Below are 72,089 nucleotides of genomic sequence, written 5' to 3'. Positions count from 1 at the left end.
TTCAGGGTAGGAATTTTGGTTCTTTAGTGATCATTTGGCTGAGATATTAACTGATAGCTCTGGTTCTTTAGTGATCATTTGGCTGAGATATTAACTGATAGCTCTGGTTCTTTAGTGATCATTTGGCTGAGATATTAACTGATAGCTCTGCCGACGTTCTGTCAATTACATGATTTTTTTAGTAAATGCAATAAAAAAGTGCAATCATAGTAAATTAATAGTTTTAAAATTTTTTATGTATTCTAATATAATTTTATTTTAATTTTTGGTTTCCATTTATGAAATTTATAATATAAAACCATTTGCTTAGTTCTCGCGCCCAGACTGACCGGCCGGGGCGCGAAGTTTCTGGAAGGCGACGCCAGAGCCCCCAGGACCACCCTTGGGGACGGACGCAGCCAGAGTGCCTACTTATTTAAACCATTTTTCAAGTTTATCTGTACTAGAATACTTTTTAGTTTAGTTTCATCAGCTTTGTATGATTCGTTTCCATCTTTAAAGGTGAATCCAGAACTTGGCAGGAAGAAAACAACTGAAATAAGAGGTCACTCCTGAGGATAGCGTCTCCAGGTGAGGAACATTTCTATAGGTACTCAAAGATAATCTTGTAGAAGGGTAACTGGTAGTGTATTACCTTGTATTTAATGGGCGTAAAATAACGAGTGATGGGTGAGACTAGTTCACAGGTTAAGCCAACCTTGAAGGTAGTAGGCAGCCACCAAACAGGGAGGTACTACCGCCTGGGGAGATACTGGCAGCGTAATGGGTTGTCTAATGGTAGACCCTGCTGCTATATGTGACCTAGTCCCAGGTTGATGATCTGACTTTCTGCTTCACTTACACACAATTGCAGGGTCTCAATTGTTTCTCTTACCATTGACAACACAACATACATGTATCGTTTCTCACTTTTGATCTTTTTTTTTCATTTTTGTATTTATAGTTCTTTATTATTAATATTATTATTATTACAGTTACTGTATTATTATCATCATTACTTTATTATTTTATTTTGTTGGTTTTATCATAAATTTTATTTATTATGAATTATTGACTTATTTATTAATATTATTATTATTATTATTATTATTATTATTATTATTATTATTATTATTACATTTTCGCACCCCAGGCCCCAATGTGGGTCAGTGACTTGTGCCCGGGTGGGCTAATCCCCGTAAAAAAAAAAAAACTATCTAAATCAGCTCTCGTGACTTGGCCCGTTAAATACAGGATTATCTTGCTCTAGGGCCTAGAGAAGATAACCAACAGACTGTAATACTTAAGAGTAAAACCGGAGTCCACAAATCACAAACAGGAACTCTAAACAATATAACTAAGGAATTGCGATGTTGTCTATAATGTACTCGGTATAAACTTTTATGACTAGAACAAGATACTGTATTTCCCCTTTTTAAATTGAGGAGTGAAACTGACAATTAATGATTCATCAGGTAAACCATACAGTATATTCTCATAGTAAACATATAACACTTTCAATACATACTGTACATCTGCGTCTCTTGGGAAACATGACGGTAACTGGTCTATTTCTATACCTAATCACGATCTCATATCTTTACCATCTCTCGCCAAACTATTATTCGATTTAAGGAGGTTACATGCTAGTTATATCTCGACTGTTATCTCAAAACTCAAGCTCTATCATTCTGTACGGCGCGGTGGGTGCAGCTCCTAGTTGCTACTGGCACGCCGGCACGAGAGGGAGAAGCTGTGGTGCAGCACGAGAGAGAACCTTAACAGTAGAGGCAGTTATGGTAGTGATTAAAACTAGTGATATCGCAGCACACTCGCTAAGGTCGCCAACTAAAGCTTCCTGTCAGCAAATCTAAAGTACTTGTTAGGCAGAGTTAATTAATTCATGTTTTACACTTCCGTTGTTGCAGCTAATGATGAACTACCGTACTTGCGCTGATCGTAGACTGGTAAGTGACTGTAATCTCAGTGGCGTTTCATTAGAGAAAGAGTATTCTCGGCGGTTAATACTGTGGCCAGCATATTAAAATATGACTTCCAACCAATGTGTGACTTATCCTCCCAGCCAACTATTGTGTGGCCAGCATTTCAGTGACGTAACTTAGAATTAATGACGCACTTTCTTGTAAACACAATAAACTTTACCAATCATACAGTAATGGTACGGTGGCGGGATGACTATCCTATATGGTGAATTGGTAGTCCATTGGTCCTGGACTTAAATCCGTATTGAGGAGGTATTATTAATGCCCAGTGTGAACTAGCAACATTAGCATAACCTTATCACTACTGTCTTGTCCTAAAAGTCCAACTGGCTCAAAGAAAATAATGAACTGCGACTTGTTTATCTATATTTATCCATGACTGAAGAGAAACAAAGTTACTCACACGAATTGTAAAGTTGTCGACGATAAGCCACTGAAAATCTTGAGATGAAAAGCGCTCTTAATTGTCAACGTTATAGTTAGCTAATATATATGCCTCAGCACAGAACCACTACTGCACGCACATGTGTAGCACCAGCTTAACACATATAAGACTGAGATATTAAGGCATGATGTAATGATGGCATATCACGAAGCTTTCTTGTTATCTACGCTGATTCTTGTAATAAGCTATAGCTAGATTGTGTTTCGTACGCCACATTCTGTATGGTCTTTTGAACGCTAGTCCCTATAATATGCTCTATTCGGACACTAGCTCCTATATACGCTCTATAATTGACGCTAGATCCTATACACTCTACAGTATAATGGACACTAGATCCTATACGCTTTTTAATGTACGCTAGATCCTATACGCTCTTTAATGGACACTAGATCCTATACGCTCTACAGTATAATGGACACTAGATCCCATACGCCCTTTAATGTACGCTAGATCCTCTACGCTAGATCATATTTATTTTATAACAGACGTTAGATCTTTTCTGTTCTCTTTCTTAGGTTAGATTCTCTACACTATTTCTGAAGTTAGATAATTTATGCTATTTTTTTTGCGTTAGGATTTATGTTCGATCAAGTTTTGTACAGTGTATCTTGCGTGTTAGATTTCCCGGGTCAGATTGCCACGCCCACGATGCTCCCAATGTTATAAGTTTCCTTCATTATTCTGCGCGTTAGAAATAGCATATTGGTGAAAGCAACAGCAAAAGATTCAAACTGTATATTAAGACGCTTGTATACTGAATAATAGGGATGAATAGAACGGTAAGGATTTATAGTTTCCAGAAGGTTAGGCATACATTAATTATTTACATATTAGATAGAGGCTATGGCCATGATAACTTTGAACTAGGATGTGGCTTCGCTAACCCCATACCTATGCTATGGTTGTTATAACTCAAAAGACACGGGAAAACGAACAAAATCCTGTAATATAAAATGTAATTAAAATCTCATTACTGATATAACAGGACAAAATCACTCTAGGTTTTTTGTATTAAAATTACTAGTTTTTCCTTTCTAAAATCCCAATATGTGAAGTATAATATTTTTGAATTTTTTTTATAGTTTGAGGGATTTTAGGTCGATAGTATTTTCACCAAAACATGTACAGTATATGAGAACGGTATTAACGTGACTATTCTCCAAAAGCTGTAAGAGTGTATGGAGAGTAGTTATGATTTCTAAAAAACACAACTGTACTGTAGAACTGCAATAAGAGCGACTGACTGCATTCACTGAAAACTAATGAAGAACTGTATTTTTAGATAGTGACTGAGCAAGCCTCCATAAGAGCTCGTAGCCTACACACTACACCTTAAAACTAGACCAAACTGTGCGTTTTTGTACATATTAATATATTACTGTTTTTTATAAATAATTGAGCTGTTAAATATTTCTGAAATACTGCCATTAATACTTTGATAACCAAGGAGTAAAAGGTTATGTACTAACATGGTATTGCGTTACCATGTTTCTTGTACCATCCATGGCAATAATACTACCATGGAAACCTCGTGTGAGTACCATAGTTATCATACTAGCCATGGCAATAACTCTACCATGGCATCCTCCTGTAGCCTAAACATTGTCTTGTGTCAACAATCATGATAGGTTAGTAACTATGGCCAGTGTTGGAGACATCAAGGACAGGACGAAACGAATCGGCCATACCTAACCTAACGTAACCTGGCATTCTTAAAGTAGTGTTTGTTAGGTTAGGTTTAGCCAGGTTTATGTATATTCGTATAAAATAATTTTAGAGCTGCAGTCTCTCCTGTACGTACGTGGGAATTTTCAAACAGTAGACGTTCTACCCAAGCCATCAAACACAAAATTAATGAATATGAATCTCGTATACTTTTGATTGAAAAAAAAACATTAACTTTTGTTTTCATTATAACAGACACTAGTAACAAGTATGACCAGAACATTATTAAATATTGCTCTGGGTTCTGTTTCCATTAACACTGAAATATTACCCGTTTTTAAAAGTTTCACCATAACTCAGCTCATTAGACACTTCACATTGTTTCCCCATCCATTTATTTTTCATTTATATGACTTAAATAGTGACTCCAAGCCATGTATAAAAAAATATTGCGTTTTATGATATAGGCAAAACAATTGTAGACTTGAGTGAAAAACCCCATGAGTTCTTCGCTCCTCGAGGCATTAAATACGCTACTTTGTTCCTTGAGGCAATAAATACGCTACTTTGTTCCTCGAGGCAATAAATACGTTACTTTGTTCCTTGAGACAAATAATAGTAATGTGTACGTGAAGCGTCTTAGGGACAGCGTATAATTGATCCTTTGATTTATCTTCGAAAACTTGGGTGTGAGGTGTCCTTGTGCGTGATCATGTGGATAAATTTACACACTAGAAGTGAATATAATTGTTGTAACGAAGGCTGGCATAAACAAAGTTAACTTTACCAATACTAAAAAAATTCTGGTGTTTTAAGGCTTACTCCTGATTTTTATAATTAAGTAATAATAATAATAAAATAGTCTAAATGTCACAATTATATTCGCTTTACATCTCTTATAGGCGGATTATCCCTAAAACAAAAGATGATCACTGTCAGGTCATGTGTGAGTTAGTAAGACGCAAGACAGTGTAGTTAGACAATACGATCACATTGATATATCACACAAAATACATGTAGTTTCCTGGGAGGTGGAATGGTTGGAGTTGAAGTTAATACAGTGAGTTTGTCCCTGAGAAGCAAAATACCATCACGGATACACAGAGGACGATCAAGGCAAGTTTACTATACAGGTATATATATATATATATATATATATATATATATATATATATATATATATATATATATATTAGAAAAGATAGGACGGTCAAGTATGACAAAATGCAACAAAAGACGATCAAGTTATGACAAAGACGATCAAGTTATGACAAAGACGATCAAGTAATATTTATGCATAGGGAATTGTAAGAAGATCACGTTAAGGATTAAGGCATGTCGTATCCAAAGAGCAAAAAGTCGAGGAGATATGTCCTGAGGAAGCGTAGCTTGTCGTCGGAAGCGAGGTGTTGCAAGTATTGGTGGCGTCGCTCGGCGGCGTGGAAGGTTCGGTCAGGAGGCGGGAACCTCCTGGCGTAGTGGCCCACATCCAGCCAGTGTAAGGTGGCGTTCATCTCCTGCTCCAGGTTCTCGTACCTCCCCACTGCGTTGTACTGCCGAGACAATACCCAACGTTACAGACGGATCACCATAATGGAATTACTGTACATTAATAGGGTAATTCAATCCAGTATCTAACATAACTGGGTATGGAAACATCAAGGCCGGGAGTCTCTTGAAGTTCGTAACGTGAATATTACTCATGACTGGTGATGTGAGAGCGAATCATGCTTTCTTATATAGGTACAAGATAAAGATGGTAGCCTACCACCTACCTACCGACCTACAGTACAGTACAGTACACCCACCTGGACGGTACAGGGGGCACACAACTCTGATATGGGTCTCCAATGCTCGTTCTTCTGAGCCTCCGTCCATGTGCCGTTGGGGGGCGTCACCCATTTAATGAACTCCGGGAAGGTCACGTTGTGTCCTAGACCTGTCACCTGCCGGGATACATCACAGTTAGTACAGGTCAAAGGTCACAGTGTTAAGAGGTCGGTCACATCTCACTACGGGTCACATGTTATTGCTTACAGGTTGCATATTTTAGGTAACATTATCGGCCACAGGTCACATTATTATTATAGGTCACAGGTCACCAGGTTACGTTATTACAGGTCACAGGTCACATAAGTCAGGGCCTACATTAATTGGCAGGTCACAAAATATTAGTCACAGGTGAAATATTATTGACCGCAAGCAATAAAATGTCACTTGTCCCAGCGCTTTCCCTTCTTCCACACCCCTTTACCTCTCTTCCTCCTCTTGCTACATCTCTTACTTCATCATTTCCCCTCGTCTCCTCCCTCTGCCCTTATCTCATCTCACAGGTTCTCTCACCTTCCCTCTCATCATCATCACCTCTCCCTACCTTTCACTACAACTTCGTCTCGCCTCCTCTCCCTTCCTATCCCTCACTTACCTCACTGCGTCTCTCACCTTGCCTCTCACCATCATCTCCACCTCCTGGCCCACGTATTTATGAAAGTCGAACTTGCTCTCTCTGTCTGAGTTCTCCAGCTTGTCACTGAAGGCTGAGATGAGTCTGTCCAGCGGGTGACGTGTGAACAGGAATTTCTTGTATGTTCTCAGTATCTCCTCTTTCTTAGCTTCTGCGGGAGGAACAGGAGTCGATAAAGATGGACGCAGAAGGAACCAAAAGAGAAAATGGAGATACTACTACTACTACTACTACTAATAATAATAACACTAATAATACACACAGGTAGTATTACGCATTTGCTAATAGTAGAAGCTTTTAATTGGCCTGGGTGAGTATTATAACGAATTATAATACTTGGATCTTGGTGATAAATCTATTACAAAGATTTTTAACCATTTTATCTTGTACCTGAAAGATGATGTTGGTAGACAAAGATACTGAAATGTTACGATATATTTCAGATTGAAGAGAAACATACCGGGGAGCTCAAGAAATGTCCAGTGTTTCAAGACATTACTTCACTACTAAGGACTTGGATGAGATGTTGAAGGTTAGTGACGAGTGATTCATTAATAAATAGACTAATTCAGCGGAAAATAACGAAAAAAAACTAATTGAAATGACTCAGTCTGAGTTCAGTTCATGTTATCAGGAGGATGATAATATAGTGTAGCGTTGGATAAACAACAAAAACTATTTAGGTGAAAAGGCCACAGGAGGGAAATTTTACAAGGAGGGGTTTGTAAGGCCACACATGGTACTTGGAACATGGAACTTGAAACTATTGTATGTTATCAAACCTGGAAACATGGTGTTGGCCAAGTTAGGGAGGAGAGGCCCGTGGACTTGAGCTCTTGTCAGGTCCATGATGTCGTCGTCATCCTGTAGAAGGCCCACCATCCAGAACCACAGCCTCTTCCACGACGTGCACGCCACCTACACCGTCAGGAAGGTCGTGGTGGTGGTGGTGGTGGCGGCGTAGGGATTAACACACACACACACGGGAGGAAAATACAGAAAACAATTACGATAAATACACAAATGATATACACTGTTGGTATATCCAACCTGTTATTTATACGAGACAGTGATTTGTTTGTTAATGGTCATACAGTATTATCAGTGTGACGTCATAATCTGTCTTCACTTATACCTTGCCTCGCCTACCTTACCCACCTACCCTATCCCACCTTACCCACTTACCCTACCCCCAGATACCTAACCTAACCTACCTGACCCCACCTTACTCACCTACCTGACCCCACCATACTCACCTATCTGACCCCACCATAACCTACCTGACCCCACCATACTCACCTATCTGACCCCACCATAACCTACCTGACGTCCACTTACTCACCTTGGGGACGAAGCACATGAGGGTCTTATGTCTCGTGTCGACCAGTAGGTGTTTAAGGACCATGTAGTCGAGCGTCTGGTTGAGGTTGAGGGAGGAGCAGGCGTGAAGCATGTGCTGGACCCGCCTCTGCTGCACCTCCTCCCACTCCATGTTGGCCGGGTAGTCCTGCTGGAACTGTGTGATTCACCTGTTAGGCTGATGCTTGATTCTGTGTGTGTGTGTGTAGTGTAGTGGTAGTGGAGTATGGTGTCTGAGGATAGTATAATTTACTGCACTATATAGGAACTATACTTGCATATTCTAGCTTTATTCTTTTCTCTCTATCTCTGTCTGTCTGTCTGTGTCTATCTATCTATCTATCTATCTATCTATCTATCTCTATGTCTCACCTGTACGTTTTCACTCTGGGATTTATCTTGATTTAGTATCCAGTTTAGGCCACTGATCCTCTGGTAGTCGATACCTGGGGAGACGGAGAGTGAGGGGTAGCAAGAGTGAGGGGGTGAGAGTAAGAGTAGAGAAAGAAAGAAAGACTGCGAAGGAAAGGGAAGGAAGAATGAAAGAGAGGGTGAGAGCAAGAGGGAGGTAGAGACAGAGGGTGATGGCAGTAGACAAAGTAGTTTACCTGAGGTGGTGATAATAGTGAAGGTAGACAAAGTACAATACCTGACTAATTAATAATAGTGAAAGTAGACAAAGTACAATACCTGACTAATTAATAATAGTGAAGGTAGACAAAGTAGATTACCTGAGGTGGTGATAATAGTGAAGGTAGACAAAGTACAATACCTGACTAATTAATAATAGTGAAGGTAGACAAAGTAGATTACCTGAGGTGGTGATAATAGTGAAGGTAGACAAAGTACAATACCTGACTAATTAATAATAGTGAAGGTAGATAAAGCAGATTACCTGAGGTGGTGATAATGGTGAAAGTAGATACAGCCAGCAGGATAAAGGCCCATAACGTTACTTTTCCCCACTTGGTCGGCGGGTAACGCTTGGCCCTGTCGTCAAAACACAAGAGTCAGAACTAAAATAACTCAGTCTTTTTTTTTTAAATCATAAAATTTATTTTCTTTTAACTCTTTTAAGGACCAGTGGGTTAAATTAATAATCGTCCTCAAAGGGTTAAATTATCGTCTTCAAAGGGTTAGATCAACGTCCTCAAAGGGTTAAATTATCGTCCTCAAAGGGTTAGATCAACGTCCTCAAAGGGTTAAATTATCGTCTTCAAAGGGTTAGATCATCGTCCTCAAAGAGAAAAATTATCGTCTTCAAAGGGTTAGATCATCGTCCTCAAAGGGTTAGATCATCGTCCTCAAAGGGTTAGATCATCGTCCTCAAAGGGTCAGATCATCGTCCTCAAAGGGTCAGATCATCGTCCTCAAAGGGTTAGATCATCGTCCTCAAAGGGTTAGATCATCGTCCTCAAATGGTTAAAACAGTTTACTCAGTGGCGCACCTCTGAGTCTGGTGGTTATGGTCACCTTGATTATCGACGAGTGTCTGCTATGACGTAATGGTGACGTCATAAGTGTGTGTGTGTGTGTCAGCGACCATGACCTCGGGCCAACCCCTTCCTTCCTTCAACCTCAGTACCTGTGTTATTCTTTCGCAGTTGACCCTCACTGTTTATATTAACCCCACTACCCATCTAGCTCTCCTCCCCCCCTCATCCAGGTCTGCTCCCTCATCCAGCTCTCCTTCCCCCTCATCCAGCCCCCCCCCCCGGCCGTGACGTGTACTAATAATAAGGGTGATGGGGGTGAATGATGATAGTGGGAGGGTCACGATACCTGCCTCACGCCCCCTTTCACAGGTGTCCCATACTGATTAACTAACTTACCTACCTGGATAAGTGAAGGTTGGCACTCTATCTCTCTCTCGCTCTCTCTCTCTCTATCTCTCTCTCGCTCTCTCTCGCTCTCTCTCGCTCTCTCTCGCTCTCGCTCTCTCTCTCTTTCTCTCTCTTTACTTTCTTTGTTTTTTTTCACTCACAGACACACTGACACACGCACACAACAAAGACACACACACACAACAAAGACACGCACACACACACACACACACACACACACACACACACACACACACACACACACACAGAGCAACATAGGCAGGTGTCGTGGCAACAATAAACCACGTTAACATGCTCAAGGTTTTAGTCTTGCGGCGTCGTGTCTCGTCCGACTGGCGCCAGATCCAGGTTAACATTTATTTTTTGGCCCTAACCTGACCTAACCTAACCTTAACCTTAACTTTAACTTTAACCTTAGCCTTAACCTTAGCCTTAACCTTAGCTTTAACCTTAACCTTAGCCTTATCATAACCTAACCTATCTATGTGTCTACTCAACAGTCGGTAGCTAAAGGTAAGGTAACGCTCAGGTGTGTGTGTGTGTCCTTGGCGTGTACCAGGAGGTGGACTCAGGTTGAATAACTCTATATTGAATTATTGACGAAAACGTACGTCTCACCCACCACCTTCACGCCCGCCTGCTTACCCGTTATCACGCCCACCCGCTATCACGCCGTCCCCTATCACGCCGACCCGCTATCAACGCCCACCCACCACACCAGTCCGGTATCACCTCCACCCACCACGCCCGCCCGGTATCACGCCCACTCCTGCACTGTTGTTAACTGATGTGGAAGGCAGGGTCGGGATTCACACATGGTCGTACGATGAATATTTCTTGTAACGAGATATTATACACCTAACCTAACCTAACCTACCCTACCCTACCCTACCCTACCCTACCCTACCCTACCCTACCCTACCTACCTTACCCTACCCTACCCTACCCTACCCTACCCTACCTTACCCTACCCTACTCTACCCTACCATAACCTAACTCACCCTAACCTACCCTAACCCAACCTACCCTACCCTAACTCACCCTAACCTACCCTACTCTATCATTCACCTCTGACGTCATTACCTTAAGATTTGTTTACTTTCCAGTTTCCTTTTTCTTTACTGTATATAATAGTTAAATCAAGAGTTAGGTAGTGTGTGTGTGTGTGTGTGTGTGTGCGTGTTTTATATAAATTCCAATCTTTATAAATCGGTAACATCCGCATCCTCTAGAAACTATATTAGGTTAGGTAAGCTTTAGGGTGATTGATCTTATGGTGAGACAAGCTTGGAATGTCTAATCTTCAAGTGATCCCTCGCATGAAACACACACACACACACACACACACAGACGGGGGTAAATGTGTCGTGTTCTCAGATAGTTAACATGGCTGGTGGTGTCTGGGTTAGAACTGTACTGTGCGGGTTTATCAGAGCTCCAGCACATGCAACGTATATTTAAATCCTGATAATTTACATGAATAATGAAGATCCGGATTAGCTGAAGATTTGTCCGTTTGTACCCCCGGCCCCCATAGCTTATTTTAATAGTGAAGATTAACCATCCTAGCGGTATGAGAGAGGACAGGTTGGAGAGAGGATAGATGGAGGACGGTTGGAGAAAGAGGACAGTTGGAGAGCAGCTACCACAGTTACACAGGTATGATGACACTCACCTTGCCCTGGCGTATGATGGTCTTGGCATCTTGTTTCCTCACGTCCTGTTACCACGTCCTGAAACACGTCTTCCTCCTCTTCCTTTCACACGTCTTATGGCTATATATATATATAAACGTCCTTTCCTTTCTTTTCCACACGTCCTGCGTTTCCTCTTGCTCCTGTTTCGCCCACGTCCTTCCCTCCGCCTGCGTCTGAGCACACGTCTCTGCCCCCTCGTCGTAGGTAATCACAAGACCCACGTCATCCTGCAGGTTTTCTCTCACTCTCTCTGCGATCAGGTAATTTCCCCTTGGGTTTATTCGGCCTCATGTGGGGTGGTCTTTATTCTTCCATCGTCACAATAATGTCAACAAAGATCAGCTGTTAAGTTGCCTTCGTCACACTGTAAACAAACATCAGCTGTTAGGGGAAAACCTTAAAGTCTTCCAGCTAAATATGAAATCATGTTCCTTGGCTGTGGTGGGGGATGAAGGGGGTTAGTAGGTAGGTGGGGGGAGTTAAGCTGGAGTAAATTAGAGAGGAGTTAGTAGGTGGTGGGGGAGGGTCGGTGTGGGTGGGAGAGGGTCGTAGGTGGAGTGGGGGAGAAAGAGTTAATGGAATTAGGTGGGGGAGAGGGGTCAATGGTAGGAGACAGGAGAAAGGGAGTTAATGAACTGGGTGGGGAGAATTAGGTGAATTGGGGGTGAGAGTTAGGTGGGTGGGGTGAAGGAAGTTAGTAGGTGGGTGGGGGGATTAACAGGTGGGTGGGGGGACTAGTGGGTGGGTGGGAAGGTGTGTAGGTGGGTGGGGGAGAGGAGTTAGTGGGTGGGTGGGGTGAGGTTAGGTGGGTGGGGGTGAGGGGTTAGTAGGTGGGGTGAGAGAAGGAGGGGGTGCTTATTGATCATTATAGACATTACATAGTTGGTTGGTTTTGTGATAATGTTCGTATTAGGTTGTGTTTACGTTCAGCTGTTATATGGTTACTGAAATGCACCTCTCGCACTGGTGATCAGTCCAACACTTGTGGAAAATTAACTAGCACAGTTAAACTGTCGCACCAGCAAGGTTAAACTGTCGCACCAATAATCACTATCACTGCCATAACGTATCTGTTGTCTCACTCCATCGCTATCGCACACAAACACACACAGGTGATTCAGCCAAGCACGGGTGGACTAGTGACACCTTTCGCAAGTCACACCCGGCGAGTCCTTGTCCACTTTCCGCACGTGTGCACCTCCCCCACCAGTCCCGCAAAGTCGCCAAACTCTCCCTTTTAAATGTATCTGTTTTTACCTATACCGCTTCTTGCATACATCCTGTGTGTGTAGAGGCAGGGAGGGGTTAATAAAATTTGATGGGTGGATTAGTAAGATTTAAATGGGCTTGTAAGATTAAAAGGAGACAATAAGATTTTTAGGGTCAGGATTTACAGAAGATACAAAGGACATTGAGTAGTGAAGGATTTAAAGGGAGATTATGGGGATTAAAGGGATAGAATAATTTAAAGGGGGGCGATAAGAATAACAAAGGGAGAGTTAAGAGGTGGTGGGAGAGACAGCAAGATGGGGGAGGGGTCGTGGGTAGTGACGTACTTTGGGGGCAGGAGGAGAGAAAAGGGGGGAGAGGGGTTGTTGCAGTAGCGTGTCTCAGTGGCGGGGTCAGGAGGAGAATGTGTGTGTGGTGTGGGTGTGTGTGTGAGGGGAACGCGACTGCGGCAGAGTGAGGGAGGGGACTGACTTAAACCGGGTGAGGCAACACACGCACACACTCACACATGCGTCCCTCTCTCTCTCTCTCTCTCTCTCTCTCCACCACCCTCACCAACACTTCCTCATCCTTCTCCCTCACCAACCCTCTTCCTCCTCCTCACTAACCCTCCTTCTCCACCACCTTCACCCTCCTCCTCCACCTTCCCAGAGATCTTCATTCGCTCCCCACCAAGTTTCGTCGGCCCCTCCCGTCCCCTCCCCCTCCAAACCACACTTTTATAAATTCTGTAAGACGCCCGAACGTAAACTATAACGATCATCCATTAATAAACAGAGAAGCTCCTACCCTGACCCTCACATTCCGCCCCTCCCCCCCCCCCCCCCCCCCCCCGTGTCTGCTGGTGGACTCGGGGATCCCGTCTAACACCACCATAATGATCGGTTAGTCTCCACATCATACCTGGACGACGCTGTGTTTCATTAATAAATTGTTATTTATTTGTTTATTTACAGGTACAGGTAATAACTCGTGGGAAGGTCAAGGTGTAGAGAGTAAAGGAGATCCCCCGCTCCCGTTTCCTCCCCCCGTCTTCACAATTGCCTCATCCACACCTCTTACCCCTACATAGACACTGCACAGTTTCACTGTCCATAAAGCAAATGAAAAACAAAAAAATTGTTGGGGGCTGAGCCGGGTTGTGCCGACATTGGTCAAAATCGTGAATACTGCAGTCCCTTCCTCAGCTAGTGTAGTGAGGGGCGCCGACCACTGTCTCTTATCCATCTCATTTTTATTATGTTTGAAACACCGTCTAGTGTCAGGTCTTGCCGTTACAAAACATGATCAGGAATCCTTCTCTTACGAGGTATTTAGGATATAGCAGAATAAGGTGTGGGGGAGACAGATAAATGTGGTGGTAAATGGAGGAGGTAGTATCTGGTAGCGTGGGAACTACCCCTGCAGGAGGCAAGGTGCACACTACACAGGCCAGTTATATTAGCTACCCGGGCCCCCCTCACTACCCCCTCTCTCCCTCCCCCTACCTTAAGGCCAGCAAAATGGAGGATATCAAACCCTGTAGGAAGAAGACGCAGGAAATTAAATTAGGATTACGTGGAAGATATGAGAAGTTGTTCGCTGGGTGAGGGAAGGAAAGGGAGGGGGGGGGCAAGTGAGACGCGCCAGCTGACTGCAGTAGTGGTGCACTTTCAACATTACCCAACCAACTTGCAACAAACTCCTCTGCATTGTTCTCTCTCTCTCTCTCTCTCTCTCTCTCTCTCTCTCTCTCCCTCTCTCTCTCTCTCTCTCTCTCTTTCTCTCTCTCCTCTCTCTCTCTCTCTCTCTCTCTCTCTCTCTCTCTCTCTCTCTCTCTCTCTCTCTCTCTCTCTCTCTCTCTCTCTCTCTCTACTCTCTCTCTCTCTCTCTCTCTCTCTCTCTCTCTCTCTCTCTCTCTCTCTCTCTCTCTCTCTCTCTCTCTCTCTCTCTCTCTCTCTCTCTCTCTCTCTCTCTCTCTCTCTCTCTCTCTCTCTCTCTCTCTCTCTCTCTCTCTCTCTCTCTCTCTCTCTCTCTCTCTCTCTCTCTCTCTCTCTTTATTGTTTGGTTTATTGTACTACTACTACTACTACCACCACCACCACCTCCATTACTATTAGCTACTACCACCACCAATTCTACTACCACCGCTACCACAATAGCTGGGTGACTTGCACGCTCGCCGGTTAATCCATATAGATCTGTCAATATTACCACACACACACATACACACACACACACACACACACACACACACAGACAGGTGAGTGTAAACAACATAGGGTGAGCAGACAGTCCCGTTAACCGAATTACAGCATTATAGAAATGCAACAACAGTGAACCGTGGGAACAGCACTGCGGCATCAGGGCTTAACGCAGATTCACCTCACAAGTGTACGCCTCTCTCTCTCTCTCTCTCTCTCATTGTCTGCACCACCACACAAACACATGCACACACTCTCATTCTCTCTTCTCTCCCTCTCTCTTTTTCTCTCTTTAAATATTTTTCTACTTATGATCATCTTTGTTATATTTTGCACAGTGAGAGAGAGAGAGAGAGAGAGAGAGAGAGAGAGAGAGAGAGAGAGAGAGAGAGATTAACTCCTTCTTACAGCTGATGAACAAACTTTCAACAATATTTAATTCATAAACTTTTCACGTTGTTCGGATAAACCTTTTGATTCTCTTTATTAAAATTGTCACGTATTTTGTTTTTCATAAGTTGAGAGTTTTTTTTATTTGTATGTGAAGTACAAACAGGTGTGTGTGTGTGTGTACAGCACAAATATACATACACACACAACATGACTCACCGTAATAACGTTAGATATTTTACCTCATTCAAACAGCTACGATATTTAATTCTATCTCACACGTAGAAAGAAACACAAGAGGGGAGGAGGGCGAGAGAGGAAGAAGGGGTGAGGGGAAGACAGACGTCGTAAGGTTCATTAAATGTGTGTGTGGGCCCGCCGGCGCTCGTGGAAAACGGGTCTTTGCTGGCGGCGGCGGGGGGGGGCCACCAGACTACCTAACTACAGTAGATATTTTAGTTGGCCCCGCCGACCTCTTAAGTTCCGACCATTTCCTCCCTGAATCCAGTGTCCGGGAGAGTGTATGGAGTCGAGAAATATTATGGGACGGGAGAAGCGAGTGGGTGGACAGGGTTAAGGAAATGTGTTGGGGGGAATAGAAGGAGGGGAGAGGGTGTTTGGTATGTGTAAATGAGAGGGGTGTTGGTGTGGGTGAGAGGGATATATTTTGCTATTCAGTGTTGCGTCGCACACACACACACACACACACACACACACACACACACACACACACACACACACACACACACACACACACACACACACAGAGTAAAATTCATATTGGTGGAACCATCTTGGTTTTGGCGATAAGCCTTCAGATGCACTGAATGGTCGCTTTTTATCCTGTAAACTGCCAGTCCTGAATCCCTCGGTTAACTTGACCTCTGTATGTATGTGTGTGTGTGTGTGTGTGTCATGCGAACGTGAAAGATTGCATAAAGGTAAAGGTGTATACAGTACTGTATGCGAATATACAGTGAGTATATGTATGTGTGTTTATGCATGTATTTTTGCATGTGGAGTTTTTGTGTTACTTAATGTATGTGCGTTCTGTATTGCATGTAATTATGTACAAGTTATGACTTAAACCATCGTCGTCAAAGCATTAAGTGTCTTGCAGGTGACCTATTCTCGTTGATGTCATTGTGTACAGAGATCTTCCTAAACAAAAACAATTCTTCACAAATATAAATCCCAGTTTCCTTACTATTTCTGCATCTCACTTCATGTCTGAGGGATAAGAAATACCATGTGTTGCAAAAATATACTTTATTGGTACAGCGCCTTACAAGATGCAGAGTTTGACTGGTTGTTAACTGGCTATTAAAGTGTACACGAAGTGGATAATACAACTGGTTCGTTGACTGGTAGTTATTTACAGTCTACTAATAACAGAAGGTGGGTCAGCTTAAGATTTGTTCCCACCCAACGGTTTATTTCATCAGAGGATTAAGCATCCTAATGCAACCTTGGGGGAGGGTAAGGTTCAGTTGGGTTAGGTTAAGTTAGGATAGGGCAGGTTAAGTTTGGTTAGGATAGGTTAGGCTCAGTTGGGTTAGGTTATTTTGAATGAGATAAGGTTAGTTTAAGGCAACTAGGGTAGTTAATCTTCAGGTGAAACAAGCTGGGAGAGGACCGAATCTTCAGGTGATCCACGGAGACAATATCTGATTCTCTGTTGGTACATCATGACTCCAATTTATATGTTTTTTTATATATTAGTGTCACGTCAGAAGAAATTACTGAATAATGCAGTCCACACGAGCGGCGTACATTTGTGTTATTACTGTTGTTGATAAGAGATGATACACCAAGGAAGAATCCAGTTGATATTGTTCAGTGGCACAGCTCGTCTTATGGAGTGATTCAAGCCATATAAAAACACTTACCAGAAATGTAATAATCAGTCGATGCTTTACAGGAGCATCTCGCTGTAAGGTGGCCTACTGTGTGTGTGTAAGGTTAATAACACTTATCACGAGAGATGACACTGACAATTTTTTTACTTGAATGCATCAGTCTGTCTGTTTTGGTAGGGCACATCTGAAAACATCTAAGTTCACTAAGGGTACACATTAGTCTCCCTCAACACAGCTGCCATAGTGTACCAGTGTTCAGGAGTATTGTGGCAAAGGGAACAGGGAATATTCCTATTATAGCTTCTTAAACATTAGAAGGGCACTGACAAGACACACACAGATAGAAATTAAATCACATCTATATGCTTCAGGAGTTACATGATTTTATAATGTAAATAACCACGACACTATATATTCTGGATTCGCTGGACATGATTGGGGGTAATCAAGCAGACATAACGACTGTAATGATTAATATATGGACACTGTTTTCTCCTTAGTAAACAATATAAACAGATCGTTAGGTGTTAATTTTGTTACATAAAAAGGATATCAAGTGTCTGTGATATATATATTCGTCGTTCAAGAAGTATTAATTAATTAGGATTACATATATTTTAGAGTATTATATAAATAAGGTCGCATTATGGCTACACGTGGGTTTGTTTAAGTTTAACTCTACGCCTTCAAAGGAATCTGTACTTTTCTCTGCCTTGCGTAAAGGAGGTGTTTGGTCCCAGATAGAGTTAAACAAGTACAGTTGGCTACAGGAACTACTGGGGAATCTCTGGGCCGGGACAGGAAATGTGTCGTGTCACGTAAAATAACTTATTTTGAAAAAGCTGTCTGGGAAATGATATGACATGTCGGAAAAGCTGACTAATCTTTCCTTAAGCTGCGTCTGTAATCTGGATATATATCATGATACAGTATATGGTAACTTCTCAGTGGTAAACAAAACGGTATAATGGAAGGCGAAAAATTACTCAAATATAAAACATGTGGTTGTTGATGCCATATGTCACAAACAGTTATAAAATTACTTCACTAAATTATATATCTATCACAGTCGAAAACTCTTCCAACTAGGGGGGGTAAGTATTCATGTAACGGGCACCAAGCTGGACATTACCTCGCTCTCCTAACACACACACACACACACACACACACAGACCAATCTTATATAATATAAACAGAAGACGACAGAAAACTATATATAAAAAAGTTAAGACTAGCTTTACATAAAGACTAAACAGTCTATCACATATTGACTCAGTACACCATGTATATAGGGGGACTTTGCAGTAGCCTATCACATTATGTTCACCCACTAACCTGTACCTACACTTTTGTATCATGTAACAATATTGATAACAATGATATAATGATAATAATAATAATAATGATAATAATAATATTGACATGTGTGGTAAACAAAGTATATCTTTTGACTTAGTTCGTGGTTGGTTTTGTTAACAAATGCAGATACTATAACATGTCTATACGGTATACTCATTTTGTAACTTAAAGTATCGAAAAGTAACAAAATTGTCTTATTAAATGCACAAATATATTCCCTAGTCGTTAATGCAGTATCAAGTTATTCAAAGTGCGGTTCACCTGAAGATTAGACACCCTAAATTATTTCACCTGATTAAACACCCTAACGCTACCTGGGGGAGTTAGGTTAGCGTTAAGGTGGTTAATTATCAAGTGAAAAAAAGCTTGGGTGTCTAAGCTCCAGGTGGCCAAACAGTTATACAAATATATTTTTAAAATATTGATAAATAAACATAACTCAGTAAGATAATGACAGTTTCGTGGGCTCTCCTCTTTCCCCAGCTCACGCTACAAGTTGGGTTAATACCTACTGCTCTTCCCCCTTTTAAATGCAAGCCATTATGATTGTCACCCTGATTAAAATTGCCCTAAAGCTCCCCCCCCCCTACCCCACCTCACATACCATGTTTAACAATGGTTGGGTCTAAGCTATGAAAGATTGACGGCCGGACAAACATAAAGACACATCGGACATATTAATGATAACAGAAACATTTAGCTATACTGTACACTAAATTAAGCTACTCAATAGTCATATTCTTTTGTCTCGGGAAGATTTATAGATACTGTATATAACCTGGAATGACACAGGCAGTTCACAGTAACACTAACAGGCAACGTTTACAATACAAGAAATGTAACATTCTAAACTCACATGGAAAGTGACGTCACAAAAATCCTACCAGTTATTAGGATAGCAGCTGGGCGGGTTGATAATGTCTTTAGCAAGTTAACATATTGTAGAATTTCTGGCCATTTTACATCTCCCTTCGTCAGTAAAACCAAACCTTGTTACTTACCAGTTATTAAAGCTGTTTCTCTTCACATAGCACTTTGTAAATGAGGCAATTTTATAGTGGTATTTACTGCTCGGATTTATGTTGCTTTGATGTATGTTTTTGACTGAGCTTGGAGACGTCGCTTGAATATTTCTGTGTTCGCCCTCATTATTAACAACTGCCAACACATTAGATATTCCTTGACCAGCTTCCTGTGTACAGCGCCTTATGCAGCACTATTTGAGCAATAAAAAAGGCTTAATACTTCACTATAACTGGTTAGCATCAATTGTTTTTGTCTCCATAACCTCATGTAAGTGATCATTTGTTATCTGACATGACAGAAATCAACTGGTCACCTTTATGACTTCTCTCAGTGAATATAAATTATAGAATAATCTGGTTCCTGGTTTTCGTTTGATGGTTAGACCTTAAAGTTATAATGGAACCAGACCATTTATACCGAGACAGTACAGAACAGCTGTTTTGAACATATAGAAATATCGTGGTATCAAGTGTTATTTACACCCGTTATATTTATATATATTTTTTGTTCCTACGATAGCTAGCTTCACATTAAATATATTTCTAGAAGAATCATTAGTATACAGCTTATTCATTGTTACTGCTGTACTTAAAGCTCTTCTAATTTATTTAATTATTCTTTCCTAAACAAGGCTTCTTTGAGGCCTATTATAGCGAGGAGGATCTTCTTGCGGTGACCCAACATGTACACCCCCATCAGCTGTAGGTCCCGCTTGGTCAGCCCCAACGCTGCCAGAGGACAGTAGATGCCGTTCTGGTGGAAATTCTCGACGTAGTCCGGCAGACCCAAGGACTCCAGCCACACCTGGATCGTCTCCGGTACGTCATCGGGAATTGGAGGTGGTCTCTTTACCTGTAGAGGTTAAGGTAATGATAGATTACTTGTGTGTGTGTGTCCTAAGTACAGTGTCTCAAGATGTCTGCCAGATCTTCGGAGAGGACAACACACGCTCTAGGATATGTTAACAAATATGTACACTAATTTCAACAATATTTTAGTACTGTAATTAATTTACTTATTGAATAACGTGTTTTTTTTTTTACTTATTCAATGTTGTTTTTATTTTATTATGCAAGGGTTTTATTTATCAGTGCAGGAATATTATTGAACAAGTCTTTACGTATTTCAGAAGAGTTTACGGTTGGCGTCACGTGGAAGAGGAAGAGAAGCTGGAGGTGACGCTAACCATTTGTCACCACTTGGGAGATGACAGCAAGATTAATTCCCTAACTCTTTGATATGTGCTCACGCTTATGGCTTAATAAGGTGAGTAAATGTATATATTTGTCGTATTATTCATTGTTGAAGAACTAAAAGTATAAATATTGATATGTGGATTATGCTTTGTAGTGCCTGAGGTCTCGAGCAACTCCCTCCCTGCCTCGCTAATAAATAAATTTTTATTACATCTACATTACAAATCATTTGGTGATGACGTGTACCAGTAGATTAGTATGTTTAATGTAAATCATTCTTATTGACAACAAAATTTAACCTGACTGGGAGAATTTAGAGTTAAAAAAGATAATTGTAGAGAATTAATAGATTTAAGATCTGGTTTTCCATCTTAAGTTTGTTTCTCTTGTTCATCTGTATCTACACGTCATCATCATCATCAGTTTACCAGCCGATGGATCCACCATTTTCAATTCACACAGCTGCTATGAGTAACTTAGTGATGAAGCCAGATTAATAATTATAGTTTTAGGTAACTTTAATAATTATAGTTTGAGGTAACTAATAATTATAGTTTTAGGAACTTTAATAATTATAGTTTTAGGTAACTTTATTAATTAAAGTTTTAGGTAACTTGCGTTGAGGCTATGTCGAAACTGCATCGACCAAAATAGGCTAGGCTGTTAAGGGTAAGCTTGGACTATAGGCTGTTGGTAGGGGAGTAACTTGGGGTAGAGGCTGCTGGTAGGGGAGTAAGCTTGGGGTTGAGGCTGTTGGTAGGGGATTAAGCTTGGGGTAGAGGCTGTTAGTAGGGGAGTAAGCTTGGATAAGGGGCTATTGATAGGGGAGTAAGCTTGAGGTACAGGCTGTTAGTAGGGGAGTGAGCTTGAGGTAGATGTTAGTAGGGGAGTAAGCTTGAACTAGAGGCTGTTGGTAGGTGAATAAGCTTGGACTAGAGGCTGTTAGTAGGGTGGTAGGTGAGTAACCATGTAGTAGAGGCTGTTGGTGGGGTGGGGGTAAGCTTCAACTAGACGTGAATGAGGTTAAGCTGATAAAATTTCAGCTTACTCCCACAAAGGCCTGGAGTTAAATAAACAAAACAAAACAAAACAAAAACTTGGGTGGAGTGTGGAGGGTGACTCACAAGGTCAAACTCGAACTTGATAGCCATCCTGTGTAAAGGCTCCGTGATGCCCACCCCGGCTAGGTCAAGGGCGTCCATGTGGGCCGCCGTCGCTAGGTCATACCTGTAGGAGGGGGGAGGCTGCGTCAATTACCTGCTCCATCTTTAACATTTCAAACTTCAAGCATCTCTTGTCAGTATTGCATCTCTTGTGTCAGCAATATACTGTCAGCATTACCAGTTAGTTCCAAAAATCAGCATTTACACATCACTGAAGCATTAAGCGTTACATGTCCACTAGACTCATGTTGGTGGGGATGTGACACTAGGCTTAGGTTAGTGTGGGATGTGACACTAGCGTTATGGTGGTAATTATAGGGCAGTGTACAATGGGTTTCACCTGGGGAAAATATTACATTGATAACAGAATCTTTACGTGATACGGAGGAGCTTTATAGAGGAATTATAAGGATATGTACTATAGTATCACTATCCTGTAATATAAAATGATGTACTGTATAGCAGGAAAGACACACACACACACAGAGCAGTATTTACCCATGTCTGTTAAGGAGAGAGTAATACTGAACGAAGCCAATATCAAGGAGAAAGTTGCGGAGGGCCTGGCGGTCCTTGGTGGGTGTGGAAGCGGAGGTAGGGGGCGGGGAGCTACGGGTCTTCACCATGGACGACGGCCGACTCCTGACGCGGGCTAGAAGAGAGTCACGGATACGTCGGAGCTGTGTCGAGTGCTTCCTGGACACAGCCAGCTGCTGCAGGTTGAGGTACTGCTGGAGAAGTTCAATCTCCTCCTCTCCGCCGATGCCGCCCTCGCCTGTCCAGTACTGCTGTAGGGAGGAACACCCCGTCGACCGCGTCCCAACGTGCTGCTGTTTCCTGCCGGGGGACTCCTCACCCCTGATCACGCTGGGGGAGGATAATCTCGAGATTGGGGAGCCTGGGGTCACTGTGGGGTCTTTCCCTTGCTTGCTGGGGCTATGGGAGGATGAGGAGGGAGGTGGCGGGGGGTGGTGGGTGTGGGGTAGGAGGCGGAGTCGTGCCTCCTTCACCTTCCGTCGGAGAGCCTCCAAGGGCATGATTGGGGTACTGAGGCCTCGCTGAAGACGATACCTGCGGGAGACCTTCATACGTTACCTATAATTATGTCTTAGAAGTTGTGAAAGATGTATATCTAAAGTTACACAGAAAATGATGTTTTAAAGGTTATTATTATTATTATTATTATTACTACTACTATTATTACTATTACTATTATTATTATTGTTGCTACAACTATTATTATTATTATTAATCTAATATTGTCATACAGCCAGTGTCGTGACCCATGAAAAACAAATGACTATGGAAGGTGTTGTCCAGCACTACTCCATGTGTGTCATGGAGGGTTGGTTAATAGGGACAAGAACAGTCACAAGTACAGGTAAACATCTGTTACTAAATCCTATACAAAATTATGTTCATGTGAAGATTAGGCATCCCACCTTATATGACCTGATGATTAAACATCCTAACACTGCCTGGTGGGAGTTAGGTTAGAGTAGGCGTAAGGGTGGTGGGTGGGTGGGTTGGTGGTTGGTGTAGGAGAGTGAGGTGGGCCACAGCCATAGCGTGAGGGTGGGTTGGTGGGTTGTGTAGGAGAGTGAGGTGGGGCCGCTCCTCAGCCAACACACTTATATAAGACCTCGTTGCTGAAGCTTTTGTTACACCTCGTGAGGTTTACTGCTCCTCCTCCAACACCCAGCCTCCTCACTCAAGGTCAACCTCACCAAACCTCTATCTTCACGTGCATATGAGGGGAAAATGAGGAAAAAATTTGATAAGAATGAGGTGAACTTAGGTAAAAATGAGGATATTATTGAAGTTATAGCAATAATCCTAGACTAAAAGAATACATGAAATATATTGCAATAATGTATGTGATTTATTAGAAGAATAGTGTGAAAAACTAATTATCCTCATTACAGAATTAAGATTAACTATATTTTAAAGTGCTGTTGTGGTGTCTTGCTGCCGTGAAACTTCCTGTGTATTTTTTACTGTAATTAGTCAAGCCAGTGTGTCTTTTCTTTCCTTCCTGACTTGACTAATAGTGTATTTTACCACTTGAGTGAGTTATTTTTTATTTCAAGTTTGAGTAAAAGCGGCCATTCTGGTTCTCCCCTGTTTTATAATCTGGTGATATGTAAAATTTTTAATACTTCATGGGAACACTATTCTGTTTTTAGAAGCTGTGCGTGTTTTGTTTTTAATTTGGGATGGATTTTAAGTATTTTTTTGTTGGATTTTAATGTAAAGAAAGTGTCAATAATTGTAATATTTCTGTAGAATTTAAATGTAATTGTGAAAATTACTTCAATTGTTATACTTTTGTAGTATTTTAATGTTAAAATAACATCGGTTGGTTAATGTCATCCAGTATTACAGACCGACGAAGTTGAGAAATGCGGAGCCTTGGTGGGTGTGTGAGGTGCACAAGAGGAACCACTTGAAGGAACCTTCTTCACACCCATTCATGAGGTACTGTAGGTGTCTCACTATTGACGTCACGCTTAGTTGTGAAATGTTATATATTTCCGTTATTGTTTTCATTACACAACTGGGTAAGTCTTCCAATGGAAAATGAATGTCAGAGTGGAAAGATAGATAGATCGACAGACAGACAGGCAGATAGATAGACAGACAGACAGACAGACATAACGATAGATAAATAGATATTCAGTAAAATCGTGAATCAAGTTTATATTAATTAAGCATGTACAGTACAAAGTATAGACTTGAACCTTCAGCCAAGTGTGTTTACTGACGTCACGGGCATTCATGACACTTAATAAAGCCGCGTGGTTGTATCGTGATGTATTTATAAGAGTCGGGCCTGACTACTACGAGTGAGGTTGCTGGCTATAGTGTAGACCTTCAAAAGAAACGTAATGTAAGGTAGACGTTGAGTTTTATGTTGTTTATTACTGACGTCACTTATTGTTTGATTGATTGGTGTATGTGTGCGCTCGTGTGTGTGTTTGTGATCAATTAAGGGATCCCAAGGTACATGCAGTATATAACCAGGTACAAAATACTGAAGGTAGCATTGGCTTACTTCATCACAGGTGAAATAACTAACCATGGGGGGGGGGGCTAATCTTCAGGTGAGCCCCACAGACAAAGATACAGTACTTATTATCATTGGGTAGCAAAATAATAAATTTTAATAGTGTTTTTAATTGGCCTTGCTTTAGAATACTGTACAGGTGACATTGTGTGACACGTGGGGGTGAGGTATAGTATATTGTATAACTTATGAACACGGTTGACGAGTACAATGAAGAGAGAGTACAAAAGGGTGAGGCGTGAATAATGAATAGAGATAATTGATGAATGACGTGGACACCAGATGTTATGTTTTGACGATTTTGTTAACTAGGTCATTAAAATATCCTATGATAATATTAATAATAATAAAAAAAAAAAAATTACAATACAGTCATTAATAATAATAGTAATACTGTCCTACTACTACACGAATAATAATAATAATAATAATAATAATAAGTGAATTATGATCATAATAACGAAAATAGTATTAATAAATTTGACGTCAGCATTAGTTTGATAAATGACGTGAAAATACAATAGAACATTAGAAATAGCATAGATTAGTATTAAAAGTCAAGAGAAGTACTAAATTAGTATAGTGGCATTGTTAGTACGGGATAAATTACTAAAAAAAACATGTTAAACTGAGTCGGTGCAGAACAACGGTGCAGGAGAGACAACTTGTGGATATTTACACTTGAAAAATAGTTAGGAAGATTGGTGGTAATGTGTACAAGTCTGCTTCGCCACCAACGCCCTGCCCCTCCTCTTCATCACCTCTCTGCCCCAACCACCCCCTCCCGCTTCTCCACAAACCCCTCACCCCGTCTCTCCACCACAATCCTCTTTCCCCACTTCACCACCAACCCCCACCTCCCCAACCATGGCCCTCCACCCCGTCACCACTCCCTCTGCCGGGGCTTCTCAGAAACACAGAGTGATGGAGGGAGAGACGGACTAGGGGGGATGAGCTCTGTTGAAGGTCGAGGTATTTACGGTTTAAGCTGGGGTGTATACAGCCCCAAAAATCGGCTACAGTTAGTCTGGTGCTTGACTGGACCCCTGGAAAGCGACTCACCCGTGTGAATTTTCCCCCCAAAAAGAAGTTATACATTTGTTATTGTTCGGGTGTCTATTGTGGGACGATGGATGCTTAGTCCTCTATTGTAGTGGTGTCATGTAGAAGGTAGACTGAGAGGATCCTACCCTCACCACCACCTTCACCATCACCACCACCACCATAACCACCACACCTCCTCCACTTGCCCCCACCACCACAAACTATAGCCTACCCTACCATCATTACCACCTACATCTCCCTCTCTCCCTCCCTCTTCCTTCCCACGACTGTTGGCTACATTGCCCCCATCATTATCTCTCCTTCCATCATCCTACCATCACCACCACTTGCCCCCCCATCCTTTTCCCCCCACTCCACTATCCTCCCCTACTTCATTATCCTCTCCCCTACTTCACTTTTTATTTCATCTTCTCCACTTTTCTCTCCTCCTTTTCATTAATTATACCCACTCCGTTTTCCCACTTCACTTTTTTCTTTTTCTTTTTCTTTTTTGTACGGGGAATAGCCCACCCGGGCACAGGTCATCTACCCACAACGGGGCCCAGGGGGCGAAAAAATAAGAGTAAAAATAAATAAAAAATAGAAATGAAAGAGAATATATTAATCTACACCACAAAGATGCCGGAAAATCATCTTTTTAAAGTGAGACAGATTGTATAAGTATGGAAACACAGAAGAAGGCAGAGCATTCCACACTTTGGCTGTGCGAGGAAAGAAGGATGTACTATAACGGGTTATTCTAGTGTGGCCGACTTACACCCATAATTTAGACTCCCAAAACTACGACAAGAACCTCTGATCTAGTCTCTAAGGTACGGCACAAGTCGTGAGTGTGTACCGTACCTCACTCACGACTTACCGTATCCACTTAACTACGGCAATGACTTAGACTTGAACTGTACACGTCAGCTGAGGAACGGGACAGTATGTAACGACGGTTCTCCTGGCAAGCCTAAAGAGCCGTCAGTGTGTGTGTGTGTGTGTGTGTGTATGAGGGGGATATTAGTACGCAATTCCACGCCTTTTGTTTACATGAGGCGTCAGCTGTAAACTAAACACACGGTACCATATTTCTCGTTGTTTGCTCACGCCCTCGACGCTGTTTTGTTTTGTTTGTTGACGTGTATGTGTTTTGTTTCGAATGGTTGTTTCTAACTGTGCATGTGGATTATGTTCGTGTGTGTGTGTGTGTGCGTACTGTATTTGTTTTATTGTCGGCTGGTCTACCTCCTCATGCCGCATTTAGCCACTTCCGCGTGAACCACCCACTTACCCCGCTCTTAACCCCCACCCACCTACCATGCCCCCTACCCCACCACGATCACCACCATCACTTACCCACCTGCCCAGCTCCACCACCTACCCACCCATCTGCCCCGCCCCAACACTTTATACCCACCTACTCACCTCTACCACTCACCTGCCCACCACCCACCTTCTCCACTCCACCTGTTTATCCACTTGCCCTGCCCCACCACCAACCCACCTCGTCCCATCACCAAACCCACCCCATCCCACCACTTACCCACCTGCTGGCGCGGCCCACCAGGGAGAGCAGACGGTTCTGGAGCTTGGCCAGTAGAGAAGCGTCCTCGAAGCAGGCGGCGACGGAGGCGGGAAGGTCAGCCTCGCTCCTCCACCCCACACCCCAGATATTACTGCTGCTGCTGCTGACGGTGCTGCGTCCTCCTCCTACCTTCTCTGTACTTCCTCCTCCTCCACCTCCACTACCTTCTCCTCCTCCTCCTTCTTCGTCTTCTTCTTCAGGTATGCCCTTTAGACATCCTTCATCTTCTTTCTCTTCTTCTTCTTTCCCTTCTTGGTCTTGTTCCACAGGCTGTGAGAGGGTGAGACTGTGTTGGATTATTCTGTGTTGTAAAGTGTAGAGAGAGAGACAGACAGAGAGAGAGACAGACAGAGAGAGAGACAAACAGAGAGAGAGAGAGACAGACAGAGAGACAGACAGAGAGAGGCAGACAGAGAGAGAGACAGACAGAGAGAGAGACAGACAGAGAGAGAGAGAGACAGACAGAGAGAGAGGCAGACAGAGAGAGAGAGAGGCAGACAGAGAGAGAGAGAGTGAGAGGTTAGTGACCCCCTGTGCAGGCAATTCAAGAAACAGCAGCAATAATCAACACACACATTACTCCCTCACCACAAAAATGCAACACCACACAACAGAGTATATACAGTATATTTGGTTAGGTTAGTTAAGTTAGGTTACAGTTGGTGTTATTATTTATAGCTTATATTATTTTTTAATTACATGATAGCTGAAATGGACTAAGGGATATGTCTGATATAATGTTTCCTTTCATTATTAATATATAATAGTTGTAATAATAATAATAATAATAGTAGTAGTAAAATAATAATAATATCAATAGTGAAAGAATGAATAACAATAGTAAAAAATAATAATAGTAAAAATAATTTACAGCAATAATAATAATAATAATAATAATAATAATAATAATAATAATAATAACAATAATAATAATAATAATAACCATTTACAAGGCCTATTGACCAGTGTATGTAATGCATGATGTCAAATTCCAGAAAAGACTCTTAACCCAAGACTCTCTCTCCAGTCTTGGTCATTCATTCTCTTAACTGGTGTAACAGATGTGTGTGTGTGTGTGTGTGTGTGTAAAGAATATTGTTTTTTATATCAAGCAGAGCCGCCATATTGGATGTTAACGCCCTTACTAACTCTCAAAAGTAAAAAAAAATAATATAATATAAAAAACTTCATAAATGAATAAATATATGAATAGAATAAATTATATAAAGTTAATAAATGAAGAATAAAATGGATGAAACATAATAACTGATGAATAGAATAACTGATGAATAAATGCTTAAGACTCGAGAGAAGCAGATAATGGAAGGTCGAACGTTGAGCAAAAAGTGCACCACAAACACTCCGTTTTCTTCAACCTAACAGTCATTACTTGTGTGTGTGTGTGTGTGGTGAGGATCGAAAAAAAGTGCTAAGTAAACTGGGGGGAGAAGATGACGCCATGTTCATGTATGTAAAGATGTCGCACCACTCGTCTTGTTGAACCACCGACGCTGCTGCTTAAGACTTTACACCATTAAGAAAAAAACGGGGAAGAAAATGCCAAGAAAAAAGGGGAGGGAATACAAGAAAAAAAAAAGGAAAACAAAATTGCAAGAAAAAAGAAGGAAACTCACGTCGCAACAAAATTAAAACAAAATAATTGCAATAAAAAAGTGAAAAAGGGGCGAAAAATTGAAGAATAAAAACTAATGCAAAGTGAAATAAAAAAAATACACAAGGTTGCATTACATTCTGAATATAAGAACGTACTAAGACACCTCCTATTGTGATACGGTTGGGCTGTTTTGTGAGGCGAGTGAATAATGGTTAGGGTATTGAAGGTAATCTGTTGTACAAGACACGGTAAGAGGTGAGAGACCTGAGGGGTGAGGGAGAGACTGGAGGAGTGAGGGAGAGACTGGAGGAGTAGTGATGAGACAGACAAGAATAGAGGAAAAGGGAGGGAGGGGTAACCGAGGGAGAACAACACAATGGTAGGTAGATAACAGCTCTCTCTCCCTCTCTCACACAAAGATAGTTTTAAAGAGCGAGAGAAAGTTTTGCGTATGTAGGTGAAGATTGAGAGAGAGAGAGAGAGCCAGACAGCCAACTCGGGTAACGAAACACCCTCGTACAGTAGAGCCAGACGATCATGGATGCACCTCGCCACACCTCACCTTACCTCACCTCATCTCCACTCACCACACCACACCTCGCCTCCTCACTTTGACCTTGATTCACCCCCATCACACCTGACTTCATCTCTCACCACATCACACCTCACCTCCCTTCCCCCACTTCATCACTGCACACCTCACTTCGCCACTATCTCACCCTTCAACCTCGACCTTGACTCACCTTGCGTGCCTGCGGTATGTCCTTACTGGGGGCAGCTCGACACAGATGAGTGGTAGGATCTCCCAACATTAAACCACCAACACCACACAAATTATCCTCCGTTCAAGGCCAGACGTCATTAGGGTCGCTATTTCTGTGCCCAGGAGCCGTGCGTCGTGTCCAGGGGTGTTGGTTTGTTTACATTATCACTCGCCGCTCGCCTCCCTTCCACCAATTATATCCTCGCGCTGGCATCTTCTTGTTTCTGAAGTTTTATATAATTATCTTGCTTCGCTGATTGTTGGTCTTCCTTCCCCTCGCCTCACCGGTTAATTATTGGTAAAAGGTTATTTCTCGCTCCACCAATTATTTCCTTACGGTTGCATGTTCTTGTTTCTGATTGGTGAAGGCTATTTCTGGCCTTCACTGATTGTATTATTGATTATTTTTTTCTGTCACTGAATATTTCCTCCCGCTGACATTTTCTTGTTTCTGATTAGTTAAAGTTATTTATTCCTCCACTGATTATTGGTTAAAGTTATTTCCAGCTCCACCAATCAATTCCTTTCTTTTGTATACGTTTTATTTCCGATTGGTTCAGCTTATTCCCTGTAAATTTCCAGAGATATTTATTATAACTTGTATATAATGATTTATATTCAGAAATGTTCACCATTATTTGTATTTACACAGAATTAGCATCACGTAGTTCGTAAAATTGTCTTATATAAATATGTCATCATGGGATGTTGTCTGATGGTGATTATTTATGCTGTTATGTGATTGATGGCGATTTAACGAGCTGTTTGTAGGATGGGTATGTGTGAGTAATATAACACACACACACACACACACACACACACACACACACACACACACGTAAAGCCGGGCTGGATCTAGTATTACACACACACACACACACACACACACACACACACACACACACACACACACACACACACACACACACACACACACACACACACACACACACGTAAAGCCGGGCTGGATCTAGTATTACACACACACACACACACACAGGCTAGCTACAGATCAATATTTCAACTTGACCTACTACTCCCTGGATGTATACAAGCACTACTAAAGTTTTGTTTCATATACAGTTAGTTTAAGAGTTATAGTGACAGCTGCTGTTTGTGAGAGTAAATACGGGTTTTTTATTTATATTTTAATTTACGGTGATTCGGTTACAGTCACCACTACACTTACAGACGCTAGAATTTGTTGTCGTTGTTGTTGTTGTTGTTGGTGGTGGTGTTGGTGGTGTTGTTGTTGGTGGTGGTGGTGTAGGTGATGATGGTGTTATTGGTGATGATATTGTTATATTTTGTTGTTGTGTTTACAGATTCAGTAAGTGATCTGAATATTTTTCTCACTTTACAGTAATAGTTAAACTTTTGCCAAAAATTTGATTTCGTTTTCTTAGTTTACAATGATACAACAAGACAGGGACGACAATTCAGATTCTGTGTGAGGTTAGGTTGGGAGAGGATAGGTTTAGGTTAGGTTAAGATTAGGAGAGGTTGGGTTAGGTATTATGACAACATAATTATAGCCTGATGCTCTTTTATGTACTAGTATAATTATACAGCGTGTGTGTGTGTGTGTGTCTGTCTGGGTGTGTGTGTGTCTGTCTGGGTGTGTGTAAGTGTCTGTCTGGGTGTTTGAGTGTTGGCCTGTTAGTTAGGCTAGACCCAGCCAGGCTTAGTGTGCGTGCTCGCGCGCCAACATAGTAACTCGGCTACAACACTGCCAGTCGGATAATTTAGGGTTCCTCAGCTTTGGCTGCTCTGGGGTGTAGTCACTCAGACGAGACAAGTTGGCACTGAGCACATGGTGTGTGTGTGTGTGTGTGTGTGTGTGTGTGTGTGTGTGTGTGTGTGTGTGTGTGTTCAGCCTGAACTGTACTCTGTGTCAGTATTATTTCAAACAACACTACTACATCCCCCGCTCCCTTGTGTGCACACGAAGCACTTAACACTACCAGTTTACTTTATGAACAGCACTTGATACTCAAAACATAATACGTGTGCGCATTCGTGCACTCTTAAGGGAATTTTTTTATACATGAATATATTTGTTCATACTTTTAGCCAATAATTTGATAGAGAAATAAGTCCTTGGAGCATCTCTTAATTTTTAGGAATCTTACAGTCTTACTTAGCACTTTATAGGGATCTTATAGCCGTACTTAACACTTTTTAGGGATCTTACAACATCACTTAACACTTTTAGGGATCTTTTATGTTTTAGTACGACTTAACTCCTAAATTAGACTCCATTTTTATCACTATTTAACCCATGAAGTAAGTGTATTTATTATTACTTAACACTTATAAAATGTTTCCCTACTTAAGATAACGGAACACTTTAACGAGGTGGCTGTTTTTTTTAGTATATTATTTAACACTTTTTAAAGTAGCCGCAGTAGACCCAAACACCACTTAGAAGGAATGGATGACCAGAAGTTTAGACACCCTAGCTTATGTCACCTGTAGATTAACCACCTTAACATTATATTGGGTTAGGTTAGGTTAAGTCAGAGTTAGGGTAGGGTAGGGTTTGTTAGATTAGGTCAGCGTTAGGATAGGTTAGATAAGGTAAGGTTAGTATTGGCTAGGTTAAGGTAGTTTACATTGGGTAGGGTTTAAGGTTGGTTAGGTTAGGTTTGGTTACTCTTCGGGTAAAATAAGCTGGGAGGTTTAATCTTTAGGTTATCTAAAGGAATTATCGGGCGAGAAAACGTTAGAAAGTGTTGGTGTTGTGTACTGTTGTCACTGGAGGGAAGGTCTATTGCTGTGCTCCGCTACACCACACTCTTGGCTGCCTTGTGGGTGTTCACTCAACCACAACCACATTATCAATAGCCTGGACACTTGGCGCTCACCACACGTAAACTAGGAGACATGATCCTTACTGAACAAACTTTTCACTGGGCTCCTTAACAATTGTTTTTCACCTCCCCCGACGAGAACACTAGAACACCGAGAGAGAACACGAGGGAGAGGACTATGAGCGTAGCGGCAGGTCGGTGGCACTATGTGAGGGAGGGAGCCTGTGAGTGCCGCCGTGCGTCGCCTTGCTGGCCCGGGCCCCATACTGGGTGCCACTACCACCACCACCACCCCGGCCCCCCACCACACACACACACACACACCCTTCCCCTCCAAGTGTTGCCACATTCACATACCATTTTAACCCTTAGCCAAGACTCGGTACCTCCTCTTTAGTAATAATCATTGCTTATATTAATTTTTTAAATATTTAACCGTTTGTTCAGTATTTTGTATATACAATATTCGTAAATGTTTAATGTTGGGGCGTGAGACATTGTTTCCACGTGTGGGTCCTGGGAAAGATTTTCGTTTTGGTAAGAGAGTCCCAGTTTTGGGTGTCTTAGCAGGAAATATTTCATGTCTGACCAACGTACTTGTAGACTTGGTTATTTTACCCAATACTTGAGAACAATAGAAGGTCATGATAGAACCCCAGCGACATTATAATCACCGTCTGTATGTCATAACATGAGTGAGTCTACACAAATATTAGGTACGTTTGTGTTCTGTTCTAAACTGATGTTAACTGATCTTTTATCTAGTCAGGTTACAGTCTAAATGTAATTATAATGCCATTCTGGACGCTGTTTGTGTGTTTTACCTTGAGTCCATCGGTCATGTGTGTTCCAACAACTCCCAGTTACGAGGAAAATTGAATTGTACGAACACTTGAGAACACACACACACACACACACACACTGATCTGTTGTGTGACGTCAGACAGTTAGAGGAATAGCTAACGTACTGAGATCTTGTGAATCCACGTCAAGCTCCTTCTCTCGTACTGCTGCTGCTCCAGAGTCTATATAAACAACTTAGACTAGCATAGGTTAACCCTTTCAGTCCGGAAGGGTTAAGTCATCGTCTTCAAAGGGTTAAATCATAATCGTTTAAGGGTTAATCAGTCTCCAAATGGCAAAGTCATCGTTGCCAAAGGGTTAAAGCATCGTCGTCAAAGGGTTAAAGCATTGTCGTCAAAGGGTTAAGTCACCATCGTCAAAGGTTTACTGGCGTGTATTGAGAAGTCCAGCCACATAAACTGAGTCTCTTAAAACAGTCTTATGTTACTAAAAAGACTTGACGTAGAGTACAATCTTCTGAGAACTGGGCAGCCGTCTCCTCTTGCTCAAGGGTCAAGATAAACAGTTTTGACTGGCATGGGGATGAACAGTGACTACGTGACGGCCTAACACGGTACAGTATCGTGGCCACACCAGCGTCTTTGGGGCTTCCTGGGAAGATGGGATTGTCTCTGTCCGTCTCAAAAACTTTTTTGTCCAACAAAGAAGTGTTTTTGGTCTTGATGCCGTTAATTGTTCTTTTGGTCTCCTGTTATGAAATACTTTATTGTTTATGTTTAGTTTTGTCTTTAATTAATAAATGCTCAATACTATTTCAACTTGAATTTTATCCTACTGTTATGCCTATTCACGAACTAGTGTCTTAATCGATCCTTCCTCCTCCTGCTCCCCTGGCAGGTTACAAGTTTACTGATGGGTTTTACCACCACCACCTTCGTCAAGATTACTCGATAGGGTGTTCATCTGTTGGTGATTGTGAGAGGGGGAGGGAGAGACTCAGGCTTTGTCTCAGATTGGGTAGTGAATGTTTTCTCAGTGGTCATTTGATATACGAGAACGGTAGATGAGTTTAAAAGACTCAGCTGAGTAGTGTATAGACAGCTTATGTATCTCTCTCTCTCTTTAGGTTAGTTATGTTAAGCTAGGTTAGGATAAGTTAGATTAGGTTAGGATAAGTTAGATTGGGTTAAGTTAGGTTAGGTTAGGTTGGGTTATAAAAGAGAGAAAGAGGAGAACGCCATGTCAGTCTCATTACAATAGGAGAGGAATATAAAATTGCCTTTATTTTATGTGAACTAAAAAGAAAATACTACCATTGTTGTTGTGGTTTATCTTGGTTGAGGGAATAAGGCTGTAGGGAAGCTGTCAGGTTATCATCCCTCAACCTCCATCATTACCTCCCTCTCTCTACCTTCAGGCAAGATGGTGGTAAGCCACCACCACCACCATGGACGAAAACCCCACGAGAGAAACACGGGAGAGTCGATCTTTTAACAGCCCCCCTCAAGATGAAGGCGACTGTGACTCCCACGACCATACAATAATGGTTTTAACAAGCTGGGTTTGTCTACTTCCCTGGCTGGAGGATTATCAGACGTAGCTACAGTACGTAAGTCATTTCTCTCCTCCTTAATCACGTCTTAATTACCTCACCAGGCTTGAAATAAGGTCAAAATGGCTTCCCCAAATCCCTAAGACTCTACCGTACATAGCTCCGTGTCTAATAATCTCAATAATGACGAAAAAAGTATAAAAAGGTACCAAAAAATTAACGTTCGATGGTTTGAGAATTCTACCCTGGCCAACCTGAACTATTTGTCACAATTACTGTTCCTTTTGAAAGTTTTCCCCTTAACGTCTTTTTAATATTTGTGTTAAATGTCTACTGTAGAGGATTTCTTTCTGGCTACGTTTATTATCACTATTGTGTTCGGTTTGACGTCACTTGCATTACGTGTATAGTGTTGCTCTGAGTGGCGGACAGGTAGCGTGTATTGTTGTTTATTTACCTTACCTGTATACTCATTGGCTTTGTGGGAGGTGTTACGAGAGAGTTTGGGTCACGGGATGATTTAGGTGCCCCATGCAGTATATTTTACCTTGAAGATTAACCACCCTAACGCTATATGAGATATGTCATCGTTGGGTTAGCGTTAGATTAGGTTCGGTTTGGTTATCATTAGGTTAAATTAGCGTTAGGTTGGATTACGTTATGTTAATCAGCATTATGTTACAACTTGTGTACATAAAGTAAGGTATAATAATTCGCACTATACCCCATCTAGTACAAAAAGAAAGTTAAAATACGTATTAATTTTACTCACGTCAAGACTTACAACAGCTGGCGAGGTTTTAAAGTGGGACCTCCCGCTGTAAACAATGTGGTGACTGGTGGTGCTGAAGGTGGAGTGGCCGGAGGACTTACTTAGTGGTGTCTTAGTTTACTTTTCCTTAATACAAACATTGGTACGCGTCTCTCTCTCTCTCTCTCTCTCTCTCTCTCTTTTGTTTCAGGTATTTTCTATTATGTTTCTTTTGTTTATCTCTGCTGTGGGTTTTGAATGTGGAAGTAGTATCATCCCAGTGCTTACGGTACATACATACATACGTACATACATACATACGTACATACATACATACGTACATACGTACATACATACATACATACATACATACATACATACATACATACATACATACATACATATTCAGAAACTCAATTGTTCACACACACACACACACACACACACACACACATACACACACACACATCATCGCTAGAGTGTATGTGTGCATTTCCAACGTGACACCACCAGGACAGCGTGTATGTTGATATGAGGAACTCGTAGAAATGTGTTATGTATATTTTCAAGGTGACGACACGAGTAATTTTGTGTATTTCAAGGGTAACGTCACAGGTGTTTAATGTTGGAGTGACACCACGGCATTGTGTATATTTTTGACGGATCACTAACTTGAAGATTAGGCAACCCCAGGTTATTCCCCGTGAGGATTTAAACACACCCTAACACTATTTGGAGAGGTTTAGGTTAGGTTGTGTTAGATTAGGTTAATTAAAATTAAGTTAGGTTAGTGTTAGGGTATTTAATTATTTTGTGAAATAAACTGTGGGGTTGGGTTAGTTTAGGTGAGGTGAAGTGATGGTGATATTATAGGTTAGGTTAGTTTAGGTTTGGTTAGTGGAATAAGCTGGGGGGTTTAATCTTCAGGTGATCCCTTTGAACATTTCACCATACCTGTTACTGGAGCCAAGGTTTATGCACTCTTTGTGTTGCCTATTTCATATCTCGTGTTGTCTCAGCCCTTTCCTATAGTTGTTTACACTAACCTCTCCCTATATTATTTCTCCCAGTCTTCGAGGTGTGTGTGTGTGTTTCAGCAGCAACGCCATTACATTATCAGGTACAGATACAGTACAAATAACGGTACAGATACCTAACAAAATGACAACGGTAACAAACAGGGGCCAGGGAGCGATGTGTGTTATTGTGTCGCATCAATCGTGTAACCTGAGGGAGTTGCGACCCCGCCTTGCCAGTTGTAGTGTACATATCCTGTGGCTGATGTCAACTGGGTCACCACACCTAATGGCTTCATCCCCTGGTCTCTGCTGCATGTGTCTGAACTGTCGACCTGGGCTTGTGATGCTAAACGGTGCATGGGAGAGGTTTTTAGCCAACAGTTGCCAACAGGTGACCCCGGTTAACCCCAGGCAAGCGTGGCAAAATGGCCGGTTTGATGATGATGATGAATCGTGTAATCGCGGTAAGTTAAAGCCGCGTTATTGCTTCACTCGCGGTCACGTTTTGATATTAGTTTCAGTCTTTTTATTTTCACTGTTTTTTCTCTTCCCTTTGTTTACATTTTGTCGCTGTTCATCATGTGGGTGTTGGTGATGGTGGTGTGGGTGGTAGTGGTGTTGGTGATGTTGGTGATGTTGATGTTGGATATGGTGGTGAACACTGCTTGTTGGACATCCTCGTTTATTGCGGACGTCCTCTAGTTCATCATCATTCAGGTGTGTTTCCTGTTTATCTCTCTCTCTCTCTCTCTCTCTCTCTCTCTCTCTCTCTCTCTCTCTCTTCTACAATTTGCTATTTAAGTCTTGCTGATTTTCTCACTTCAAGAGAGATATGGTGGAAATTGAATTAATACTGTGTAATTGACCTCACCCCTCAGGTAGCATTAGGGTGTTTAATCATTAATTGAAATAAGCTGAGAGTGAAAGTGGGAATGCGAGTGATAAGATTTATTAAGAGAGAGAGAGAGTTCGTGGGCTTGGTAACATTTAAAGTGACCTTTTGACTTCGTATCTTGGAAATATCACAGGTTCACATGACGTGAGCGAGAGAGGGAGACACACACACACACAGACACACACACACACACACCTTAAAGAGGAGTACGTACCCAATGTAAACTTTTTGCTTGTGCCTCCTCGATGACGTCATTAACAGAGAGTGTAGATAGTGCTAAAGTTAACTACTATACATAAATCTTTAAAAAGGAATATTTTACTGTATGATTATTCTATTCATAAATAAGGAAGGTTTAGTTATAATTATACGGTGCTCAATACACTGGATGAGTGCTCAGTATTGCTAGATAGTTATACATGTGGGTGTGTGCCTTATATTCTCTTATTTAGGTCCTGAATGTATGGTATATTATTGTATAGTGTATTGGTAAGTTGTATTAGTGTATGTCGTGGTGTAGTAGTGCATTATGGTGTATTTTTGTATGTAGTATTGTATAGTATTAGTCAGTGTATTATTGTATGTAGTGGTGTATTAGTGTATTATTGTATGTAGTGGTGTATTTGTGTATTATGGTGTATTCGTATATTATTGTATGTAGCAGTGTACAGTATTACTCAATGCATTATTGTATGTAGTAGTGTATTAGTGAGTATATAACATGTCCTGGGTACCGTAAGGGGGGGGGGGTGGAACCAGGGCACACGGTTGGGTGGAGCCAAATTCTGTGACGTCAGGGCAAGTAATCGACCACTGGACACCTTGATGTATTCTGAGTCACGGTAACACCCATGCCCCTCCCCCCTCCTGCTGCTGCTATTGTTAGTGGTGGAGGGTGATGGCGGGCGTTGGTGGGTGGGTGAGTGATGAGGGTGTTGGTTGGTGATATGGATGGTTTTGGGGCTGGAGGTGGGGATGTTGCTGGGTGAAGTGGGTGGTTGTGGTTGGTGATGGATGGTGGTGGTGGGTGTTGTGGTAGGGATGATTTTGGTGGGTGGTGGGGTTGGTGTTGGATGGATGGTGGGTGGTGATAGTGGTAATGATGGGGGTAGTGGTGATAGATGGCCAGAATCCTACCAGACAGCCACTCTTAAAGCTATATTACATCTTGATAACCTTGTGAATTTACGTAATATATTATGTCTCGTGATACCTTTGCTTACTCTCTTTAATATCTTTATCGTTTTTATTAAATTTTTTATGTTATTTACTCATTTTTGTTTTGCATCAGTAAAATCCACCATAGAAATTCTATTGGATACTTTTAATTATCGTGTTATTTGACTTTCGTTTTTGTCCTCAGGTTTTGGCGGGGTGAAAGGGCTCCTCTTTTACACATTTCGTTTATTTACTTCACTGGACACATACAAGCCAATGTTCTTGTCCCTGCTATACTACAACACTATATATTTGTGTCCAGAATCAATCCACACATTGAAAGGTGAGTACTTTAGTATTGGCAGTCATGTGAAGCGGTATTTTAGGTTAGGGAAGCGTTACTGTAAGGTGAAGTACGCTGGGGTGACTTATTTACACGAGTCGGCAAATATTATTTATCGCCCAAAACATCTTAGATATGGAATCGAGTGGTGTGTGCGGCGCCAACTGGGTAAAGTGAGTAACTTGGCGTGGTGCAGTAGACCCCTCGCCAGCGTACCCACTCTCCGCAGTGCTCCTCCTATCATGGCTGTCACTCACGTCAAAATACTGAGTGACGCATTGCTTGTCTCACCGCGCTAGAGGGGCGTATAACACATGAGCACGTATGAAGACGTTAACTCAGTCTCTCTCACCAGCTGCTGTGATGTGTAGCTCTTATGGCCGCACTGGTGTGGGCATACATAAGTATATGCTCAAGAGGCGCTAACATCGTCAGTCACATCAGAAGAGTGTGACATGTCGCTCTTATGGTCGCTCTAGTGTGGACTGTACATGGGGATATTTCTGAAGCTCTAACGTCGTCATTTACACCAAAACACCGTGAAGTGTAGCTCCTATGACCGCGTTAAACTGTGTACAGTAAATATTGTGTAACTAATGGTTCTATTTATTGCTCCATGGCCACGTGATTTTTCCCTTTAATATCTGCAGTTTGTTATCTTATAAGTTTAATATCTTACACATTCGTCCTTCATTGGTAATTTAAGACTTGTTATGCCATTAAGATATCCATGAGCGGGTCAGTGGTTGCGTTAAGGGCTTAAATTAAAGACATCCTTCCACACTCTGAAAACATCTATCAGTCAGGTCAACCAGACATGAACTGAGAGAATCGTTTCGTTGTTTGGGTGACAGTATAAGTCTAATTCTCTACCTCCTGGCGCCTGATAGTGGTTGAGGGGATTAACTCTCCCGCTGTGTGTTAGCGACCACCACCACTGACGTCCGTTTCCTCCCATCAGGAGGACTTCACATGCTACCTACTTCCTACCATTGAGAGGCCTTCACATGTTCTCTAGTTCCTGGTGTTTGGTGGTCCTTGGAGTTCTATCGTAATCACTTCGATGTATGATGTTGATCCTCTATGTGTCCTCAACCTACCCTTCTCACTGTCTCTGTCTCTCCATCGATCGTGTCCATCGCCCTCAAGTTCTCTCCTTCGCCTCTCCTCCTCAGTACTTGTCCGAGGGAGATGTATAATTCGTCTGCTGAGAGAAAACGCCTTGTAATTCACTGCTGTATGATTGATGTAAAGAAGGGGGAAATTCTATATATATATTCAGGCTGACTCACACACACTGCCAGACAGGGTTAGTTAAAGCTATCACCTTGGCGGAGATGACAGGAAATAATGACATGGCTGATGAGGTTGTATACCGTTAGGTTTGGTTAGATTAGGTTTGATTTGGTTAGATTGGGATTCAGTACGATTGGTGTATGTTGGGATTGGGACCCATTTGGACTGGTCACCGATTGATGTTCCCAGAAGGTGGAGATAAACACAGTTAATTGGAGTTCCGAGGGTGATGGCGGAGGGGGGGGGGTAAGGAAAGGGAATAAGGTGCTCAAGTGTTGTCTCTGAATCTGGCACGCTTCCCGACACTTGGCAGCTGTGTTGCTCTCTCTCTCTCTCGGTTTCAGTACAGGGAAGGAGGAGAATGCTATGTGTAGTGAGGAAAGGTAGCGAGTGACACGTTACTCGTGGCTGACTTTTTTCAAGTCTTACCTGCAGGGGTGGCAGAAGGATGGAATGTCTCGAGTCTTGTAGCTAAAAATTGTAGCCTACTCTCTGTATTGTGTGTGTGTGTGTGTGTGTGTCACCAATTAGTTACGGTATACGGAATCATCCCCCTTAGCTGTCACAATTGTTACGTATAGTTGTATAGTTTAGTTTCCCCTCTCGGATCGTTTTTACCTTGAGCTAGGAGGGTTTATTGTGTTGTGGATGAAAAGTGTGTGTTAGGTGGGAAATGTTGCATGTGTGTGTTTTGTTGTTGCTGTGGCTGTGATGGTTTCTGAAGGCTGGGTGACTTAGGGATGTGGTGTCTGTGAGTAAATTTCCAATGAAATCTCTCTCTCTCTCAATGATTCCTTCTTTTCTCCTCTTCATTCATCTTCCTCTTCTTTCCTCATCCACAACACGTACAGTACAGTACAGTACAATACAACATAATGTGAGGACAAATTATCATAATATACATACAGTAAATATATGTAGCCTCTGTTAATAAAATAAGAGTTGGTTTACAAAGATTTGTTATGAGTTGTTTAAAAGTTAACTACAGTATGTAATTTCTTAGGGTACAGTAGAGTTTCAGTTCGCAAGAGGCTTAATTCATAAGTCACTGTGTTAATGTAGGTATATTTAATAGTTATTTTGTAGTTAAATACATAATAATCTTTAGCGTGTGTTACAATAAGTTACTTTTCGTCTAGTCATCCCTTCTAGTCGTTTTCAGAAAATATATAAAGATACAGAGAAAACGTTCAACCCTTAGAGAATACTGTTGTAAATACTTATATATACCTTTGTTTACAGTACACTACGTATTTCTTTATATATTTAATGCTTTATCACTTATTTATCTTAGCGTTCTGAACTAAGGCTTTACAGTAGGTGTGTGTCTGTGTGTGTCTTGGTATATTTTGTGTTATCATAAATGGTTAAAACAGTACAGGCTGAACCATTGCAAGTTTGTATGCCGATTTTACTGAATACAGTAATGTGTATCTATCTAGCTATCTATCTTGCTAGTACTAGCCCCCCTCACTCAGGTAGCAACACCCCCTCACCCAGATAGCAATTCCCCCTCACCCCCCCCAACGCCCCGTCACCCTGGCAGCAACACCTCTTCACCTCGGTAGCAACACCCCCTCACCCTGACAACCCCCCCCACCCCCACCCCAACACATTACCTGTGGCAAAGGAAAAGACTTCAACCTACCTGGGGAAATCATCATTTTTACCCGTGATGACTGGATATCTTGGCCAGCTAAATATATCCCTCTTTTAGTGCATTTTAAAGGTTGTGTTTCTTCTGCTTGTTTGTTGAGTGGCCGCTGGAGCCTCTTATTGTACACCTATGTATAACTCGCTCCAAAAAGTATCTTTATGATTTTGTGTTAAACTATATGATACAACGGACGAAGGATTTTGAACAACTCTACCGAGACAACAGGAGTCACAATGTTCATATTGAAATTCATCGGCCACTCCGTAAAGATACTTCTTTGGTGTGTGTGTGTGTGTGTACAACGGGCGAACACATCGACGTATTCAGTACATCCATGCATGTAGTACAGTTTGGTTCTTTGTGCATTTCACCACGTCCTAAGATCATGCACTTGATTGATTCTCATGAGTATTCCTCTGACCAATAAGATCCCGGGAATTATAGGCATGATGATGTCCGTCTGTTCGTTTCTCTCTTAGGAATATTTGTCTACACAGTAATAAAAGTTGTGCTCTGATCATTACAACCAAATGTTATACCACTGTTCACACACACACACACACACACACACACTTGGTATCTCTGGGAGGAGGGAGGTAAAGAAGCAGTGAGTCAGAATATGAATATGGATACAGTATTGTAGTCAATTAATATCAAGGAATTTTAGTCAAAAGTTTGTCGGAACGAAATTGAAAACGTTGCGATATCGGACTGTTATCGTCCTGGGGGTAAGGTTAAGTTAGGTAAGGGTAAGGTAAAGTTAGGTTCCTATAGGTTAGGTTAGGGTAGTGTAGGGTAAGTTAGGTCTTACACTTAAGTTTGGGTAGGTTGTTTAGGTCGTGTCCATATCATGGTCTGCTGCACGGATATAATTGGTACTGGTGTGTATAAGAGTTAAAAGACCAGTAAAAAATGTGGTTGTAATGTGTAAACAATGCCAATAACAGTAGAAAAATAAACACAGTGACCATGCCTGAATATATAGGACCAGGGAGAGGGAGGGGAGGGGACGAGCGAGAGGGAGGGGACGAGCGAGAGGTAGGGGACGAGTGAGAGGGAGGGGACGAGCGAGAGGGAGGGGACGAGCGAGAGGGAGGGAATGGAGATATATATTGGTTAAAATTTGCAAATATAAAACGAAACCAACCAGAGTATTAGAGTACAATACCCGGCGCCATATCAACCCTCCACAGTTGGGTAAATAAATGACCTGAAAAATAAAAACAAGTGAGGATCAAGAGAGGATTCCGACCCCGTGTATGTGTGTGTGTGTCTGTCTGTCACTTAGCGATATGGGCCACAACACTGTGACGGGGTTATGATCCTTTGATATATGGCATTTGATCCTTTTTTGGGGGGGAGGGGACCTGAGTGTTCTGTGTTTATTGCGCGTCTGTGGTATAAAGGCTTAAGACCCTGGTGGTGGAGGCTGTTGCGTTCGTGTGTTTTAGCAGGAGAAGAAGAAGAGAGATGTTTCGTGTCGTTCTATTGACAGTGTAACCGAGGTGAGCTCTTATGGGGGTTGACAGCAGGCCTGGGTATATCTCACACACAACCAGCCGGGCTATGTTTTATATAGGGGCTGTAAGTTGTAACCAAAGCGTTGTTACTGTGTTTTTATCGAGGTATTTCAGGATATCTTTTTAGAATTTACCTTCGTTTTATTGCCTAAAGAATCGTATTACTCAAAGAAAGTTTTATAGACATACATGTTTAGTACTCTCTCTCTCTCGCGGCCAGGTGGTTGTAATAGAGAGGCGGTCTTCATAAACACACGACGACCATCACACCTGCACTATAAATATATCAGGCTAATGAACTGACATGACATAAAATTTGATCACACTCGAATGACAATTATGGGATCATCTGGAGATTAGCTCCCCACCCCATCAGGTCATTATTCTTTTGATGATTAAACACGTCAATGTTACCTTTGGGGGTTTGGGTTAAGTTGGGTTAGGTTAAGTTAGTATTAGGTTAGGTTGAGTTAGTATTAGGTTAGGTTAGGTTGAGTTAGTATTAGGTTAGGTTAGGTTGAGTTAGTATTAGGTTAGTTAATCTTAAGGTGAAATAAACTGTTGGGGGGGGGGGCTAATCTTCAGGTAATCTTATTAGTTTTAATCCACTATCTAGGGGGGGGGGATGTTTTATAAGGGTCGTGTCTATTTTAGGTCATCGGTAGTACAGTAATTAGGGGAATGTGACGCAGGATAAAGAGACAATTTGGACAACACATTATGTTCTAGCACGTAGATAATTACCCTTTATGGTGTGTTTAAAAATTGTGTAACCCCAGGGTGTATTGGCGTGGGCGGTGGGGGGGTGTTGAATTTGGTGTGTGTGGGTGGGTGGGCTGTTTGGTGTGTAACAGGGTGTGTGTGTGTGGGTGTGGTGTTTGTGTGTGGGTAACAGGGGTGTGTGTGTGGTGTAGTGTTTGGTGTGTAACAGGGTGTGTGTGTGGGTGTAGTGTTTGGTGTGTAACAGGGGTGTGTGTGTGGGTGTAGTGTTTGGTGTGTAACAGGTGTGTGTGTGTGGGTGTAGTGTTTGGTGTGTAACAGGGTGTGTGTGTGGGTGTGTGTTTGGTGTAACAGTGTGTGGGTGTGTGTTTGGTGTGTAACAGGGTGTGTGTGTGTGGGTGTAGTGTTTGGTGTGTAACAGGGTGTGTGTGTGTGTGGGTGTAGTGTTGGTGTAACAGGGTGTGTGTGGTGGGTGTAGTGTTTGGTGTGTAACAGGGTGTGTGTGGTGGGTGTAGTGTTTGGTGTGTAACAGGGTGTGTGTGTGTGTGGGTGTAGTGTTTGGTGTGTAACAGGGTGTGTGTGTGGGTGTAGTGTTTGGTGTGTAACAGGGTGTGTGTGGTGGGTGTAGTGTTTGGTGTGTGGTGTGACAGGGTGGTGTAAAACAGTCACCTACTACTTACTCGTGGATTTACAGCACGGTGTGTGTGTTGCCTTACCTCCACAACACACCACTAACAACCTACAACACACGCACCAGAGTCGGCCATTTAGGTTGTCTCAAGAATTTACTGTGTGACCTGGACTTAATACACACACACACACACACGGTGAGTAATCTTGTTATGTCTGTTTCTAGAGTGTCTTGGTGGAGTGGGTAAAGTGCTAGCCTCCTGGTCTAAGGGTTTCTTGTGAGAAGCACTCCCAAGTCCACCCAGTTGAAAGTGGGCACCAATTTTTTTGTTCACAGTTGGGGGAGTGAAGGAGGTCGAGTGCAGTGGGGTGGGAGGGACATTTACTGTATGGTAAGTCGTGTCTGTTCATCTGTCTGTACTGAATTAACTTTTCTTCAGTATCTCTGGAAGGGCATCATCTGTTATTGTCGATAAACAGATTAATATTCATAAACAAAATTTTTTATAATAATAATAATAAAATAAAATAATATTTATATTAAAAATAGAAATGATAATAATAATAATAATAATAACATAGCATCGTAAAAACAATACTGTACCTTTTTTATATGAGCTACCAATGTTACCAGAGATAAATTAGGTTTAAGTATGACAAGCTGTAATAGTGGCAGTGATAGTAAAGTACCATAAATATACTGTATATTGTAACCTGTTGAAGCTAGAGTGTATGTGTGTGTGTGTGTGAAGATATGGTTATGGGGTGCTGGACAACACTATATCGCTCCACAATGATGGCGCCACGATTGGATGGTGGTAAGAATGGCGCTACATTGAGATGGTGGTTGTGGGAGATGGCGCAGGTGATGCTGGTGGTGCTGCTGGTACGCTTATTTTTTTTTTCCACTTCTCTTTTTTACTTTCCAATTTTCTTTTATTTTTGTTTTTGTTTTTTTCCGTTCTGCTGTTCTAGTGTTGTTGTCGTTGATTTGTGTGTGTGTGTGTGTGTGTGTGTCCACTAACAAGGTACCACACAAACAAGGTGGTCCACAGACAAGGGTGTCTGTGTCAAATGAGGAAAACGAAGTGGCTGGCTGGTGGGGGTAACTGGGCCGTCGTTGTTTACCTCCTACATGGGTTCTCTGGCTGGCCTCGGTGGGTGGGTGACGCGTCTCCTGTGGGGGTTCGTCTTCGTTACTGCCACACTCTTGGGCAAGTCTCAGTGTCTTTGATTCACTCCGCAGGGCTCGGTTTCTCTCCCCAGAGGTTCGGTTAAGTTAGATAGATCCCCAGGTGTGATACACCCTAACCTAACCTTTTAGTATTGGGGCTTCTTCCTAATAGGTCACAGTCTTAATACATCCACAAACCTAACCTAACTTCACCTAAATTTGGGGATTGTGAACCACTAAGATTAAGGTAAGGTTAAGTCAGGTTGAATTCCCTTAACTAGTTGGAAAACGTTTACTGTTGGGAAAAAAAAATTTGTACAAAATGATTCAATAATGTTGGATCAGGGAGAGGGATCATGTTTTCGAGGACTGCTGGTGGAAGGGTCATCCCCAGTAGGGCCCGTAGTGGTGGCCTTGGTGGAAGGACCATCGCCAGTAGAGCCCGTGGTGGTGACCTTGGTGGTGACCTTGGTGGAAGGACCATCGCTAGTAGGGTCCGTGGCAGTGGGTCGGTTACGAAGACGTTTCCTAGTCGGGTTGGCGATGTTCTGGATGGTAAGACTGTCGCTAGGAGAACCTATGGAGACGGGAGGAATAATTTCAATATTATTCTTGTCTTTGGGGGCAGTAGGCGGTGACGAAGAGGGGTCGCTTTGTGACATGATGTTCACCACGATGTTTTGATCCCTATCGGGTGAAGAGCCATTTTTCTCAGCCTCGGTTCTTCGGTAGCGGATCAAGGGGCGATTCATGGGATAGAACGCGCTGCTGTGGTTCTGGTCGCCCGCTGTGGGGATGACGAGCACCCACAACACATCGTGGTAACATGCCAGGTATAATTTGAGGAAGTGGTTGGGGTCGGTGATGCTGGGCAGAAAGGCAGGCAATAAAGAGTCCCCGTGGAGGCTACTGGTGTCACCCGTGTGTGTATCCCAGGTGCTGTCGTACCAGACGGTGAACCTCCGTTCGCGTTGAAGCCCCAAGACAGTCAAGAGTCCAGGAGGCTTTTCCGTCACCACTAAGTAGCGGTTAGACGTCTCGTCCTTCCACCGGCCAATCACCGAGCAGTCGGGTACCCCCTCAGGGTAGCCTGCCAACAGTTCCACTCGGGTCATCAACAACAACACCGACAATGACAAGAGCCGAAACATTTCTTCTGCGAAATTTTGAATTTTTGTTTTGAATAAGTTAGTATAAAATTTTCAGTAGCAAAAGCCAAACATAACAAATTTTAACTGTCACATTAGGGGATGATTACTATGTTGTAGGGGTAGGTTAGGTTAGATGGTGATTACGTTGTGTTACGGATAAGTTAGGCCATTTGAGGATGATCGGAAATGACCTGTTGTGAACGAGTCTGAAAATGTCGGATTTGAAGACCAGATTCCACTGTTACTTAACTAGAGGGTGACAGTGTTAAGGCAGACGTCCACGTGAAGATGTGGAGGGAAGGTGTGCGGGAGTGAGATGGAGGGAAGGTGTGCGGAGGGAGTGAGATGGAGGGAAGGTGTGCGGAGGGAGTGAGATGGAGGGAAGGTGTGCGGAGGGAGTTAGATGGAGGGAAGGTTTGCGGAGGGAGTTAGATGGAGGGAAGGTGTGCGGAGGGAGTTAGATGGAGGGAAGGTTTGCGGAGGGAGTTAGATGGAGGGAAGGTGTGCGGAGGGAGTTAGATGGAGGAAGGTGTGCGGAGGTGAGATGGAGGAAGGTGGGCGGAGGGAGATGAGAGTGGAGGAGGAAAGGTGTGCGGAGGCGGAGAGTGAGATGGAGGGAAGGTGTGCGGAGGGAGTTAGATGGAGGAAGGTGTGCGGAGGAATGAGATGGAGGAAGGTGGGCGGAGGTGAGATGGAGGTTTGGGAGTGAGATGGAGGGAGTTAGATGGAGGAAGGTGTGGAGGGAGTGAGATGGAGGGAAGGTGTGGAGGTTGAAGTACTAAACTGGTCTGCATTATATACTGATGCTTCTTGTTGTGCGTGTTATAATTTGGTCAAGCGGGGAGATAAAATAGTAGTCTGGTGTGCTCCTCCTCTCCCCTCCCTCCCCTCTCCCTCCCCTCTCCCTCTCCCTCTCCCTCTCCAGACACATAAGAAGAACTATTTTTCAAGGATGAGAGATTTAGATAACTCCAGGTAGCTCCGTTTTTCTCTCCCCTCGAGTCTTTTGCTGGGAAGAATATAAAATAAATGATATGTTGGGGGTTACGTGATGTGGCGGTGATATTGGTGTGTGTGTGTGTGTGTGTGTGTGTGTGTGTGTGTGTGTGTGTGTGTGTGTGTGTGTGCCGCCGCAGTTTTGAAGATAGTTATTGAAATGTTGTAGGGAGTGTGCAGGTGGCCTAGAGAATGGTTGTACACTATCTACTGTCCCGGCCCTTTATAGTAGCTAGGTTTGAGCCTTGAATGGCCCTCGGAAATGTGAGATGAAAGTACGTTTGATTTATTCTCAAGCGCAGTTTAGAAATTACATCAGAATTAACACTGAGACTCTAGCTTTACTTGATATATTCACTTAACATCTATTGGTGTCATATTATATCTTTAGGGTGTGTCTTGTGTCAGTAATGTTGTGTCAAATGTCAGTAGGATGTGTCATGTGTCAGAAGGATGTATTATATTTCAGTAAAATACATAAAACAGACATTTCAGTCTGTATTTCTGTAAAGTATCAGGGTTGTGGTGGGATTTGGAAAGAGGGAAAGGAGTCAGGGAATAATGGGAGCGTCAGCAAGTGTCAGCTCACGTCAGGAAGGAGGCTGCAGGGTGGAGGAGGGAGTCAGCATTCGACTGTCAGCAAATGTCGAACGAGTATCTGGATTTAGCTCAGGAAACATTTTTTTTTATATTCTGAATCATTATGTGCGCTCCTGTGTACAGTACATGTCTGGTATTACGTACACGTACCCGGTACATACGTTTACTATGGGAAATACTCACAGGTTACGAATGCATTTAGGTGTAATACTCACATGTACTGTACGTGAATATGTGCAGTGTACAACGCCAAGCACACACACACACACACACACACACACACACACACACACACACACACACACATTTTTAATAGTTACTTGACATGATCCGGCGACCCGGAGGTAAGGGCCAGATTAACTGTACTTAAGTCACTGTGTACATCCTCGTCCTGCCCAGATAAGAAATGATCTCCCATCAAACTTCCCGACGCCAGCAACTTTTAAATCCAGCTTACCGGAAGTCCTCAGGGTGTGTGGTGATGGGAACGAGGGATGGTGGGAATGTGTAGTGGGAATCTGAATGTGTTGAGGTGTGGCGTGGTGGGAATGTGGATGTGCAGAGGTGAGGGGTGATGGGAATATTCTTGGAATGTGATGGACAATATTTAGTGACGTTCACCTAGACAGCGTGAGGCATCTACCTAACACGTTAACCTTGACTCTTAGAATACCTTCACCTAGAGTCCTGGGACACGTTCACCTAGAAAACACATTCACCTGCAGCTAGACAACTTAAAAGAGGTTCACATAGAAAGCATGAGGGGGTGGGGGGGGGGCATCTAGCTGAAGTCATAATCACCTTCTTACTGTTGGCAACTTTGGCTCGGCCTCAAGTCTTGTACTCATTAAAAACTTTGACTGTCTTATCAGGCTGGGTTTTTAACTTTTAATTATTCTCTAATGAGATAAATCGAGCAAGTTTGTAAAAGTTGTGAAAGCAGCACTTGTGAACCCCAGGTCTTAATCTTGGAGAGGGGAGGCAGGGGCTGTTTCTGTCCTGATCTATCTATCTATCTATATCTTTCTATCACCACCACCACCATCATCATCACTATACTATCAGCACAAGATGGAGCATTTGGTATTGGGGGTCGACGTGCAGCACAAGATGAAGCATTAGTTCACAGAGGCACGAGACCACAGCTGCCACAAGAATGATGCCCAGGTCAAAAAAATTTTCCCCTTATCCATCTGAACTTTCTGCACCAATCCCGACAAGTTGAAATTGTGTGTTGAGGGACAGGTGGTGAGGGAGGGAGAGAGGGGGCAAGAGGTTGTGGGAGACCATTAAAAAGGTGGTGAGGGGCAAGAGGCTGTTGGAGAGACCATGAAAGGGGGTGAAGAGGGGCAAGAGACTGTGGGAAAGAGACCGTGAAAGGGGTGGTGAGGGGCAAGAGGGTGTGAGGTGTGTGTTTGTAGAGGGTGTTTAGAGGATTGACTATCTAGATGATGTGAGCGTGTGTGTGTGTGTGGGAGGAGGTCATATCACCCTTCCATCCCCGGCAGGAAATACCACTGAGGGTGTGAGCGGGGGAAGGGGGGGGAAGGCACAACATTGGGTCAACTTGGTAAACTTTTTGATTGAGTGGGCCATCAGACGGACGCCGCGACCCACAACACGCCCGGCCCACAACCCTTGGCTGAGTTAATACTGGAGTTTTCATCGCTCGTTCGGCCGAATAGTATGAGAGAGAGAGAGCGTTATTATAATATCTCTCTGACCACAATTTCTCGCACCACTTCCCCTGGTGCGTCCATATTATGTTTTGTTTATTATTATGTCAACGTGAGTTTATGTCTCCTCTCCCTCCTTCCTTTCCTCCTCTCTCTTTACACTCCTTCCCTCCCTCTTCTTACATCCCTACTCACTCCCGCACACTCTTCCCTCCCTGACTCTCACACTCCCTCCCCTCACTTTAATCTCGCCTCCTACAATTTTATTTTACATTCCTCCTGTTATTTCCTCTTGTTTATTTTAACATTCATGCCTTTCTCTCCCCCTCCCATGTGTGAGTTTTATTTCTCTCTCTCTCATTTTCTCTTCGCGTTGCGTTCTCTCTCTCTCTCATTTTTCATTATGTGTGAGAGAGAGAAAGAGAGAGAGAGGTTATGTGTTGTGAACTTGATCTTTAATGAGTCACTCACAGGCTGTTAAGGTTCACATAATGTTGTTATTTCTCTCACATCGGCCATGTTATTCCCCCCGTACCTCTTATAATATATTCATGTGTCTATTATACCACACACACACACAGATGACAGTATGACGTATTTACTAACAGTTCAGGGATGGTGATTTTAATTTTCTATGAATGATTCTTTCACCCACTCACTCATAATTGATTGGATCAGGTCAGTGTTATGAAGTGTCCAATAGCTGATCCTTAATGAGCATATCAGGCGTTAAGTGTACCTGGAGAGACGTGTTAATTAGCAGGTACTGTATATATATATATATATATATGTTGAAAGCTGTGTTCAGAATATTCCCGGGATAGATGACATTGTCTGCCTATATAATCATCGATGGTTTTAATGGACTCCTGCCTACTCGATATGGCATCATGGAGTCAAGGTTTAGCTAAGTCTCAATGTAGTCCTTAAACTATAGACTGTGACCCTATGTAGCCCAGACGCTGTAGACTGTGACCCTATGTAGCCCAGACGCTGTAGACTGTGACCCTATGTAGCCCAGACGCTGTAGACTGTGACCCTATGTAGCCCAGACACCTTGGACTTTGCCCCTCGTGTCCTCAAAGTTTGCACCTGACAAGTTTTTAATTAAGTATAAGCACGGAACTTCATGTTAAGTTTAAAACCCTGCACTTTCATATTCATCTGGGGGGGGGGGGTAAGGTGTTTGAGAGAGAGATTCAATTTCGCGTTTGTTTATTTTATTTCGTCTATATTTGTTCTCAACCATTTAATTCCTTTTTTATTTAATTCATATAATTTCGTCTTTCTTTCATTTTATATCATCTTTATTTATTTACTTTTCACAATTTTAGTACGTTAGATGGAGGTTTCGCACACAACAAACCTCGATATAACGGACTGTACTCTCCTATAAAGTCCGTTAAATCGAGTTTGTTCAGTAGTACGAGGAGGACGTTACACCTGGCAGCAGCTCGTCATTAGTTAACATCACCTCTCCTCTCACCTGTGTTGAAGGCTTATACCTGCTGGTCTTGTAAGGTCCTCTCCTCTGCTCTCCGGGAAGTCATTAGCGTGATTGAACTCGGAGGGAGAGAGGTCGTCGTGAATCCTTCCTGTTATAAAAGATTGACATCCACCTGAAGATTTAACTTGACTAGACCTGACCCAGCTCGCCCCTCCCTTCCCAAGTCATCTCATTTCACCTGTTGATTAAGTTTATATATATCCTAATGCTACCTGGTGGGGGGTTAGATTAAGTTTTCTTAGGATAGTTTAGGTTAGTTTAGGATAGGTTAGGTTAGTTTAGAATAGGTTAGGTTCGTTTAGTATTGAGCTTGTGGTCGAGGTCTCAAAAAATATCTATATGGTAGCCTATAGGATGAGAGAACCCTCTCTCTCTCTATAGTATATGATAAACAGTCACATTACATATTCTCCTCCATCTTTGTTTCAGTATTTGCGTAGGAGACCCAGGTAAAAGCGTTTCTACACCACCGGCAGATTTTTCTTTACGGGGTGAGGGGGGTAGAAGAAGACGGAGGGAGGGAGTGAGGGGGAGGGAGAACTCAACAATGCAAAACTGTGAGATCCGTAAACCTTAACCCAGAGCCAGGAGGACGATATCTCTCGGTCATAGATCCGTTTTGTGGGATGGTTGGCTTTGATGTTCCATTGGTGTGTGTGTGTGGGGGAGGGAGGAGGACTTACTGCTGCAGTCCGGCTTATGTGAAGTTGGCTGAGTTATCTTGTGTGGTATCCTCCTCCTGCTGCTGCTGCTGCATGCTGATATTCTTGTGGTGGTGGTGGGGGGAAGGGAGGAGGTATTGGACTGATGATACTGCGTGCGTGTACCTTCACATACACAACACATACATACATAAAAGATACACACACACACAACACATACATACATAAAAGATACACACACACACACACACACACACACACACACACACACCAAGGAATCACATGATGTTTGCAAGGGAGGTGGAAGATAGAGTTAAGGGAGGTAGCTCTCGTCTACAGCTCCACACATGCATACTTACACACACTTCAGCCGCCACTGAGAACATTGTGACGGTACTCTTGAACTGTTGTGGTTAAAGGTCGTCCCCTCGTGGTTAAAAGGTCGTCCTCTCATGGTCATTCTCTCGTGGTTAAAGGTCGTTCCCTCGTCATGGGATGGTCGTGAGTCACTCCACGGTGTCCAGGAACCAATCACAAAATGGCCAGGACGCACCGTAATCAACAAATGGTGAAGGAAGCTACCTGAAGGGGGAGGGAGGGCATGGGAGGAGGAGGAGTGTAGAGGGAACAGTAGCAATACAGAAAGGGAGAGGATGAAAAAAGTAGAGGAAGGGAAGGGGAGGGAAGAAGGTGAGGAGGAGAGGGATATGGAAGGAGGAGCAGCAAATAGAGAGAAAGAGACGATGAAATATGAAAAATAAAATAATATGTGCGGTTTTGGTGTTTCGTGTAAAAATTAAATCAAGTTTCAGTAATAATAATCAGAAGACAGGTAAGTTTTTTAATGAGAAAAGTCGAGGCACCGCGAGACCACCTGGGGAAGGCGCTTAAGAAGTGGGGGGAGGGGGTCATTGGCACCACGTGAGCCCCCCCACCCCGTCCTCTGTCACCCCTGAATTTGCCACTGATAAATCGTCTTGGTAGGTCTTTTAGATTCGCAATTTCACTCGCAAGGTTAATAAATGTCGTACAGTTATTAGCCATGACAGATTATGGCGTAGCAATGTGTTTATCTGTTAATTCAAAGTTAATTCAAACTTATCTAGACATTCTATTACAGGCACGAGAGCTTTGATCCAGCTGACGTCACACTCAACCTTCTTCTGTACTCTAAGCTCTTCAACTGACGTCACGCTCAATCATCTGTTCCAACAAGCTCTTCTGAAATGACAGCCAAGCATCTCTTTCTCAACTAACGTCACACTCGCCCATCTACTCCAGTTGGTAAGTGTCACTATCTAGTTTATTTATTGCAGCAATACATTATTATAACAGCGAATGGCAATGTAATTAATCGCCTTTAACTTTCAAGGTTATATTATGCAACATTTCTCTCTCTCTCTCTCCCGTTTTGCAACATTCAACTATCACAAAAAGGCTGTGTGTCAAAGTGTTAATCGCTTCAGCAGCTATAATTATTTAATTTCATTCGCTAGCTTATTTTTTTGCAGTGTTAAGGTATTTATACACTGCAAGAGCCAGGATGAGCCATTTGCATCCTTTTACCCTCGGAGACACAGTTTGTTGGAATGCCTGTCTGTCTAGCTGTCTGTTAGAATGCCTGTCTGTGTCTGCTGAAATGCCTGTTTGTCAGAATACATGTCTCATCTGTCAGAATGATTGTCTCTGTTAAAATCTTGATGTTCGAACTGTAACTTGTGTTCCCATGAGCCAATGATCAGAATAATATAAGTTACTCCCCCACCCCCCGGGCCCCCATCCCCAAGGACAGAGTGAACTTCCAATGGCTTTTGCAGTGTCTGGGTCAAAGGTCAGAGGTCAAGGTCATTGTTGTACCAGCCGGCTGAGGAATCATCCGAGAAATTTTACTGCAACTTTATTTTTATTTTAATCATCGTTTGTCGGCAATGTCTAACCTGAACCGTCCTTGCTCTTCAGATAAAAGTATAAAGTATATTACTGTTTTAGAATCTGAATAGCTAAGAATATTATAGGAGCTGTTCTCTCTCTCATCATTATCATCATTATTGTCATTGTTGTATTCATTATCATCGTCATTATTATTGCCATTATCAGTATCATAATTATCGCTTCTCATTATCATTGTTATATATATTGTCATCATTACAGCCCATGTTTTGAATATTTTCGAGGTCGGGGAAACTTTTACACACCCCATTTATAATCTTTCATCCAATCCTGTCAAAGAAATTCCCTCTGCTGGGCGATGTTGTGTGTGTGTGGGGGTCTCTCACTCTCCCTCCCCCCCAGCAGGATCAGTGAGGACAAATGAACAAAGTTTTAAAAGATCCGGGTTACAATGATCATTATTTCACTCAATGGGAATCACCGCGATGGGTCTGTGTAATGAATGACACACAGATGACTATTATTTTTCCCTTCAACTCGATGGAAAAGATAGAAGGAAGGTTAGAGAATGATGGTGGTAAAGTAATTATTATATTTTCCTTGTTATTATTGGCGTTTTTATCTGATTATTGTTTTTGTGTCATTGTTATTATCGATTTTGTTTACTTGATATATAATTTTTGGTTGTTTCATTGTTGTTGTTACGAGTATTTGATTATTCTATTTATTTTAGTCAATATTGTCTTTGTTATCGTTTTTGTTAATTTGTATTATTATTATCGTGTTTATTATATATTTTTTTATCATTCCCATCATTGTTTTGTTTAATTTTCGTCACTATTAACCTTTTCATTATCTCCCTTCTCATTATTATCTCGTGTATTAATTATTAACCTATTTATTATGTCTCTTGTTATTATTTTCGTTGTTAATATCATCATCATCTTCTCATTATCTTCTCATTATCATTATTATTATAGCCGCTCTTGTCCCCCAGGTAGCGAGCACAGCCGGTATAGGTGGAGGTGTCAGGTGGCCACTCAAGCTAATGGTGTCACTCTGCCCTGGGTGAGGGAGGGCCATGAGGTCCCTCCGCCCGGGGTGAGGGAGGGCCATGAGGTCCCTCCGCCTACCTACAGTCATGTGAGTGTTTGTTAAATTTGTGTGTATATATTTTATGCATTTTTTTCAGGTTGAGATGAAGGTTAGATTCCTCCAGTTTATTTCACTTATTGATTATATATGTATTATGTATGAATTTATGTGTGTATAAATTTATGTATGTATGTATGGATGAATTTATGTATATATGAATGTATGTATGTTTGTATGTAGTATGTGTGCATGTATGTATATATGACGTCGCCTATCATGACGCTCGTCTCTGCTGTTTCATATCACAATATTTGGATGAAGTCAATAAACTAATAGAGGAGAAAAAACGAAACCCGAGCATTCTCTTTGTTGGGGGGGGCAGGGAGGGCGGGGGAGTAGGGAGGGGGCAGGGAGAGAAGGAGGGAAGGGGTCAGGGAGGGAGGGAGGGGGTCAGGAAGGGATAGGAGGGCAGGGAGGGAGGGATAGTCTCTTTGTCTCCTAACTGGAAAACAATTATTCAGGAGTGATGGACCGAGAGACGACTGGGTGAACGTTGGGTAAATTAAGATATCGTAGGGGGTGAAATTTTTTTTTTTAAACCACAAATAAAAACCGTCACTAAAAACACACAAAAACCTTCACTAAAAACAATAAATAAATAAAAAATCTTCTCTATCTGTTATGGTATTTTTATGTAGTGACGTCAAGTATAAATAAAAGATTAAGAAAAGTACAAAGAAAAAAGAGAAATAAAAGACCACCAGCTGATGATATTTTAGTTTATTTTATTTGACATTTTTGGTATTTGTTTTTAATTTATATTTTTCATTCGGCTTATCTTTCGGGAGTTAATTTAGTGTGTGTGTGTGTGTGTGTGTGTGTGTGTGTGTGTGTGTGTGTGTGTAAAAAAGAAAACAAAATCCGAGGGAATTAATTAAAAATAAACTTGATAATCTCGTGTGTGGGAACAAATACAGTGAAACCTCTATTTAACGGACTATAGGAGAGAAACGTCCTATATATCGAGGGTTCGTTAAATGTGACCCCCCATCACTAGTTATTAATATGGAAAGAAGTCCGTTATATAGAGGTTTCACTCCGTTATATGGAGGTTTCACTGTACAGCCAACTCGGTGAAAATTATCAACAAACAAATTTAATAAAAAGTGTATGGTACAAAATAACGTCACATAACTCAGTATATATATATATATATATATATATATATATATATATATATATATATATATATATATATATATATATATATATATATATATATATATATATATATATATATATATATATATATATATATATATATATACATATACATATATACATATATACATATGTGTGTGTGTATTTTCATCTCTTTGGTTCAAATACGTGTGTGTGTGTGTGTTTAATGCTTTTATATAGGAGTGTATTGAATAAAGGGTGGTGGAAGTGTGGTAGTGGTGGTGGTGTTGGTGAGGGTAGTGGGGGAGGGTGATGGCGGTTCTGGTAGGGGTAGCGGGGTAGTGTGATAGTGGTGGGGGGGGCAGTGGTGGTGAGGTGGTAGTGATGGTAATGGTGGTAGTGATGGTGGGGGGTAGTGGTGGTGAGGTGGTAGTGATGGTAATGGTAGTAGTGATGGTGGTGGGGGAGTGAGGTGGTAGTGATGGTAATGGTGGTAGTGATGGTGGGGGGGGGTAGTGGTGGTGAGGTGGTAGTGATGGTAATGGTAGTAGTGATGGTGGTGGTGAAGAGGTAGTGATGGTAGTGGTGAGGCTTGTCCACTGTCAAACTGCCCTTTATATTCTATTGTGATTGTCTTCCCCTCTTTTATGTACAACAGTTGGCGTCAACAATAGTTAAAAGTCCAGGTGTGGAAGTTGTAGGTGATTTTATTTTTTATTAAATTTTTTTAAGTCGTTTTTATTTTTTATTTATTTTTTATACGTCAATCTGTTGAATAATTATTAAATTTTTTGTCACGTGTGTGTGTGTGTGTGTGTGAGTGTGAGGTCAAATTAATAATTAATTAGTCTCACCTGTGGTTGCGTCTTGATGATAATTATAATGTTCCTGGTAAAAATTAATTCGTTTCTTCACTTATCAAAGTTTCTAGTAAATTCTTAACCATTTTCTCACCTAAGATAAATAATTGATTTGTTCAGTTTTGTAAACTAAATTTTCTTTTTAGTAATTTTGTGGATGTTAAAAATAATTGTTCATTTCTCTCTTCATCTAACGGACCCTCGATATAATAGACTTTTCACCTTTATAGTTTATTAGATGGAGGTGTCACAGTTACGAACCCTCGGTCTTTCTTCTCCATATAGTGTTGTCCGTTAAATGGAGGTTTCACTGTATACATGTATTCTGGAGGAAAAACATGACTTAATACAACCACCCAATGGGCTATAATGGTCGTGGTGTTGACCGTCACGCCGCGAGATATTGCGAGATTATGCGAGGCTGTGACGTCAGAGTGTTGATTCAGGCGAGGCAATACTAACGAGGCAATTATGAGAACTGACGAATACTGCAGTGAATATGGCGGGTCTGATCGAGGGGCTATTAAGAGGTGATGGTGGTGGTAGTGGTGGAGAGGTGATGGTGGTGGTAGTGGTGGAGAGGTGATAATGGTGGTGGTGGTGGAGATGAGGCTAATATAGAGATGGAAGATGATGAGGATGATAACCTAACCTAACTTAACTTACTTAACCTAACCTAACCTAATCTAATCTAATATCATGCAAAAACTATTATAGAGATAACTTTTGACGCATCTGTTTGCCTGTTGTGATACACTGTAAAATCCCTTATTTAAGAGCCACAGTGGGTGTAGTAGTGGGTGTAGTAGAGGGTGTGGGTATACTGTGTAGTAGAGGGTGCGGGTGTAAGGTGTAGTACAAGGTGTAAGGGTGTGGGTGTAGTAGAGTGCGTGGGGTGGGTCTGTTCGGCGTCAACTTGATTATATCTTCGTCTTTGTACAATCATCGTTGACGAACCGGTAATATGAACAGACGAAGCACTAACGATGGCTCCTCCCTCACTAACGATGGCTCCTCCCTCAATAACGATGGCTCCTCCCTCACTACCCCCACTGTATTCTCTCGGGACGGTGTATCTATCTGATGAAGGGAGTGTGGTGACAGGAGTTCATTTGTGGTCACGTTAGCGTTTTTTTAATAAGATTAGACACCTGCTTATTTCACCTGATGATTAAAAACAGATGCAAACCTAACCTAACCTTCCCTTCCCTTACCTTACCTCATGAACCTAACCTAACATTCATGGCTACAGTAACACCTTACTCGCGGTCATCACATTATACAAGGGGTTGAACGAAGACTCTCTCTCTCTCTCACTCTCTCACTATGACGGACACACACCAACTATCTCCAAATGTCTTGTGATAAACAGAAACGAGAGGGAAGACAGTGACGCCCCACCTCCTGGAGTCTATGGACTTTCACCATTGAAAAAAAAATCTTATATTGCTTGGGAGTTTATCAATGATGGAGGGAGGAGTAAAGGCTAGCCTATAGTATCTGCTGGAATAAAGGCTAGCTTATAGTATCGGCTGGAATAAAGGCTAGCCTATAGTATCTGCTGGAATAAAGGCTAGCCTATAGTATCGGCTGGAATAAAGGCTAGCCTATAGTCTCTACTGGAATAAAGGCTAGCCTATAGTATCGGCTGGAATAAAGGCTAGCCTATAGTCTCTACTGGAATAAAGGCTAGCCTATAGTATCGGCTGGAATAAAGGCTAGCCTATAGTCTCTACTGGAATAAAGGCTAGCCTATAGTATCGGCTGGAATAAAGGCTAGCCTATAGTCTCTACTGGAATAAAGGCTAGCCTATAGTATCGGCTGGAATAAAGGCTAGCCTATAGTATCGGCTGGAATAAAGGCTAGCCTATAGTGTCGGCTTAAAAGGGAACTGGTGAGGTAAGACAGATGGAGGAATTTGAGGACCTACCTGACGTAATTGGCCACAAGTGACCCAGGTAGGAGGAAAAAGGTGAGGGTAATTAACCTGGTCGCCTCCGGTCATGGTAAGTTACGGTTGGGTTAGGTTCAAGACAAGAATTGATGACCTACTCTCATATGTATTTGAATTAGCAGTTCTTTAAGGTGTGGCCTCGAGACGGCATCAACGAGGGAGGAACAGCTTGAGTGCGGGTGTCCTTGTGAGACGGAGAGGCCGGGCCGGAGTTTGCAAAGTGTACGGCTCAATGGGAGTGAACTTGTTCAATCTTGTTACCGGGTCGATGATAACCTTGCCAAGTGTGTGTGTGTGTGTGTGTGTGTGTGTGTGTGTGTGGAGGATGGGGGAGGAGGGTTGAGAGTGTGTGTATGGGGGTTGTGTGTGAGGGGAGAGTCGTATGTGTGAGTGAGTGAGTGGATGAGTCACGTCTCCAGTAACTCCTCGCTAAGCTTGTCACTTCACCTGGTCCTCTTAAAATTGGCCCCGTGTTGCCCCAAAGTCTTGCGTTATTATAAAAGTTTCCGATAATCTTGTTTGTGAGCGACACAGGTCGATGGTGGCGTCCTGCTCTGCTCTTCACTAAGGATCTTCACCATGCTAGAATTATTCCCTATAGGCTTGAAAGTTAGAATTATTCCCTATAGGCTTGGTAATTAACATTGGCCGTCACTGATGTTAAAATCGTACACTGCTTTATTTATCATTTGGTAACCTAACCTAACCAAACGAAACCAAATGTTACTTAGCTTAACCGTCGTTATTATATGTATTGTTAATTTTATTATTATTACAAGTACAGTCCTGTTATTATTAAAAAAGGTACACACACACACACACACTCTAGGGACAGCAAGAAGGGTGCTGCCTGTACACACACACACACCAGCGGCATGTGTGAGTGACGGTCAGGAAATTACCAAGTGCTGGGGATTGTGTTCACTGACGGGGCCTTTGTGTGATAGTGGTGGACAGTGTGTGTGTGTGTGTGTGTGTGTGTGTGTGTGTGTGTGTACAGAAAGGACCCCCCCCCTTCCCTTCAAACTTACAAACATACAAATAAAAATATAAGACACACAAACTATAAAGTTATAAATACATTTGGCTTCAACTTTATTTATTTATTTATTTATTTATTTATTTACACGAAGGACTAAAAGCCAGAATGAGTTACTGACAAGACCAACCGATAGTGATAGATGTGTATAGTGTGTTGGCAGCTACCGTAGGGAGGGACGTTTGCTGTCGGAAAAAAACAATATATAGGATTACAGCTCCATGGTAAAACACGTTGTGGTTTATTGTTTTATTTATTATTTTACACGTGGTCAGTGACGTAAGAGTTGCTGTAAAAGAATTGATGCAAAATAGTTGGTGTAAAAGAATTGGTGTAATTGAGCTGGTGGAAAAGAGCTGAAACATAGGACTGGAATAAAAGAGCGTGTACCAAATGGCATAACAGAGATAACATAAAAGAGCTTCTATATCCGGAGACTTCTACAGCATATGGGGCAGTAACAGGAGCATCTTGGGGGGGGGGGGCGTCATCTGTAGGAGGCGACACAATCTCCCGCTGAGAGAAGTGACACATCGGCGGCTGTTGACCCGAGTTTATTAAGTCACAAAGACGGAGATGGGCGGACCACCTGGCTCGAATGGGCGGGGGAAAGGTTGGCTCTAAAAAAAACTTTGGGCGTGGGTGTGATGGAGCCACAGAGATGGGTTGGTCATGGTGGAGTGGGCGTGATGGAGCCACAGAGATGGGTTGGACATGGTGGAATGAGCGTGATGGAGCCACAGAGATGGGATGGTCATGGTGGAGTTGGTGTGTGGGCGTGATGGAGCCACAGAGATAAGTTGGACATGATATGAGTGTTTGTGTGGGGGGAGGTGGGCGTGATGGAGTTGCTAAGATGGTGTGGTCAGCTTGTAGATGTGGTCAGGCTGTAAGTGTGATCATTCTGTGGGTGTGGTTAATCTACAGGTGTGACTGTTGGTTGAGGGTGAGAAATTAATTCACCTGGCGACACATCCTCTCCTTCACGCTGAAATAAGAACCCACATGAATCCACATCAATAAGAACCCGCACCAATATGAACCCACAATAACCCACATCAATAACAACGTAGATAAATTAATACATACAGAGGCTACTCGTATACATACACTCACTAACTAATGTATATCCGATGCGACATGTATACAGTATATATATATTTTTTTTTTACCCTCGCTCTTCCTGTCCATTGGGAACTCTGCTTAGGTTTGGACTTACTTCTGGCACGTTTAAAAGTTGTGAGGGAGCGAAGTAGTGGGTGGGTGCCTGCCAGACCTTCCTTCCTCCTTCCCTCATTTTCTTCTTTACTTCCTTCCTTCATTCATTTTTTCTTTCAATCCTTCCTCCTTTCTTCCTTCCTTCATTCATTTTTCTTTCAATCCTTCCTCCTTTCCTTCCTTTCTTCGTTCCTTCATTCATTTTTTCTTTCAATCCTTCCTCCTTTTCTTCCTTCCTCACACCATAATAACATTCACAGGGACAGGTCCCAACTCCTTAGGCAGGATGACAGAGTTGCATATCTTAGGAGTGGAGGCAAAGTGTGAGGAGAGAGAGAGAGAGAGAGAGAGAGAGAGAGAGAGAGAGAGAGAGAGAGAGAGAGAGAGAGAGAGAAAGAGAGAGAGAAAGAGAGAGAGACAGAGAGAGAGAGAGAGAGACCTCCCCTCCTACCCCAACCTGGAACACGACCACACATTCATCTTCCCTCCCAGCCACCTCCTCCTTCCCTCTCTCCTTCTCTCCCAGCCACTCCTCACCCTTCCTCCTTTCCTCCTTCCTCCTGAAACTCATATAAAACCATTACACCCTCCTTTCCCCCCTCCCCCCTTCCCTTGCACCTGTGAACGATGGCAGAATAATGATATATGCAAATCTTACCTGTCACTAAAATGAGAGGATTTTTGCACGTGTCTGGGGGAGTGAATTATGAAGATGTGACATGATGGGAAGCGTGGTAGAATCTCTCTCTCTCTCTGTACTTGTATTTGTACTTAAATCTGTGTACATTCTCTCTCAACATTGTACTTAAGATTTGTGTACTGTACATTGTTAGTCTCTCTCTCTCTCTCTCTCTCTCTCTCTCTCTCTCTCTCTCTCTCTCTCTCTCTCTCTCTCTCTCTCTCCCACACACACACACACACACACACACACACACACACACACACACACACACACACACAGCCTCCGGTAAAATGTGGGTCCTCGAGGAGACAGAGACCGCAGGCAAAAAGATATAGCAAAGAGTGAAGGTGGTGGAGCAGGACCTGACTACCTCCCTGTCTCCCCCTCACCCCCCTCTCCGCTGTAAATAATACTATCATGGCTGTGTGGTGTGATGTGTGGTGTAGTAGTGGTGAGTTGTGGTGTGGTAGTGATGATTTGATTTGTGATGAGTGGTTTGTGGTGGTGGTGTAATACTGGTTTATATGTATGTGTGTGGTGGTCTTATGGTGAGTAGTTGTGGTGTGTGTTGACTGGTTGGTAATGGGAGTGTGTGATGATGTGGTACTGGCGTGTGTGTGTGTACATCAGAGAGCACAACAATAGTAGGGTAGGTTATGAAGCAGCCCCGGGCATGACTTCCACAATTTATATAAAGTAATGGACTGGTCGGGGGTGAATACATCGCTTTGGTATTGTGCGGGGGAGCGGGTCAGAATTAATTATTGTTTCGTTAAAAACTATGGTTCATGTTTAATGTTGTGAAATTATGGTACATGGATATAGGCCACGGTAGTATAGTGTGTGTGTGTGTGTGTGTGTGTGTGTGTGTATGTAAAGCTTGTAGACGAGGTTGTGAGTCAGGGCGATACAGCATATATGGCGTTCAATTTCTATTTTATTATTTTTACTTGGCAAAATGTGATCGCGAACGAACGAACCAACGAACACACACACACACACACACACACACACACACACACACACACACACACACACACACACACACACTTCCCGGAATGATATCGGAGTCCGGACTTCTCCTCAAGAGATGCTTCAGGGGCTTGTGGGAGCTGGCCAGAATGTAAAATTCAGACTTCCAGGAACACCAGCCTTGAAAAGGAGAGATTTAGCGGGTCACTTGAAGATTAGACCTCAGCTTTGTTTTGCCTTGAAGATCAGCCACTCCAGATTTTTCACCTTAAGATTAACCAACCTTTCTTAAATTTTGCTCTTTCTTCTTTTCCTTTCTTAACTCTCTCCCTCTCCTCCCTCTTTCTAAACTTTCTCTTGCGTCGAGTCAAGATGTTTTCGTGTTTCTCTTGTTGTTGTTTATGCTGCTCGTCTGTTAAAAGTCCAGATTACATTATTCTTATTTACCTGTAATGTAATGTTTTTATTACCTGGATGCCAACTAAGATGGTTTGTGGATTACATTTTATACGTAATTTTAGGTTGAGTGGATGGATGGGTGGGTCGGTAGATGGCCGCGGGTGTGTGCAAGACTGCAGGGGTGTGGATGGGCGAGAGGAGAGCCGTGGGTGGATGGGAGGACGTTAATGGAGGGGTGGTTAGGTGGAGGGCAATGAGTGGGTGGGTGGGTGGAGGGCCGCGGCAGGGGAGGACAATAAGGAACGATATTGCCTGCCTTAACATCTCGCCTTGTTGGCAGGTAATGGTCGCCCGGGGGTCATTTGGGTCAGTGTACGAGGAAGCTTTCCCCGGGGGCTTCCTCCTCTATCATCCGCACAAAAGGAGGGACAATGACCGGCCAACCTTCTCTCCTCATCCTAGGTGAGGTCCTACTGTGGTTAGTGCTCCCCCCAGGTGAGGCCTTACCATGATTCAGTTCCCCAGGTGAGGCTCTACCCTGGTTAGTTCCCCCCTCCCACCGACCAGGTACAAATAATACTTTTAGAGATGAATTTAACGAAGACAAAATAAGCACGTAAAAAAAAGGAAAAGAGATATTATAGTATATATATTTAACTATATTATAAAATTAGGTTTATAAAAATATATTTAACTAAGGTATTGTAAAATTAGGTTCGTAGAAATATATATTTAAGTATTGTAAAAGTATAAGTATTGCAGATAATTATTTTAGAAGGAAATTAAAGGGGGGATAGTGTGGGCTGGGCTGGGGTACGAAAGAGAAAGATGCATGTTCGTTGTCGTGACGCGCCGGAAAATAAGGCGAGGGAAATCTTTTGGGGGGATGACCACCATGTAAATAAGACGCGTGTTCATATCCTGCCGTGGCCTGTGTGACGACCTCCTGTGGGGGGGATCACCTGATGAATGACACGTGATGGTGGTGATGGATACATGGTAGGTGATGAATGACTCCCCTTAATGATAATATAAGAAGGGCTTAAGCGACTTTTAATCTGATTTTCATAACAGACTCGTTAGTGAACTGTGGGAATAAAAAATGTCTAATATATGTTTTTCTGGGTATATAATAGGTGTCTGGGTACAAAATGGTCCTAATATGTGTTTCTGGGTACATAACGGTCCAAATATGTGTTTGTTGGGTAAATAATATGTCTGGGCACATAATAGTCCTCATATGTGTTGTGGGTACAGAATAGTCCTCATATGTGTTGTGGGTCGTAATACGTGTTTGTGTGGGTATGTTCTCCCCGTCTCTATTACCCGGACACTTGAGTTTAATTAAGTGATTTATATTGTCCGGGTCCACAGTTTAAGCTCGATTGTTTAATTTCGTTGAGCATCAGGCAATTAGTTAGGGTAATTAATACCTACTGAAGGCTCGTGACTTGACCTCTCTCTCTCTCTTTCTGTTTTATCTGTGGAGGGTAGGGTAGTGTGTGTGTGTGTGTGTGTGTGTGTGTGTGTGTGTGTGTGTGCACAAGAGGGTGTGGTGTTCAGTGTGTGTGTGTGTGTGTGTGTGTTTGTGTGAATTATTCCATCAACACATGACATCAAATGCAAGGAATTGTGTACAGCCGTTGAGACGCCTGACTTATCGATCAGTGACGACTACACACACACACACACACACACACACACACACACACACACACACACACACACACACACACACACACACACACACACACACACACACACCTAAACACATACAGACATACAGGCATACTTTACATAGATAGATAGATTGATATTTTATTGACCACAAATTATGAATACAGAGTTTACACTTATAAATTTTGACATAAAATGGTTCAAATGCAAATGTTTTAAAACACAAAACAGAGGAAAACCAAGAGTAAATAAAGTACCCAAAAATAACTACAAGTAAAATAAACTAAAACATATAAAATAGTTGTGGGTAATGGTGTGACTTGTAACTATATTCATGAGGTATTCTATGACCTGCACGACAAACTGTTTCATAATCCGTTCTTTCAGATAGCAAATTTACAAAAGTTGAGATACTATATTGATGGCGTATATCTATTGTTCGGGGACACTCTTCAACAACATGCCATTCAGACTGAATAACACCACATGAACACAATCTCTCTTCAATGGACCCCTGTCTCGTCTGTTCCAGCGCCCCTCCTCTACAGCGAGGGAATGGCCACTCACTTTCATTCGTGTCCACGATACTCGTTCTAGCTCATTCACCTTTATCTTTGTATTATAGATTGCACATAGTTCCACGGTGAAGTTGCATTGGATAGTTGGTCAAGACGTGTGTGTGTGTGTGTGTGTGTTGACTAATATGAATGTTATCTGTTTCACTCTTCCTTACTTTCCTTCCCCGTTTATTTCCCTTCCCTCTCTCCGTTCCGCCACCTCCATCCATCCTGTCTCCATTCTTCCTTCCCACAATAAGGTTGTCCTGGGCGGCTGTGGTTTAAGTGGTATTGTTGGCTAAGAGTAATGTTAGAATCCCTCCCACCTCCCTCCCTCTCTCTCCCCCTCCTCCCTCTCACTCTCCACCCTCTGTCTTTTCCTTTATTGCCTCCCATCTGCACCACCTACCTCCTCTCCCTCCCTCTCTCCTCCCACCTATCTTATTTCCTGTTTTTTTTCCTCCCACCTATACTTTACCTCCTGTTTTTATTTCTCTCTCTCCTCCCCTTTATTGCCCCCCCCCCTCTCTCAGGCCACTATGTAGTATTAGGGGATGTTAAGGCCAAAATGAATGCCACAACCTCCCTCTACCCTCCTCCCTTCCATGAACCACCTCCTCTTCCTTCCTCTATCCTCCTACCCTTTGTGGTCTTCATCCCTAATTTGATCATTATAGGGTGGAGAGTTTTACTTATGACTCCTGTTTATTTTGCGTATTTTCTAGGCAGGCATGACAATTTTTTTTTCTTATGGAATTTATGTTATGATTTATTTCTCATATAAGAATTAATTTATTAATTCACGAAATCATAGAGAGAGAGAGTCTGATAAATAAAGCAAACATTTTCATGTTATTGTTTTGCATTTTATTTGTAAGCAAGGCAAGTAGAGTTACAAGAATACATAACTAGGGCACAGGATGTTACAAAGTATTTAATTGGAAGAGTTCTAATTGGTGCACCTTAGCGTCTTACAGTGGTCCGTGTAACAGTGATACAACTTGGCATTTAGTAACAAAATATAATTACACTGTTGATCTCACTCACACGATAAATAAAAAACCCAGTGATTGTATCTGTCCAAATTTGAGGTATTCTTGTATAGCGAGATAATATGGTAAATGATAATGGCATGCAAGGTTTACAGCAAAATTTAGTTCACATAAAATTCTTAATTCATACATTAATATACAGTATATCAATTAATTTCGTTTACATTTGGGACAAGCTGTAGCGCGAGTTGATTAAATATAGGAAGCGGACAAGACTCCGTTAATGAGTCTCAAGTGGTTGGCTATATAGCGGGCAGAGATTGGCTAATTGTAGGCCCCTCTTGGAAATGGCTCGCAGGACTTTTTTTTTATGAGTAGGGTTGGAAAAAATCATGATTTAAAAAAAAATCGATTTATTTGATTTAAATAGGATTTTTTTATTTAAATCGATTTTTTTTCTAATTGCATTAAAATAGTATTTTTAAACCATAAAAACAGTATTTTTCAACCAAAGCTTATTCAGGATAATACAGAAAATTGGCATTAAGATACTCATGCAGTAGATGTACCAATGGCATTTAACACAATAATATTCTTTTTGTAAAATAAAAGAAAACTGGTAACATATCTTACATTTGAGTTCACAAATCCAAACGTAATAATGAAATTTAACATTAATGCTCTTATAGGATTACAGTGTTTCAAAAATTAATAACTTAACTTCTTCAAGTCAACAGAATAATATTCTCATTTTGTAAAGAAAATAATACTGGTAACAAGTTTATTTTCTTACATTTGTAGGGTTATAGTGTATTAAGAATTACCGGTAATAACTTCAAGTCAACACAATATTCTCATTCTGTAAACAAAAAAAATTAGTTCAAAACATTTAAATTAGCTTAGTTGAACATTGAAATGCTTATGTACTGTGACAAGCTTAGATGCCTTTTCCTGTCCTAGGCGATTTCTTACCTTTGAGTGTACAAATCCATATGTGGAAACAATTCTCTCAACCCCTGCTGATGATGCAACAGCTGTTAATAATTGCCTGGGAACATCCATTACATTTTCTGTCATATCATTGGCAAAATACTGCCACCAAGCAAGGGGTGAGAGATTTTACAACATCTTTACCAAAATAGACCTCTTTAAATGGTGCACTTCTTCCATGGAAGGACATTAATGTTGAAAGGAAATGTGGAAGAGACTCGCACATATACTGTTCTGCAATGTCTCGCTGCTCAGGAGTCAGATGTCTGCCCTGATACCTTGGATCTATCACATAAGCTAGGAAATGGGCAGGTGTCAATGCTACTTTGATTCTTTTTCAAAATTATCCATATCCTTCTTATCTGTTAAATACTCCTTAATATCAGTTTTCAGTTTTACCCAGATTTCTACAGCATCACTTAATAGGGTATGTTCTCTCTGGACACAGTCCAATGCCACAGCAATAGGCTTAAGTCTCTCTAAATAGTCTTCTGCAGTTCTTTTTAATGCCTTATCATTAACTTTCCTTTCAATTTTCTTATCAATGTCTTCACTATTTTCTTTGCACACTTTGACAAGGGTCTCCCAGTTCTTTAAATAAGATTCAATAGAATCTGTCACTGTGTTCCATCGTGTGTCTGATGGCATTACTAGCATTGTTCCTAAGATCCTGGGATGTGATGATTTCTGAATTTCAATAGTATTTATTATCTTAGGTAATAATATATTTCATGTAAATATATACATTAATAATGAGCCCTCGTGGATGGCTCCTCCTTCCCTCAAGGGAGGGCGACGAGCCTATTCCGTTCTCCCTTGATAGAAGTCACTACTCATACAACTCTCCCTCAACGCCTCACATAGAAAGGACGTCTTTAAGCAGGTCTATTTACATAGCCTCCGTCCTTCTCTTAACACTCATAGTTACAGTGATAAGTTACGGTTGATTTACACTTAGGAACTGTTTTAGTTGTTCCTGAATAAATGGATAACAGACAACTTAGGTTTTGCTACTATTACCCAATAAAATATAAACATTCCAGCCTAGTTTATTTCGACAGAACCGCTACAGGTAACAGGCTATGACATGGTGGCAGTTACAGGCCAAGAACAATTCACTGTCGCTGGTGAAGTAATCTTGGTGAATTTGATCAACGGGGTCTTGTGTACAGGTGAAGGACAGTAGGGGTGTGGTCATGGCTCCCTCGTTCAGCAGTAAGAATTAACGTTATCCTCTCACCTTGTTCTTGTTGTTGTCGTGGCCTCGCTGTTCTTGTTGTCGTGGCCTCGCTGATGGGGGTCATTGGGTGAGGGTGGCGACTGAAGGAGGTACCGCACCGACCTTGTGTAGGCGGGCGGCTGGTGGAACACGGTGCTGATGGTACACATGTGAGTAAGGTTACATGTCTTGGGTATGGCCTCCTTGTTGGTGCCAGTGCCCGGTACTCGCACCAAGGAACGTACTGCGTCTCCGGACTGGTAGGGAGCCACCATTGTGATCAATACTGCCTCACCTTACAGACGGTACCTGGTGAAAAATACAGTAAACTTTTGGTAATAATAAAGGTGAAATTAAAGGGGTATTAACCACCTTAAGATTAGCCTCTCTTCTAGCTTATTTCATTCATCTGATCATTAACCATCCTTGGGATGTTAGGTTAGATACGGGTTCCCCTGAGCTTAATAAAATCATCAGACGTTAACCAAATAAAATGCTAAAAGCGGCGTCCATCCCCCGTATGAAGGGGTTAAGGTGAACTAAACTGGCAGGTATAATATTAAAGTGACCCCGGAAAATTAATCATAATAAAAATTAATTAAAACAGTAGTAATACTTCCCCAGAGTTAATGATGATAATGATGGGAGAAATGAATAATTCATGAGTCACAGAGGAAGTTGTAAACATGTCAACACCTTATTAGTTATTACAAGGATCTTAATAATTAACTAGGTAGCCAGACACACCCCCGCCGTGCCACAACAACTATTACTACCGTACTATTACAAACCACTACTACTATTCCAACAACGACCACAATACTACTACGAGACATGCAACACTTTTATCACCGTTATTGTTTAGACAGGAGACACGTACATGTTTCCTCCCCCCTGTGCCGAGTCGAGTAGACGTGTCGGTGCTGGGAGACGACTCAGGACACACAACACAAGCAGTCCTGTGAGTGGCAGTCAAGCACACACTAACATCCAATCAGGGCGGCGCTTATAACGCCTCATGGCACACTCCACAACAACACTGACGGCAAGCACCTTCTGCCTCTCTCTCATTAATTCACTTTCCACCGCTTGTATTCGAGTTATGTTTTCAGATAAGACTTAGCCTCGAGATGTTAATTATTAGACTTGACTTGGCTAATTGGTATTTTTTATTAAGTGTCCTGGTTAATTGGAATTGTATATACTTCTAGTGTGTGTGTGTAGTACGTCGGATTTCACGTTGCAACAGTACAAAAGCTTCAATTTTAACAGTTTTCCTAAAAAATAACGTGGGATTTGTCAAGGGGCTCACACGATTTTTGGCCAGCTTTATAAGTGCTGTGTGTGTGTGTGTGTGTGTGTGTGTTTCTAAAATGTCCTGTGGCCACACTACACAGCACCACATCCTATCATCCCTTTTGATAGCATTGCACTGCAGCACCCCCACACGGCACTACACACCATTCACCACCACCGTCCTCTTCATACACAAGGTGTGGGGCTGCTGGCAACTGTGATAGGCCATTAGGGTTGAGCGCCCAGTTGGCAGCAGTGACACCACACACTTCCCACACCTCCCTCGAGAAATCAGTGTGGACCAGGTCTCTGGGACTTGATGGCCACCGAGCTTTGGACTTTAATATCGTTGGACTTGGAAAATATTGTTATTTTTTTTATGTCAATGGTCACGGTCAGAGAGAGATAAATGATGCAGGTACACATGGACATCCTCCTCAAGTATGTACGTACACCTCGACACACGCACAGAAGAGCACACATGGACACCTCTACACACACTAGCGTAAGTGAAGAAAACTTGCTTACAGGTGAAAAAAAGTAATTCAAGTGGACCCGATATTACTAAAAAAAAAAAAAAAAAAAGAGAGAGAGACCCTTGATTAATGATGATCAGCTGTGCCCCCAAAAATGTCCACCTAAGAGAAATAAACTGCCTGACGTTACCTGAGTTTAAGTGGTAGTGTCATCAACATATAGAATCAAACTGACAATCACACACACACATATGTATACTTACTGTATATCTAATATATGCATACATACATATCTACCCCGCTGTCTCTCATCTACACCTCCCTCTCTCTCTCTCTCTCTCTCACAGACATTAGGAAGGGTTGAAGTGCGCCACAGTGTCCAGGGAACCATTACCTGTGTTAAGTACCACCTGTAATCTGCACATTACCTGGCACTGTCTACTTATAACACCCAGTAACGTTATCCTGGGGTTATACCGAGTTCTTAATATTAATGTTATATCTGCAACGTTTTGCCCGTCTGAATGGCTGGGTGTAGGTGAGTGTGGAAAGACTATTTGTGTAGGTGAGTGTGGGTTGGTGAGTGGGTAAGTAGGTGTGTGAGTGAGAAGGCTATTTGTGTGTGTGTGGATGGGTAATGTTTGTGTAGGTAGGTAGGTGGATGGGTGTAGGTAGGTATGTCTGAGTGTGGGTGTAGGTATAATCATAGATAAAAGGTCTATTAACT

The 72,089-nt window shown here is 42.1% G+C and overlaps 2 protein-coding genes and 1 long non-coding RNA gene across 6 annotated transcripts in view; all 3 read right to left on the bottom strand.

The window, feature by feature from the left end:
* Window positions 1–5,277: 5,277 nt before the first annotated feature.
* On the bottom strand, window positions 5,278–11,886 carry LOC121862115 (carbohydrate sulfotransferase 11-like). Its single transcript, XM_042360109.1, has 8 exons — window positions 11,435–11,886; window positions 8,811–8,905; window positions 8,288–8,361; window positions 7,899–8,072; window positions 7,339–7,474; window positions 6,535–6,707; window positions 5,901–6,038; window positions 5,278–5,645 (listed from the first exon to the last, which is right to left on the bottom strand). The coding sequence occupies exons 1-8, from the start codon at window positions 11,461–11,463 to the stop codon at window positions 5,421–5,423; spliced, it is 1,044 nt and encodes a 347-aa protein (XP_042216043.1). The 5' UTR covers window positions 11,464–11,886; the 3' UTR covers window positions 5,278–5,420.
* A 4,627-nt stretch (window positions 11,887–16,513) lies between these two features.
* Window positions 16,514–33,016, bottom strand: LOC121862114 (caskin-1-like). Of its 4 annotated transcripts, none has more exons than XM_042360106.1 (6): window positions 32,807–33,016; window positions 29,920–30,507; window positions 27,524–27,831; window positions 22,361–22,933; window positions 21,824–21,926; window positions 16,514–20,355 (listed from the first exon to the last, which is right to left on the bottom strand). In XM_042360106.1, the coding sequence occupies exons 2-6, from the start codon at window positions 29,986–29,988 to the stop codon at window positions 20,116–20,118; spliced, it is 1,293 nt and encodes a 430-aa protein (XP_042216040.1). In that variant the 5' UTR covers window positions 29,989–30,507; window positions 32,807–33,016; the 3' UTR covers window positions 16,514–20,115. The 4 variants fall into 4 exon arrangements, with proteins under 4 accessions (XP_042216040.1, XP_042216039.1, XP_042216041.1 ...); XM_042360105.1 differs by having other exon boundaries at window positions 32,837–33,016; XM_042360107.1 differs by having other exon boundaries at window positions 32,846–33,016.
* A 36,392-nt stretch (window positions 33,017–69,408) lies between these two features.
* The window catches only part of LOC121862113, a 4,090-nt gene continuing 1,409 nt past the window's right edge, over window positions 69,409–72,089 (bottom strand). Inside the window, exon 2 of the long non-coding RNA XR_006088170.1 lies at window positions 69,409–69,899. This is a non-coding gene — a long non-coding RNA (uncharacterized LOC121862113). The remainder of the gene's footprint in view (window positions 69,900–72,089) is intronic.

The sequence above is a fragment of the Homarus americanus genome, unplaced genomic scaffold, assembly GCF_018991925.1.
Source record: "Homarus americanus isolate GMGI-L3 unplaced genomic scaffold, GMGI_Hamer_2.0 scaffold25013, whole genome shotgun sequence".
In the NCBI taxonomy this organism is placed as follows: domain Eukaryota; kingdom Metazoa; phylum Arthropoda; class Malacostraca; order Decapoda; family Nephropidae; genus Homarus; species Homarus americanus.
This window is presented reverse-complemented; position numbering and strand designations above follow the sequence as displayed.

Excerpts from the sequence above, each read along its gene's own strand:
- LOC121862115 (XM_042360109.1), bottom strand. The coding sequence starts at position 11,463 with ATGCCAAGACCATCATACGCCAGGGCAAG. Across the intron at positions 7,475-7,898 it reads TCATGTGCTTCGTCCCCAAG|GTGGCGTGCACGTCGTGGAA; the intron begins GTGAGTAAGTGG and ends CTGACGGTGTAG. Across the intron at positions 5,646-5,900 it reads GTGCCCCCTGTACCGTCCAG|TACAACGCAGTGGGGAGGTA; the intron begins GTGGGTGTACTG and ends TTGTCTCGGCAG.
- LOC121862114 (XM_042360106.1), bottom strand. The coding sequence starts at position 29,988 with ATGTTGGGAGATCCTACCACTCATCTGTGTCGAGCTGCCCCCAGTAAG. Across the intron at positions 22,934-27,523 it reads CTGGTGGGCCGCGCCAGCAG|GTATCGTCTTCAGCGAGGCC; the intron begins GTGGGTAAGTGG and ends GGTCTCCCGCAG. Across the intron at positions 21,927-22,360 it reads TCTCTCCTTAACAGACATGG|GTATGACCTAGCGACGGCGG; the intron begins GTAAATACTGCT and ends CCCCTCCTACAG.